The 72,089-nt window shown below is 39.3% G+C and overlaps 1 protein-coding gene across 7 annotated transcripts; it reads left to right on the forward strand.

Annotated features, from left to right (window-relative positions):
• The first annotated feature begins 20,191 nt into the window (after positions 1 to 20,191).
• Positions 20,192 to 48,089, forward strand: tle3b (TLE family member 3, transcriptional corepressor b). 7 transcript variants are annotated; one of them, XM_083900866.1, is made up of 20 exons: positions 20,192 to 20,297; positions 20,895 to 20,995; positions 21,206 to 21,269; positions 22,630 to 22,674; positions 28,596 to 28,658; positions 29,208 to 29,312; positions 34,836 to 35,040; positions 35,981 to 36,039; positions 38,506 to 38,628; positions 39,304 to 39,354; positions 39,728 to 39,883; positions 40,817 to 40,952; positions 41,291 to 41,463; positions 41,977 to 42,050; positions 42,173 to 42,422; positions 43,802 to 44,053; positions 44,139 to 44,282; positions 45,227 to 45,377; positions 47,063 to 47,139; positions 47,896 to 48,089. In XM_083900866.1, the coding sequence occupies exons 1-20, from the start codon at positions 20,274 to 20,276 to the stop codon at positions 48,001 to 48,003; spliced, it is 2,361 nt and encodes a 786-aa protein (XP_083756992.1). In that variant the 5' UTR covers positions 20,192 to 20,273; the 3' UTR covers positions 48,004 to 48,089. The 7 variants fall into 7 exon arrangements, with proteins under 7 accessions (XP_083756992.1, XP_083756994.1, XP_083756996.1 ...); XM_083900868.1 differs by having other exon boundaries at positions 36,023 to 36,039; XM_083900870.1 differs by having other exon boundaries at positions 29,208 to 29,282; positions 36,023 to 36,039.
• The last annotated feature ends 24,000 nt before the right edge of the window (positions 48,090 to 72,089 follow it).

Below are 72,089 nucleotides of genomic sequence, written 5' to 3' on the forward strand. Positions count from 1 at the left end.
AAACAAATTAAATATGCATATTTTCTGCATTGAACTTTCTCCTTCAGCGTACAGTACATGTTGCAGTTCTTGTGCACATCAGACCAAAAGTTGAGGTCCTTGACATCTCTATAAAATCTAGTCATTATGCATGTGTGCGATTGTTCCTGTATTAGTGTCATTGTTGGTGAGGATCATGACGTAAACGCCGACGTGCAACATCGCTGACCTCAGATTCACCTGAACCGATTATTACCATAAACTACAGTTGCATACAGAAAAGTAGCAAAGTGCACGAACATTAGTCTCTTGAATGTTTACGCTCAAATGTTCTTCCTTGGACAAGTGCGCCGTACTTTACCTGGCTTTTGCTTCTCATTAACATAAGATTTGATCAGACTGGAGCTAAAAGCATTATTTTTGCATGAATAATGCAAGTTGCGAGACATGTCGTCTTCCGTGTTCCTTCTCACTAAAAGCCAGCCCTGGGAGGCTGCAGTCAAGTGGACGGCAAAGCCGAGCGAAAGGTTATTTTGTTGAAAGAGGTGGCAACGCTGACAGATTATGAACAACTCATTACACTGAGGTGGTCCTTTCACAGAGCAGTGAAACACATTCAAACGTGGAGGCTGGATCTGCGGGGGAGTCTGTGAAATGCACTAATGGCTCTCTGTCAATGACAAAATGAAAACATTTCTCTTAAAACCAAAATCTCATTAATACATGAGCATGTTTCAGGTTTGGTCTGGTAGATACAGTACGGCACAACCTTAGAAGAGCTACACAACTAGATTTACAATTCAAAATAAATGTTGTCATTTTTACTAAAAATATATTAAAATAATATTTTATTCTTACCTGACGAGCACATGTTCAGATTTAAGAAGTTTGACAGTCAGAACCTCACCAGGTACAAGTTGAGTCGAGTGGTGTTATGTGTTGTAGCCCTATTGTAAATTACAAAATCAATGTCATGTTCTATTGAAGGCAAACCTGAAACTAGTGAATGAGACAATTTACTAAATCGATTGAGAATTATGGTTACTTTCCCATAGACTTTGTTTCAAGCTCTTTGTGTAAATAGTGGAGTCGCCCCCTGGTGGCTAATTTACATCCAGCCTCCTTCCTTGGCTGTACTTGTGTCAATTATGTCATATATCATATATACAGTGTATGGAATTACAGTGGAAAGACGAACAACAAATGTAAATAAAAGTAAACTAGAATGGTGATGGACGTGGAGAGTCTGTTCTACTGTCATGGAGCCTAATCTGTTTTTGTCTCTCTTGCAGTGCTGTAACGCACTGGAAACCCTCCTCCTCCCCTTCTCTTGGATGGAGTTATCAGCTGTTTGGATGCTATGGTGTTAAAGAGACCCACTGTGCAGGCCAGCACATGTTTCCCTGGTGGCATCATGAAATCCCTGCAGCTCGACTCCCCACTTTGCTTAATATCCCTTGTCAACAACTGCTTTGGGTTCAGTTTGGGCCTCTGGTATTCTCATCAGTCACTATTATGGGCTAAACAGCCTCTCTGGCCCTGAGGCCAGCTGCTGGGCATGTTTGGATGTGTTTGGATATGTGCCTGCATTGCGATGGCCTGCCAGCATGGGGGCAGTACAGTTTGATAGACGCGCACGCACGAACACAGACGCATGACTTGTGGTTAAAAAAGGAAACACACGCTTCTTACTAACAAGTGACAGCTTGGACCGTCTAACTGTATAATTTTTTGTGGTGGTTTTCAGTGTGGTGTTTGTTAGCTTACTTGAGTACACCATTCCTACAAGTCAAAAAAAAATCATCCAGGGTTTAAACTAGTTTTTCCACACTGGGAATTTTGTTTAATCTGCATTCACTTTACTGTTGAATTATTAGCGGGGACAGAACTAAGGCTGTCTTTACACGATCAGAACACAAACCGCAAAAGTGGCGTTGCGTTCCCACTTTTTTTTCCGCGTTTAGACGAGCGTCTTTGGGTGCAAATCTGCACGCACACAGTGACGCAAAGGTGCGTGAAATTTGATGTAGTGTGCATGCCAGGTGGCTAGGTGGCACTGTGAAGCACTGCCATACAACAACACCAGGAGAGTGCGCATGTGCGGAAACTTCCTTCTACTTCTCTCTAGTAGCGCTGAGTCGCCCACAGTCGAAAACCAAAATATTAACTCGGCGTAATTGCTGAAATGACTGAATGAATTGAATGTCCGACTGATGGATATAATCCGACATGTTTATTGTTGTTTGGCTGTACTGCACATGGATCTGACGTCAACGCGTACAAGAGGATAGCCCGCGTGAGCAGCTCAGAGCACACTTTTGCGTTTTCAACACTTTAGACGGGAACGCGACGGTGGAGCAGTCCCGTCTAAAGGGTTTCCACTCTGGAGTGTGGGTTCCTTTTTTTGCGTTTTTAAAGGTCACATAGAGTGGTCCTTGTTGCACATATATGTTAGTTATGGAGGTCTACTTACATACATTCACTTGTTTTTATGGTCAAAAACCTCCTAGTTGCTGTAAACGAGCCGATAGAAATCTCTCTTTTCTGACGCTGTTTCCCAGCCGCGAGATTTGAGACTCAACTCTCTCACCCAGGAGACAGAGTCTTGTGATTGGCCAGTACCCGGAAGTGACATATTCAGCACACCCGCTCTCAGAAGCGCTAACGTTGGTTCACTAGCGTGAACTGGCCGTTAGCATAGCCATTAGCACAGTGGTTCTCAAACTTTTTGCCACCTGAGAACATTTTGAGCTCTTGAAGTAACACCATTATGTATTTGTTCCTTTATTTAAAAGGGACCAGAGTTAGCAGTTGAGCTAATGTTCATCTGTAGTCCCTTGGCAGGTCAACACAACAACAACATTAAGAAGCAGCATGAAGATATGGTAGTTTGGTTATTTATGATTGCAAGTTTGGTTCATTTTAATCCAACTTTTAAGTTTTTTTTATTTTTTTATTAAATCAATAGTTTGTACTTTCTCTTATATCAACAGGAAGACTATTCCAACTGTTTACCTAAACTTAGTATGTCTGTATTGTACAACACAGTCTCCTCTGGTTGTTGCCCTCATTGCTGCTGTCGTTCGTCTTCACAAACTCACTCAATGAGGAGGTACAAGCCCATTTAATATTTTAAAAACAAGACATACATATAAAAAGTATGAAAAACCATGTAAATTAAGTACTTATACACAGTTTCACCAACGTTAAAACAGCTACGGAGGCAGATTTATTCCCAAATGAGATAATTTGATCTCTCGTCATCATCCTCCTCTTCCTCACATATACTTCACACACTGCTGTAGTGAAATTAGATTAAGACGGAGCGAGAGATAAGGTGACTCTAATTATGACATTATCACGTACCCTGGTATATTCAGTAGAACAGTATTATTACCACCCACAGTGTGAGAACCATGGCATTAGCATTGTTGCTTTTTAAAACTTGCGACAGTGCTTGACGCTAAATTTAAAACGAGACTGAAGTAGAATATGCAAAATAGTTTTGTTTCGGGCCACAATTCATGCTTGACTGACTCGGGGATAAAAAAAACACACCACACAGCAGAATAACCACTGGTAATGGAAATTATGTTAATTTTTTTTTTTTGCAGTTTCACTGGGTTCAAAAACCCTGGGTATATATAAGAGGCTTTAAAATCTAACATGACAGAGATACAGTATAGGTAATATCCTGGTAAATGAGGTGGAAAACAGTAAAGGAAGTACCACCAACAAGGTTAGCCGCCTTAAATGCTTCATTATTAGGATAATATCAATTAGACCCACTCCTTGGTCTGAGTTACAAGGAAACACAGTACAGCATACCAGTACCACATAGCTGCATACTGGTACTTCCCCCCCCCCCATGTTGACATGCACACATCACACATGCCTGGAGCAAAAGACACAGTGCAGATGTAGGAACATGGGAGTTTTTATCTGATTAATGATGCTGTCGGTGAAATACTTGAGTTTAAGAGGCAACAGACAGCGTTTGTGTCGCTGGTTCCTGTTTGGTGTCTTTTGGAAAGAAGCAGCAGAAGCAAGACAATTACTTTTCCTCACAGCTGCTCAATCCTCTGCAGTGACTTAAATTTGGAGTAACACGGTTCCTTTGTATTATAGAGCACTTTGTCATTTTACTGTAAAAAACTCCATCCCGTTGGGGGAAGACAATAATCAAATGAAAACGCCCACTTTACCAAAGGCATTCATGATCTGATATAAAGGAGAGAAAAGAGAATCCTAACTAGCAACTGATAGAAAGTTAGCCCAAATTGAGCCAAGGGGATTAAAAATAAATTGAATTCTAGCACAACTCGACTCCACTCTATCAGGCAACGTGGGCTGGGTCATCATAGCACGGCTGTGGAATGTCGTGAAGTCATTTTATATGAGATGCAAATTCCACTAAGCACAAGGACGTCTGCTGCACCTCGCCGACGGACCACGGCCTATTTTTGAAGACGGCAGCCATGTATGCTCGCTGTAACGCTCTTTCCAGTTTTTTTAAAAATGCAGTCTGTTGACGTCTTTTTTTATTTTAGTGTCGGCTCGAGCTCGCTTTGGAACTTCACCAGAACAGGTGCCAAAGAATGTACCGGGTACTATCACTAATGGAAAAGCAAAGAAACCGAGTAGAGTCAGGTGGAATCGAGCCAGAACTGTACAATAGGAAAACCCCCAAAAAGTCAACAATAAAGACTAAACTGAGAATAATAAACGTTGTGGTTTTCTCCCGAACCCAAAACAACAGTGTCCTTTCCCTGAAACTTCATTCCTGAAAACTTGATTTGTAAATGGAATGGAGTAGAGCTGGAACTGTACAATGGAAAAGCGCCACAGTGAACAAACGATGCAAAACACCAGCAGCTACAGAGCAACATTATCATTAATATGGAGGCATGTTTTTCAGGCCACTATTCAGTCTCCTTTCATCTCCAACAAACCCTTATTAAAATACCAGGCTGTTAAGCAACTTAACGCTTCACCACATTAACCAATAAGTCTTTAATTGTGTTGTGTCTGCTCTCTGCGACTAAAATGTATGCTGCAAATGCAGCGATAGTAGGTTTATTATCATCCATCCATTATAAAAATAAAAAATACTGATTAAAGCAGCTGTAAAGGGAATATGTAACCAAAGATAGTCAAACTAAGATAATGTATCATATCAGTCGAGCACTCGCTGTGTTGCCCAACCTGAGAAATGGACGCAGTCGAAGTTACCACCACACAAATGAGTCGTTTCCTGCATCTGAGTCAGAGAGAGAAAGTGACAGACGTGAAGTGATGGGCGGTGGGCTGCGTGCCAGCGGCAGTGATAAGTGGACCACAGCAGAGTTAGGAGCGTGTAGAAACCTGATAGCAGGATGGCAGCGCTCAGCATGTTAGAGGTGATGGACGGAGGGAGGGAGGGAGGGCAAAACACTGACAACAGCATTACTATATGAGGGTGGAGGTGGATTGAAGATATTAACCAGAGACACTGTTTACTTGAGTACGTCCGTGTGTGTGTGTGTGTGTGTGTGTGTGTGTGTGTGTGTGGTGTTGGGTTAATGACACGTGAAGCAGAAGTAGTGCTGAGTGAGAAGAAATCTAACTAGACCAGTGAGCAAAGGTGAAACTCCATCACAGAGTCCCATGCTTCCTTTTTGCACTGCATGAGCTGTCTTGTTTCAAATCCGGTTAATACTCGAAAAAAAAAAAAAAAAAAAAACACAAACCACGTTTGCAACTGACAGGCCACATTTACATGTGTGGTGTGTTTATCTCACAGACACGTCCTGTTCTAAGTTGAAAGCGAAGCAGTATCTTCCAAAACCTGCTTTTGTTTTGATCGATGAGAATCCTGAGGTACTTTTTCTTTTACGCCTTGAGTTTACTTTCCTTTTAGGTGCTAGAGTTCTTATTCTCAATTTATCAGTGTAAGTGGGAACGCAAGATCTGTGTGAATATGATCATTCCTTTATCGTCTGCTTCGCTTTTAGCAACAATGCTAATTCTAGCAAATTGGAGTATTTTCCAGTTCAACTAAGACACACTTTTATGTTTTGGCAGTCAGCATAAGTGTTGGCTGTCTTTCTGTAGTGCTCAATATTTATATATTTGTTTTTTATCTCAACATGCTTCATTTTATTAGCAACTTAAAGGCCACAGTATACTTCTCCGACTGCGTAATGCGCTATCCGAATCCGACTGCGCAACCACGGAGACCCCTCAAGCCTTCATAGTTCTCCGTCGTGGTGCCAGATACGCACTGCAATTTCCCACCCCAATCAGTAGGGGTCGCTACGCAAGGTTGTTGTGCTTCTTGCTACAGTGAGCAATGGCGTCCGAGAGAGAAAGACTGTTGTTGTTGTTGTTGTTGTTGCAGCTGAATAACATTGAAACAGTGGCCTTTTCTCACCTGAAATATATATTTGTCTGAGTCCCGGAACGCAGTTTTAAGATAATTTGAGGCGAGAAATTGGCCATTTAGAGTCTAAACATGTGGTTTGTGTATTAAGATATGACGTATTTATAGTTTGGCATCGACGTTGTTGGCGGTGATCAGCTCCGCCTCTGTGGACGCTCGGGTGCGCACAGTGGCCGGCACAGAGCAGCGTTAGCTCGGCCTGTCCTGAGGACCAATCGCAGCCCTTGCCGTCTCCGTTGTCCCTTGACGGAGTGACGGACACTTAATATACATTTAATATACAGGAGTATACATTGGGCTTTACATGAACTGACCACAGCCATGTGTACTTTTCTTGCTAAAACATGTCAAAATGGTAGAGCTAATGTCTGAATAATAGGAGAGAGATAAGCAATCATATCCCTATGGTGCCCTAATGGACCAACATGCTACATGTTAAAGTGGCCTCTTGAGTCACGAGGCGCACGCTATAGTACTCTCTAGAGTGGTAAAAACATAAAGAAGTGCCCTACTGCAAAATGTGAAATAAAGAAAAAGTATTGTTTGTAATGGAGTAAAATGATGGTGTGTCCTATAAGATGCCCTTGCAACTTTGTTTCCTAATGGGTGCCCTAACAGTCAAAAAGGGTAAATTCAGTCCCCATGGCCGGGCCAGGCTTTGGCCCCAGGTTGCACTTTGGACTTGCTTTAATCATAGCAGTGGCACCTACCTTTCTAAAATGTCTGTCTATAGAGCACTATTCGGTCTGTACATAAAGCTGAAAGAAGATACTGTCTTCTTCTTCTTATGCAGATGTAATGCTGCCTCTTTCTTCTCTTCCCCATCGCACACCTCAGTTATGTGGCCAAACCTGGAAAAAAAAATCAATCTCTGTCTTTACAGAAATCCAGAGTCAACAACTTCGCTGTGATTACATCACTGATACTGTACCTCCATTTCCTTGAAGACAATATGATAGGTTCTGAATTTATTGCAGTGGGTGGAGCAGGGTAATTAGAGCTATTGATCTGGCTAAATGATAGCCTTCGCCCCAGTGCTGAAGGGCATGTGCTCAGCAAGCCCCAGTGTTATCTGATGACCCATGAAATCGATGGTCTAGCTGCAATCTCCCAGGTGATTTACCTCATTCCATCTATCTTACAAGGCTGAGAGAGTCCACACGGATGGAAAACGGCACACGAGGCCGTGCACACAAGTGCAGACTCTCTGTGTACATGCATACATACACACTTCTCTCTGGGGTATGGACAAGAAAACGCTGCAGCTTGAATACAGTTCATGAAGGGGGCTGTTCCCTTGGAAACCACATTTTGTTCTGGTCCATTATGAACTCTTATGGTTCTCTGGTAGCCTGAGGAGTGACTGATCCAAAAAAAAAAAGATCATTAGATAGAGACATTTCAAATGTCAGCAAGTTGTCAGGCTGCCCTCACTTACTTGATGGATCCTTGTTTTCTTCTTCTTTTTCTTTTTTTAACAACGTTAACAATGCAACAACAGGGCACACGGCTGACTTAGCCTTCTGCCAATGATGAACATCTGTTATAAAGAAATAATGAGACAATGCCTCACTTCTTTGAGGTCAATGTGCGAACAAGTATTGATATTTATAAAAAACTAATGCTTTAATTGGTGGAGGGATTCATTTAATATGATGTTCATGCAAATAAGACAGAGACAAGAGACTGTGTTTGTGTTTACACACTTGTTCAGATACTAAACTGGTGACACTGTGGTTAAAAAAACAACTGGTCCACTGTGAAACTGCAGCTACAACTACAGCAGCGTGAGTAGAGCTTTGATACACCCAGACAGATTGTAATACACTGTCCACATGATCAGACCACAACCCTGCAACTGTGGAAAGTCATGTAGTGTGAATTCAGCTTCATCTGTCATTTGATTATTGAGGGTTTGGAGGATTGAGGGATTATTGGGGCTACTCGGTTTTTATTTAAACGTGTGTTACATTCTGCTGAAGATACACCTGCCATCCACACTATCCCAGTGTTTCCAAGGCCCCAAAACTGTAACGTATAAAAAAAGTGAACAGAGTCTTCTGCTTGAAACTAACCAGAATAAATTGAATTCTTCACTGTTTTTAAAAAAAGAAATCCATTTGAATAGAAATCTATGGGAAAATTAGACTATTTTTCACTTGATTTATAACATCCATAAAGGTTTTCCTGAGTAATTCATGGTGTCAGTGGTGTGAGTGGACACCAGTATTATTGACAGTTGCTATCATCCGACAGGAGCCTGCTGGCAGGTGTGTAATTCCGGCTACAAAACCCGAGCATAATACTTCCCAGTTGTGAATCTCGAGGCTTCAAAATGGGAGTTTAGATTTTTATGGGTGATGTCAAGGCCGACTGCCATTTGATCTGGTCGGGCAGAACCAGAGACCTGTGAAGAGGATGATGCACTTACCTGCATCCTCTTCCTGAGTGGTTGTCATCTTCCACAACTGGATTATCAGCCGTCGGTTAAAAGCTCCTCTCACACCTATACTTCCAGTTTCCCTCTCACATTGTTTTCAGGCTCATTATAAATAAATATCCTCTCATATAGTCAGTCACACTTTCCAGAACAATTGCAAGAGGAGAGAACTGGCTTCCCGTTTACATTGGCATGCAGAGTGTGGGTGCAAATTGCTTGCTGACACAAAGCTGAAATGCTCTCCTGGACCCAGATTATTTATTTATCTGAAAACGTAGCAGTTGAGGATGAAGCCCCGTGTCTCTCGCTGTCATTACTGGGTTCTTTTTCCACTCTCCAGCTGAAGGACAGGCCGAGGTCACTCTGTTGACCTGCCTCTTACAGCGACCACTTGGATGGTAATCACAAAAAATAACACCAACCCACTAAAGAGCCTTACGCTGGGCTGGCCTGTCGACTCCGTCACAATGAGTGGTGACTAATGAGCTTATTAATCACAGACAGCAGCAGAGGCAGAAACCATTCTGCATTCATTAATACTCAGCAGAGCAGCCTGACAAAAGACTCAATCATGTTTTCCATATCAACAACTCATCTCATTTCAAATTGACACTGCGTGTACGACAAACATTCAAACTGAGCACGAGCTAAATAACGATTATGTTCCACGCAATAGGCTGTGACAATACACAACACTGAAATTAACTTGTACATATACAGGTAAGCTGCTTCTTTTTTTCTTTTTTTTTTTAAATCTACAAAACGAATGACTCAAGTTGACTGCAGACATGACTTTTTGTTTTCACAGTACAACTGACAGATGAAAAGCTAGATGTCTGTCGACTTAATTCAGAGACTGTGTGAACTTTATGGATTATCTTTTTACCAGCGATGTGCACATAGGAATTACCGAACTCTGAGTGTATATATATCTCAAAAGCTCCAAATAACTTCAAAGAGCCTCCTGTCTTGTCTCAATGCGTCCTCTTGTTTACATTAGTAGCTTTAACCAAGTCTCACTTGTCACCAGTTTCCTTTGCAAACAAAGGAGCCCCGCTCTCAAGACGGGATTAAAGCAAGTTACCAGACAGGATTTTTAAACAAGAAAGTTCTCCTCAATTTACCCTGTTAATGAAGAAAAATCAATATGTCACTCCCATTTCCTTGGAACTTGACTCTGGTTCCCCTCACATTTCATAACAGGCTTGACATGTGACTCACTAAGGGCACCAGTGGCCCTCTTTACACCTGGCATTAGAATGCATTTTCTGTAATCAGATAGCGATGGGATATCATGCATCTACACCTGGTATTAACATGCATCTCTGGTGTCCACATAAAGATCCGACTGCTATCCGATCCCAGTCATCCCCGCCCTTACGCCACCTCCCCCTCTTCTTCTTCTTCTTCTTCTACAAAACTCTCAAGCAGCGTCGCATCCTGAACGTTGGCAGCATGTGAATTTACGCTATTCTATGTACTCCTCTTTGCTTTTTGAAGCAGGCGAATAAGTCGTCTTCGACAAGCGGGGAAAAAGCGACAAAAGCAGAGGAGACGGTTGCGCTTTTGTCGTCGCTTTCGCGTTAGCTTTGCTCAACGAGACTCATTGTGTTTACGCTTCTGTTCAAGGTGGCCACAGTGCATCTCTGACCACCTCCCGAAGTGGTTTGGCAGATCGGATAACAATGTGTCCTCAATGCGTCTCAGGTGTGTTTACACCTGTACTTACAAGTGGTCAGGCGCTATCCGATTGCAATCCAATCACAGTAAATGCCAGATGTAAACGAGGCCAGTGTATAGTGCTGACTTGAGGCGTTCATATTGTGTGTATTGTACACATTTCTATTCTCATTTTTAAATCTTGTTATATTCTATTGTTGTTACACAGTATTTACTTTTCTTCCTTTAATCTTCTTTAATCTTTCTTGCTCCTGTGCCTTCTTTATTCTCTTTTTTTCTCGTTACTGTGTTTGTTAATGCATGGAAACACCGAAGCAAATCCCTTGTATTTTAAAACCTACTTAACAACAGAACAGATTCTGATTCGGTGGCAATGTTATTCTCTGGTAGGCATAATGAAAAGACTGCAGACTACATGCATGTGCGCACACAAGCAGTACACAAAGCTCAGAACACGACTGACAAACGCATGGCCTTTAGCCCGAAAGAGTCAGTTTCCCTCGCGCACACCGATCATGCCTGTGTTTGTCTTCTTTGATAAGGCCCTTTCATGTTGTTTGCATTGATTGCAGGCTGACGAATCACAGAAGCCCCTTCTGTCCCAGTTCTCGGTAAAGGGTATGAAAATGGAAATGGAGGTAATTGTTGTTTTCGCCTTTGTGTGGGCAGCGGAGGTAGTTGCAGCGACGAATCAAAGTCCATGTAAAGAGAAGAGCTGCTGGTGCGACAGTTGCTGACGCCGTCGTGTTACATCTCGCACCTGATTCTAGGAACGCTGGCACGCTTTGTAAAGTCACACAGTGGAGCGGCCAATGTGCCACCTTGTTTGGTTCACTGTAAACTAGCAAAGTCTTCTTAGCGGCAATGTAGCGGGATCTCTATATAAAAAAGGGCCTATTGATACACTAAGAGGCTCTATTCATGTCTGCAGCTCCTTCAACACACACTAGGTCCATTGTGACGAGGAATGTTTCCTTTTGTGGCCTGAAGTCCTTGTGAAAGCACGCCAGTGATCCAGAGTCAGTGGGTGCTCCACAACCGTGCTGCAACCAACCTAACCAGTACGGATGGATATAGGCCCTGTTTTGTGTTCCGTCAAGGAAAAAGCAAGTGGGATGGCAGAGGGAACGGCCAGTGGAATAAAAGAAGTAATAAATCTGATGCTACGCTGACACGCAAACAACTTCACAAAGATGAGAAACACAAATCAGTGTGAACCTTTTGAGGAACTGTGCGATTCCTCTTCAATTATAAATTCACAGGCTGCACCAAATATCACAAGAGCAGCTTTATTGCTTTGCACAGCCCCTCCTTGTTTTCACACTGCGGCCCACACCAAAAGGCGAGTGAGTACGGTGTCTCTTCTCAGGAAGTATCAGGATCAGACGCAGGAACCAGCGCTGCTTCACTATCGAGGCTGTGGTCTTTGTACTGAGAGTTTGTTTGAACAAAGAATGTGGTCCTATAAGCAGGGTAAATGAGATTCGAGTCTTTAGTGGCCACAGCGCTATTGAAAATATACATCAGTTCTGTTTATTTTGGGCCTGGTGTGAATTTGGTGTCGGTAGGTGGTGGGACAAACTCTTGCAGGGACGGGAGTGAAGAGAGCCAATCGTTGCTCTGTGAAGAATTAAAACCACCTCTGCAAATAGCCCCAATATTTGTGTAGTGCCTCAGAGTGGGAGTTTCACAGCGTCTGGGTTTCCAGTGCAAATAAACAGTGCAGAGGTCTACAAGGGTAAACCAGCCCCCCTTAGCCCAGAGGTGAAGCCCACTCCTTTGTTGCTCCCTAATCTAGGCCACTCTCAATTGAGTAGAATGAAAAGTAGACCTGTGTGAGCGTGTGTGTGTGTGTGTGTGTGTGTTTGTGTGTTGGTGTGAGAGTGACACGTCCACGGTCCTCAGATGACGCTCTATGATAATGTTTGTATGTGGTTCTTAAAATCAGAGGCTTGAGCTTGTGGAGACCACCGCTGTGTTTGCCAGTTCTCAGATAACCCACATCCTCACACTGGACCTACACATACCACTGCCAGGATCCTCAGCACAGAACAAACTGACAAATATCAACACTGCTCACCAACAATCCGGCAAGACTCAACAAACGCGCTCAGTGGAGAGTGTGAAAACTAGATTGCAGGTCAACGACGACTTAAGGCCACATTATACTTCTCAGACTGCGTAATGCATTATCCGTCTGCGTCACCACGTAGACCAGTCGAGCCTTTATACTTCTGCGTCGTGGTGACGGATAGGCGCTGCAATTTCCCGCCCGATCAGTAGGGGTCGCTGCGCTAGGTTGTTGTGCTTTTAGCTACAGTGAGCAATGGCGTCCGAGAGAGAAAGAGAGAGAAAGACTGTTGTTGTTGAAACAGTGGCCGTTTCTCACTTTTCTGTGTGACGGAACGCAGTTTTAAGATAATTTGAGGCGAGAAATTGGCCATTTAGAGTCTAAACATGTGCTGTGTGTGTTAAGATATGACGTATTTATAGTTCGGCAGCGACGAAGTCGGCGGTCTTCAGCTCCGCCCTCTGTGGACGCTCGGTGCTCACTGTGAGCCGGCACAGAGCAGCTTAGCTCGGCCTGTCCTGAGGACCAATCGCAGCTCTTGCCGTCTCCGTTGTCCCTTGACAGAGTGACGGACACTTAAAAAATATTCCGTGCACCCGGAGACGACGCAGAGGCTCTTCGACAGGTTCTGCGTCGACGCAGAGGACTCTGCGTAGCCTACGCAGAGCACTTTACGCAGGAGTATAAATTGGGCTTTAAAGCTGCAGTGCAACTTTTTTTATGATACAGTTCTAGTTTTAAATGGTATTACACCATTTTGGGATGCCTTTGATGATGTCATAGTCCCACCTCCCTCTTGTGATGGCTCTCGCTGTCGCTATCTTCGTCATCGCTGTCGTCATCCTCCGCTTGTGTTTGGAGATTATTTGGTCTGTTTGCTTTATGATAACTTGTATTTTCTTTCCTTTATCTCCTTCCCGTCCTCTGGCTCGCTTCATTCTGTCTCTGTTTCTGTGATCATCCATCCGTCCATCTACCGCTTTATCCTCCACATGGGGGTCGCTGGTGCCAACCCCAGCCGACGTAGGGTGAAGGGTGGGGTCACATCCTCGACAGGTCGCCAGTCCATCACAGAGCCACAAACAAACATTCACTCTCACACTCAATTACCAATTTACCTAATCCCCAATCCCAGAGGCGCAGCTTGTGAACAGGCAAGGCAGGCAACTGCTTGGGGCCCTGAGCCGATAGGGGGCCCCGAGCCGATAGGGGGCCCCCCGACACTCGGAGCCTGAGGGCTGTTTTTATTGAAATGTGCAGTGACCAGCCACCTCCCCGTATTTTATTGTTCTATATATTTATATTGTTTTTTAATGTGGGTTCTTTACAGTGTAATCTATTTTTTTTACTAAGTTTATATAGTTTTTTAAAAGCTATTCGCAGTATTTTATTGTTCTTTACATTTATAGTTTCACATACTTTTTAATTACAAGGTTTTTCAATGTTATTTCATTCATTTTGAAAAAAAAAATATTTTGAAGTCATACATTTTGGTTGGAAGGGCCCCCCCTGGGAATTTTTGCCTGGGGCCCCTATAGACTCTAGAATCGCCTCTGCCCAATCCCCCATAAAACCACGCACACACGGGGAGAACATGCAAACTCCACGCAGAAAGGTCTTGAGTGATAATCACTACAACAACCGTGTGGCCCTATTTCTGAGAATATATATATATATTGTAATGTATACTCGTTGAAATTAAGCCTTTTTTTAAAAAAAACAAAAGAAAGTTCGCACACAGCTTAATTGCTCTGCGTACATGTTCAACGTCTGTTTTTGGTGTTGCAGCGCTACAGCGCTACTTACAGGCCTGGCATATGTACTACAGGGCTTTGAGTCACTTTGGGCGTTATTTTGTAGATGAAAACATGCCGTGTTTAAAATAAATAGATAGTTTCTGTGTTTGCGTGCACACACGATCTAACTAAATCACTCAGGACTTGATCGTCTGTGATCGTCTCGTGTGATTTTGACAGTCTCGCAAGATTTGTGCACTGTAAACAAGAAATAGCTGCTATGATATTTAAAAGAAACTAACAAAAAAAAAAACATTTATATGCAGTGATTTACTGCCACGTTATACTTGGCAGTACTCCACACTTGAAGTGAATGAAGACGCTCTTGCAAGTGCGACTCTTTTTGAACAAAAAGGTAAAATCTATGAATTACGCGCAATCAAACGGAGACATTTCATCATCTCAGTCACAGTAAACATGGCAGCGTGTGAGTTCAGGTCGCCACGTTCACAGAGACATTCTGAACCTGTGTTTGTCAGACGACATCTGAGTTGTGCGCGCCTTCGGAATATATAACAGATCATGTAATGAAAATAAACACAAACACACTTCACATACGCACACAGCCTGTGAGGTGAAGTGAATCACTGATCCAGTGATGTTCTGCTGCTCTGTGAGACAAAAGCACCAGAGGCTTTTTAAACATGAAGCCAGGATTCTTCGTCTGTGAGTCTCTCTGTTCAAAGTCAAAGGTCAAACAACAGAAAGGCAGAGAGGAAATGATATCAGCTGCTTTTTATTCAAAGACTATTTGGTAATTACATTTTTAAAAAAAGCACATTTTTATTAAACTATATTAAGCACACCAAAGATGGGAATATATCAGCCTTTTATCATTTATGTTATTAACTTTTGTGCAACCTTTCTTGCATGACGCTAATCATTTGGCAAAGCTGCCTCACAAAAGCCTCATTTGTGCATTCTGTAACTCGTATAACTCGTCCCTACTAATTCTACTTAAACTAGTTCATCACTGGTGGGGAATGGCGATATTTTCCAAAAGTATGTATGTTCTCAATTTTTGTGTAAAAATTATATTTTGCGTATTTTATTAAATTCTTCTAAATTCAGTCAAAAGGATTTTTCTGTGCTTGCGATCGTATAGATAAGATAGTGTCAGGCGCTCCGTGTGACGGAGCTTCTTTAAAGGATCCCGCTGAGTGTGTAGCTTACTGACATGTCCTCCGTACATGAGTTATTATCCCAAATCATGTCAGAGCGTCTGCAGGAGGGATCCATTTGTTGCTAAGCAACAGCTATAGCCTCGCAGCATGCTATGCTACACAGGCACGTCTAAAATTTGGAATGCGTCTTTAATTTTTTTGGGCTCTCGACTCTGCTGCAAATGATATTAAATATACAAGTGTTACAGTAATTTTTGATTTAAAATCATCTTTGCACTAAACGCATATGGAAAACAAATTCCATAATTTTGAGGGAATTTTCAGGAAGACATGACTTAATATCCTTTATCATATCACATAGTACACAACTTTGTTTTCCCTGTCAACATCCAGTGTAAAACACATGGACTTTTTGTGTGTTTATGTTCTGATGAGTGTATCTGTGTGGGTGGGGAAAGGGTGAGAGAGTATGTTTTATTTTAAGCACTTTGTGTTATATTATACATGTACGAAATTGCTATATCAATAAAGGGTGATTGGGTGATTTTAAAACCATGCTAATTGAGACGGAGGGTTGGATTCCTTTAGCCTGTTTTTTAATTTGCATTTTTGGTTTGCACATAAAAAAAACAACCCTTTCTTGATTATTTCTTGAAAAAGTTTGGAAACATCCCCGTCTTTTGCACTTTGCTGCAAAGAAAAGTGACTAAACATTGGAAACAGTGGCACAGAGGAGCTACAGTATGTGTGGACTGATGAGGAAACCACAACATTCCTCCTTCCAGCAACACAAACGTATTTACACCTACACTGGCGCTCTTTATTTACCTCATCACGTTGCACCTTCTTATCCTTCTGTGTTGACCGGTTTTTCGTCACCTGTTGCTTATCTTGGTGAACTAATTCCCAATGTTTGCTTAAGAGCAATTGATGGAAAAGCACACAGAGACGACAAACAGGACAAACTCCCATTGTGAAGCCTCAAGATATGCAATTGACCAGCGGCATGACGTCACCGGTGTCCACTTATATATACAGTATGTACATGTTTTATCCTATATTTTCCTATAAATGGGAACGTACATTACAAAATTGACATCATGTTCTACTGAAAACCTGAAACTAGCAATTGAAAACGTTTATTAATCAGGAAAATGTTGTAAATCAAGTGAGCAGTAGCCTCCCCCCCCCCCCCCCCCATAGGTTTCGATTCAAATGGAGATCTTTTTTTTTTTTTTTTTTTACAACCAGCATCAACATTTTCTGTTAAATCAAAGTGAAACTAGTGATTGAGACCATTAACTCCACAGGAAAGTGTTTATCCACATTGTTATTCAAGTGAGTCCCATTGACTTCCATTCAAACCGAGTTCTTTATGCAACCGCTGGAGTCGCCCCCTGGTGTCTAAGTGCTACTTTCTGTCTTTCGCTTTTAAAACTGGAAGTCTATTTTAGATTTCCCTCCATGAACACACACAAATGGTATATTTTCTATAACCAACTGTTTTTCTTTTATATATATATATATATTATTTTGATTTGCACTACATGTTAATGGAAAACGTTACTTTAAGACGAAAAAAATAATTTGTATATTTCCTTTAAAACACTTTTACCACTGGCCCTAACATTTAACAACTCCCCAATAAATCACATGGTGTAATATAATCATATTCTTATATCAGCTGCTTAAACGTGGTCTATATGAACCAGGAAATGATTACATTTAAATGTTAAGGTACTAAATTTACACCCAGGAAAACAAATGAATACTAGATGAAACAGAGGAGTGAAAGCAACCTATGTCTGATTGAGTTTTTTCTTTTTTCTTTTAAAAAGCTTTTGTTTTGCGGCAAATGTTGTTATGGTTGAGGGGGTTGAGTAAGGAGGGGGGGGGGGGGGGGAGAAAGGGGGTCAGACTGATATTTAGCCCCTACTACTGGCTTTTTTTTCTCCTGCTTTTGTTTTATGCAAGGCTCTTTTTACCACATGGTAGTGACAGATTGTTTGAGCTGAAAGGAAAAGCCATTCGAAGCTAATTAAGCAGCCATTCCAGGCACTATTCGCAGGCAGGAGGGAGAGAGGAGCACAAGCATTTGTCAGCGCCGCGAACCAACGTGGCTTTAATTGACAGCCCGGGCTCCCGACTGACAGTTTGTCCCGCTCTCGGCCAATGGCAGGCGGCGGAGGGAGACAGCCGCGACGCCATTGGACGGGGAAAGGCAGAGGAAGGAAAGGGGGGCGGGGACGAACCCACGTGGGGTCGGGTGCAGCGAACGACACGTGATGGCGCCGACGAGCTAGTGCTGCTGCTGCTGCTGCTGCTGCTGCTGATAGGAAAGCTTGTAGATGCTTGAGGTCTCGTTAGAAATAGGTCGATCAATTCAAGTCACTCAAAGGACACTCTTGCTCTGCAGATTAAGCTGTATTCACATCTGCGCACTTTCGGGGGGTCTTGGGTGGATTTCTATACGAGTTTCTATTATTCTTGGCATTATATGAGGATCTATTTTCTTCCCCTTGCCACCTCTTGCCTCTGTAGACTTGATAACAGACAGCGTGATCCTCCTGCTTGAGTCCAGACTATCTCCACGTATGATTTAGGGCTCATAAATGCTGACTTGAACTATGTATATGTTCGTTGTTATGATCCTTATTCTTTGTGTTATTGAGTATGTTTCCCCACGTTTTATACTTACACGCATATTGTATAAAATCTCCTATTTTTTGTTGTGTTTCTCTTTGTTCGTCTATCCATCTAGCTACTTATATATCCAGCTATCGATCTAAATGTACAGCCCAGTGCCTTTATTAAAACGATACATTATGTACTACATAATCTCGTCAATGGTGGCTTTAAATTAGCTCGCCCTTTAACGATTAAACGCTCGCCGGTACATACTGTTCAGGTGTAAAGCTGGAGCACCGGCTGCAACGCGCGCATATATAAATTACTGCCTTTGTTTTGAACAAGTTGTTGAACGTGCTTGAATGTCACTCCAGAATCCAAAATGGCGACCCTGCGTGTGAGGTCACCGGCCGCGCCGTGGCCAATCACGGCGCCGCCTCGCTCGCGGGGCCCCACGTGGGGACACCGCGCCGCGATTGGCCGCGCGCGGCGGGCCACGCGATTGGTCGACGCGCGGGCTCTCTCCCGACAGTCGGGTCCTCGTGTCAGTGAACAGTCTGTGTGTGGTACCGCGAGCGAACGAACGGCGGAGGAACTGGGTGTACAAGCTAGTGGTGTATTTCACAAACGGCCGACATTTTCGAGGGGAGAAAAAACAACGGCGGAAGAGAAACTAAACCGATTACGCACTTCGAAACAACACCTGGAGTTACCGGAGGATCGGACGGCGCCGTTACTGGACCTAATATTGCTTTTCTTTGAAGTTCTCCGCTGTCAACGACTCCGGGATTTTTCAACAATCGAGCGGACTGAGAGACTCTCTCTCTCCGCCGCGGGTCACCGGGCTTTTTGTTGGAGAGACGCGAAGAAGAAGAAGAAGAAGAAGTCGCTGTAAAATAGACGTTTTTCTGTTCCTGTAACTCCGCGGTTACAAGTCGAGGATATCGAGCTTTGTCTCTGGATATAAGTCCTTTTTTTTTTTTTTTTTTTTTTACCTGTGCGGAGGAAGGGGAGGAAATCGGTGGAGACAAAGGTAAAAGAGGCGCTAACGAGGCGGGCGGTGGTGGAGGAGGAGGAGGAGGAGGAGGAGGAGGAGGAGAAGGAGGTGTTGTTTGGTGGTGGTGGTGTTGTGGCTTTACGGCAGCAGCTCCTTGTTTTCTTGATCTGTCCTGGCTCAGCAGTTGTGTTCTCTCTCCCTCCTCCTCCTCCTTCCTTCTTTTGTTGGGGATGAATCGTTAGATTTACGAGGAAAACACAACATCACGTCGCTGAGGGTGTGATCCCAAAAAAAAAAGTCTCAACTTTATGATTTATTACATTCATGTTTTTATGTAGATTTCATCACACGGAGTAGGAATTATTTGAATAAATGTAAGGCATCAATGGGTGATGTGAACTATTCCTGTCACGATTTTCCTGAGCAAAAAAAAAAATGCGTGTCACGATGCCCGAAGTGTAAACAAATACTATAAAATGTTTTTTTCTACTTCCGTAAACAGACAATGTATTCACGTCCCGAAAGGTAGTGTGTATTTTTATTTTACAAAATGAAAAAAAAACACGTTATTAAGGACACTCGTCTTTAGTGAACAATATGAAGTGAAAAACAAAGATCGTATGTAAGAGCAGAGTAAATCACAAGATCTGTTGTATGTTGGACTGCTAGCATGTTCCAATCACTTTTGTGTAATGCTAACGATTATCCTGATATTGGAAATCCACTACGATCAACTACCAGGAGAGGTTTTTTTCTTTATTTATCGCACTGTGATCATATTGTGCATTGTCCCATCCCTGGTAAAGATAAACATCAGCAAAACCGCCTTCTAAACGTTAGGCAATATATTAAGTTCTTTAATCTTCAATTAATGTCAATCACGAGCAGGGCGCGACACTTGCTCGCTGCAATTTCAGCTACTTTTCTTTTTGTTTAGGTACAAAGCAAAAGGCTGACAAGGTGATATATCCTGTGGCCCGGGTCTGAGGGTGCGCCTTTAAGCCGAGAACGAGGTTTTTTGTCCACCACCATCGTGCATTTACAGGGGAGGAGGTGGCGGTGATTTGCCGCACCTTCACTGGTACTACAGAGAGAACGAGAGAAACCACACAGATTCCCTTGTGTAAAGGTCTCGACATGTATCCACAAGGCCGGCATCCGGTAAGTAGCTGTCTTTGTGACTGTTTGTAAATTGATGCAACTGCACCGCCCTTCAAAATAGCCTAATTAGCGTGTCAGAGTGTAGTTGCTGATGCACACCTTACTATTTATGGTCTGTGCTTCACTTTGACAGAAGATCATGTTTATTGGCAACACGATCAAAGGTTTTGGTCGAACACAAGGCAACGGATGATCACCTCCTGCTTTGAAATGACTTATTTTCCTCAGTTTTTTATGTCACACTTGCTGTGTATACTGCTGAAAGGTTGGCCGTGTGTGTTGGGGCAGCTCGCACTGGTATATCACAACAACGTTGTGTTTGATTTTAAATGTTCCCCCCTTACCATCCACTGTTTACATTACTTTAATCACGGATAGAAGGATCCTCAGTCTTTTCACATGCTGTTGAGCGAAAGTGGTTGTGTTCTGTAATCAGGGCTCTGGGGAAATGTGAGGACAAACCACGAAGAAGAAGAAAAAAAACAAAACAGTTTATTAGGAAAGAGGAGGAGGAAGTGGCAAGAGAGTGAGAGACGACTCTATTGTCTTGGCTGTGATGGTGGTGTTTTTTAACGTGTCTATCCTTGTACTTTTCAGGCACCCCATCAGCCAGGGCAGCCTGGCTTCAAGTTCACCGTGGCAGAGTCGTGCGACAGGATCAAAGATGAATTTCAGTTCCTGCAGGCCCAGTACCACAGGTAATGGCCCACCTACTGTAAAAAAACCCTGGCTTCCTGGAAAGAATAGAAAGCGGAAGATGCCTCTGTTGGGTTCCATCTTTGTAGCTTCATTCTCAAGTCTGCACTGATGCAACACATGAGCTATTGTTTGTTTTTGTTGCACACTTGAATCGACGTGTTAAAACTCTCATCACTAATCAAACCCTCTTTCTTCCCCCCCTGTCTTAGTCTTAAAGTGGAGTACGATAAACTGGCCAATGAAAAGACAGAGATGCAGCGTCATTATGTCATGGTAAGCGCAACCATCATAAAACTGCTAATCTGATTTAATATCATACCCTCCCTTTTGCCTCAGGTGAGCAGTCACAGGTGGTGCAGCTCTTGTGTTTTGCAAAGGCCACGTTAGCATTTGTTCGTGCTTGGTGGTGTTGACTCACGCCCGTGTTCTCATTGGATAAGGAGGTGCAGGGTGGGGGTGTGTGGAGAGGCAGTAGAAATTCTAGCAGGGTCAAATGTCCAACTATTGATTGTGCAGTGTGACGACCCCCCCTGTGGCTCTAGGACCCTCTTTATGACCCTCCACCACCCCTCCCTAACACACCCAACATGACCCACTGGGGGTTAATGACTGGTCTGCTGGCTTTGTGCATGAATCAGAGGGTTTCCTGTACTCTTTTATTTCTCTCTCTCAAGGTGAACCATTGGGTCGTTCCGACATTTAAGACTCACCGGGGGGTTTCTGAGATATTGGGTGACTTTGTGTCTTTTTCTCTAACCATAAACATAATACACCGCTTGTTGGCTCAGGCATTTCTCTTGATAGGTATTTGATTTCTATCAAAGCAGAGTGACAGGTTAAATGTGAAACGGTTCCAAAACTGCAATTAAATCATATTACGTTCAGTTCAGAGCTCCTCGATAATCAGATGGAGACGATCAAATCTGTGTCTGTGCAGTGAAAGAAGGCAACTTCAAAGGTTATTTATAATTCAGGAAAAGCTGCACTGTGTGCACGGAGTAAGATCAGTCTTTATCTGACAGTTGATGTGACTGAGGCCTCACTCGTGGTTTGTGTATGTGAGTGCTTATCTTGTTTGTACATGCGAGGAATTACTTTAACTAAACGCAGCAGTACATTTGTTAAATATTATTTTTTCCTGTGAGAAAGCAGAAGATGGTGGGAGTAGCTGCAATAAATGGAAACTGTTAACTACGCATGATAAACAAGACTGACAAGCTATTAGGTCTTAGTTTGCATCTGTTGGTGGGCTCACCATCTTTTGGCACTTAACAGCTGATAATGTTGTTTTCAGTGATGGCATTGGCTTACTGCTTCGGTTTTTGAAGCCATAGGCGGCGTCTGTGCCCAAAAGCTGGCACTTCCTGGTGGAAGTAAATGTAGTCAGTGATGTGTCTGTTGTGGCTGTACATGGAAATCTCAACGTGTTTCTAATTGTTCACGCCTGTGCTGCAACATGTACTCGGCTGCTTTTTTCATTGTCTGTGTTAAACAGTTTTTAGAGCATTGTTGATATAGTGAGAGCAGGAGTATCTCAGGATCCCTATTTTTCATACAGTGTATCATGGAGGATACAACTTGCCTTTTTTTTTGTTTTTTCTTTTAAATAACTTTTTCTCCTCTTCTTTTTCAGTACTATGAGATGTCCTATGGCCTCAACATTGAAATGCACAAACAGGTATGTAGCCATATCAGAGATAGTCTGTGTATAGTCATAACACTGTGGTTCCCCCCCAGTGATTGAAGAATATAAACACACCTCCTAACACGCACACACACATACACATACACACACATACCTGACCTTAGTTTCTGCCTTCATCCTTAAATGCCTTCAGGAGGCGTATACTGGCTTCCTGTTGTGAAAATGCTGACAGGCTAAACAACACGAAGGGCACAATGCCTGATGGGGATGGTTTGATAAGATTAAAGTGAAGTATTTGGCAGACAGTCTTGACAGAATGTTTTTGTGTGGATTGTCCTTCTGTGTGTGTGTGTGTGTGTGTGTGTGAGAGAGTGCGTGCGCATGTGTGTGTGTGTGTGTGTGTGTATATACACATGCCTGCACCATTCTGTCTGTCTCACCATTGCCAGCTGGACTAAAAGCTCATTAGTTCAGCTGCCACCCAGCACTGGGCATCATGCTGCAGTAGAAAGACTTGTACTGATGAACAGGGCAGAAATACCTCTCCACCACCCAAGGAGCAAGAGTTTCAGTTGACTGGAGGCATGGGGGTGGGTGGATGGAGGTGGTTTATTATAATCTTCTAAGCTGGCAAAATAGTGGCCATGTTTCACATCAGCCTTATTTGTTGCTTTGCCTCCAGTCACTTGTGGCCTGTCATGTCTAGTGTCCGTGGAAACCAGCCCTCAATACTTAGCTGGTTTAATGCTGCATGCCATTTACATCAGGACTCGGAGTGACCATTCTCGAGAGAGAGAGGTCGGGAAGACCCATGGACGTAAACGCATCCCGGGCTAGCCGTTGTTAGCAATACCAGCCAGTTAAAAACGCCTTATGCAGTTTACGGCACAGACAAACGGTGTAGCAATATGTCCACGGATACAAATTGAACAGCACTATGTGTACGACAGCTTTGCTGTTAAACAACTAACACAGAAGTGCTATTAAAAGTACAAGTAGTAGTGGTTGTACGGGTGGCAGCCATCTTGAAATCCTATGTTGGAATTTTGACTTGAGGGCGCGTTCCTCTTCCAACTCAATGCTGGAAATAAGAGCGGCCACTAACTGTAGGTTCTTCCACACTAGTACAATCTGTTTTTATTTTTGCATACATTTTCACAGCATTGTCTTTTATTTGGTTGACTCAAAAACAACATAAGAAAAATGATAACATGGTCTCACGGGGCCCCTCTTATTTTTTGTCATGTTTTTGTTTTCAGTTTCTCTCTCTTCAGATTCTATTCTCATCTCTACCTCCTCAATTCTCCTGTCCCACCTCCTTTGTACCCTCATGTCTTTTCATTATTTCCCCTCCCACCACCCCAACAAAGTGATGTGAATGATAGCCCTTGTGTCATTAGCCATTTGATATGATGTATGAGAGTGGGGGTCTGTCGGAGAGGGGCGAAAGACAGAGAGGAGGGATAGAGGCTTCATGGCCCCTTAGATCCAGAAGGTTAATGGCTTCAGTGGGAGGGAGCCCAGTTGGAACAGCAGCACACTGCACTATTCATCAGGTGTAGATAGTATTTGTAGGCACATTGTAGCTCTGTGTTGCTGCTATGGGTGCTAAGTAGGTGTGTTTTCTGTTTATCAGGAAGCCCTCCTCGCCTCACCTCCCTACCTGTTCTTGAGCGTTTTCTGTCGGGCACCAACGAGGAGGCTGAAGCGGTGTGGGGGGTGGAGGTGGAGCTGGTTGTTGTTGTGTTGATGCCGGTGGCAGTAGACGGGAAAAAAAGCTAGCAAAAAGAGGAATTGAGACAGGAGAGAGTGTGGCCTCGGGGTAAATGGGTTAATCGACTGGTCCTCTCCTGTGCATCTTCTTTGTTTATCAATAAACCCGGTGAAGTCGATGGTGGACTGTGAATAATGCATGATTCCTGCCACCTCCCTTCCTCTCTCCCCTCTCCCTCCCTGGTGGATGAGTGTTTGTGATGACATCAGCCAGAGGTAAACAGACAGCCTTTAGCCCTCCCCGTTATTGGAAGGAGAGGCGGGAGGCTGGATTATTGGATGCAAGTAGGCATATTACTCTGCTTCTGTTGAAGATTTATCATGGTGTGGGGAAAAAAGATGGAATAAACTCAGTTTGCGTCATTATTGCTACAAAGCTCGATTGAAAAGCAAGAGAACGAACACAAACTCGCATATGCATGCATAAATAGACACTCGCAGCCCCCACACGGTAACGCCAATTGTGCCTTTACACAAACACTGTAATTCAACTTCCGACAGACGCAGCTTCCTGCTGATCTGAATGGTTGCTAGCTAAGGGATCAGTGTGGCTGCTGGGGGGTAATTTGTTCTGACAGTGTCTCTTATGATGGCAAAGAGTGCAGGGTGGAGGTAATCACCCTCAGTTGCTGTCAATAAGTGATTTTAATTAGCGCAGCTCATTAGGCTGCCTCAGCAACGTGCCCTGCTGACTTTGTGGTGGGGTGTGGTGGGTATTGCTTTGTTTTTCACTACCTCTGTTCTCCGTTTGCAGCCCTTGTTTATCTCTTGTGCGTTTGGCTACATTTTAATTTCATCTCTGTCTTAATAAATTGGAACATGGACATAAAAAGATAAACACATCATATTCCTCAATTTTAAATTTAGCTCCTTATCTTTTCGTGACCATTTTGTCAATCAGTTGTACCCAAATTCCTCAATTGTTGAGTGAATGAGGAAAACTGAGAAAGTGCTTTACCAAAGAGAGTCATGTCTGTTCCTGGATGGAGGAAGATGATGAAAGGGGGAACAGGAGGAGGGAGAGAAAGAGAGCTTGTGCAAATGAATAATTTATACAGGATTCCTGGAATTGTTTGCCAAGGTGATGATGGCCGACCTCTCTCTAAGCCAAAACAAACTGACTATGAGAACACACACAGTCTCTCAAGGGAGGTTGAGGAGGGCACTGGAGGCTGTGAGACGGGCTTTATTATGATAGCCAGTCTAGAATTGCTGGTAGAACAGAGCTACACAATTAGTGTCTGTGTGTGTGTGTGTGTGGAGTCGACCAACTGATGATGGCTTTGTGTTTCAGTGTTGATGTTGTCAAATGGGAGTAAATACACGTGTGTGCTGTTTGGCAGCACATATTAACTACATAATTCAAAATAGGAAATATTGCCTCCGTCATGAAGATTTGAACTCTAGCGAAATTGAATGTAATCTTTTGGGGAAAAAAAAGCCAATTTCCATATTCTCCCCCCTGCAGTAAGGAATGTCACTTCATTTTCTAGTGTATACACTCAAAATTGAATGACACACACATGCAAATGAATCTTCATGCATTTGTAATGAACAAGTTACCTCTAAGTGCCTCTTTCTTCCTCTACTCAGGCTGAGAAGATAATTCCCAAACACCCATCTCTGCCCTCCTCCCATCATATGCCACTTGTTTTCCTCACCAATTGAATCCTCATCAGAGACTCTGCTCTTCACTTGGGGGCTAATGCCTGGAGTGACAAACAGACAAATGGCTTTCAGTGCACCATAGCCTCTCCAAGCTCTGGTGCTACTAGACAACCCTGAGTACCTGCAATTGTGGCGCTGCAGTGAAAAGCTTCTGCTGACTCAAAAGGCCTCTGTTTTCAGTGGTTTTAAGTGTCAATAAACTCTTTCCAGTGCCTGTCTCCGCACTAAAAGCACCGTGAAAAATAGTGCCTCCAAAGTAAAGTGGCAGACACTTAAGAGTGCCGCGAGTCATCGGATGTGATGTGTTATCAGTACTTTTCCCCCTTCAAAATGGCTGTCAAAAAGTCGCTTAAATAAGCCATTTGCCCTCTCTAACATGTGTGAACAGAGTCAAGCGACTTCATTTGAAAGGGAAGGACAAGATGTGGCTGATGAAGCCAATGATTCAGTTGCACTGTGTTTTGCAGCCCGTGTCTGGGATTGATGCGTGAGTCATCTTTGCCCTCTCTCAAATTGTCGCTGAGAAATGACAGGCAAAATGTCCAACATCAGCATTGTAATAATTAGAGCTCAAAGAGGAAGTCTGCTCTATTGTCTTACTTCCCGGCATCAAGGTATTAATTTAACTCTGAGGAAAATTTGAAAGAGTATGTTAACGTTTAACCTTAAAAAACCCCAAACACAACTTGGCATGTCCTCAAGTTCTTCAAACACCTGGCGTTCCACTTAGCTGTTCAGAATGAACCGCTGACAGGAGCCCGTGTGTTTATAGCACCGTGCACCTGCATCCATAAGTATTTTTGGCTTAGTTTTGGCTGTGGACTGATGATTTGCTGTGAACAAATTGATGGCTTTTCTTTGTAAATCAGTTTGTGGCGAGGGTTTGTGATGTAGCTCTAATGTATCGGTACACCACTGTTTTCTACAAACCCCATGTTGCTCCCCTTGCAGCCATTTCCAGAGAAGTGGTGTGATACTGAAACAATCTAATCCTACTGTGTGGCATTGTATTCAGCCCCCGCTAATGATGATGGTTTATGAGTCTCCATAGAGGCTCTCTCTCTCTCTCTCTCTCTCTCCGTCGCTCTCTCTACCCCCTCGCTGTGCTGCCTCGTCCCCACTCCCAGTTATCCCTCATTAATTTCCCGTGCCGATCAGATCGACAGGCCGAAAATTCAATTTAATGACCTGCCTCTGTGCTGCGCCTAATATGATTTTACAGGCTGTTCTGGTCAGGGCCCCCAAACCAATTTACATAACGATCAGCCGTGCCAGATAGCGTTGCCCCAGCAACAAAAGAGGGGGAAGATGAGAGAGGAAGAGGAAGGAGGGAGGGCACGGAGGAGAGTTGGGGAGATTAGCATGAAGGGGTGTGAAGAAGCGGTTGGAGGAGTAAGGAGGGTGAAGGCTGGCTGTGGAGGGAGAGCAGTGTGTCTAAGGTCAGACAAGGGGTTGCAAGATCATTTCTGACAGGCCCAGTAAAGATCTGTCCCCCCTCTTCTTTCCTTCTTTTCCTGCTTCACCTCCTCCAGAATGGAAAGAGTGACAGAGGTTGAGCAAAAGGCTACTGGCACCCCCGTCCCTTCTCCCTTTCTTCTTCCTCCTCCCTCCCTCCCTTCCCCCCCTCCCCCTTTCACATTCAAACAAGGTTAAGGAAGAATATGAGTGGAATGCAGGCATGTATAAAATGGCGGGAAAGACCTCTTCACCCCACACACACCTGCTGGGCCCCCACTCCTAATCTCTCCGAATCAATTAGTTCACCTCCCTCAGTCCAGTCAAACCACATTACCTTAGTGTCAAATCATAGGGTTTCACTCCACCATTCATCACCGCCACCAAACCCCCACCCCCCCCCACACACACCTTCTCCTTTATCCTGCTTTTTTTACTTTTGTGTTCCCCTCATTCTCCGCCTCCTTCTGCGCCTCCTGTCTCTGTCGAGAGTACAGGTTTTACAAAAGGAAATGGGTTTTGGGGCAAAATGTCTTGGGACATTCAAGTGCAGTATTGGTGCAGCACGGCACATCCATTTGTCCAAATCGAGCACTGTAAAGTGCTCTCTACGTTTTGTCGAGCCCTGCAGTATCGTCTTACTCTCCCAGCTAATATTGCGTGGTCGATACCGAAGATGGCTCTGATAGATAGGGCCAGAGAGTTAACCTGTCTGCTTCAGCATTCCCCACACTGCTCTCTATGGGCTGTAATTATGAAGTATGGCCCTCATTAGGGTCTCTCCAGCCAGATGGTATTAGCATATTTCAGCCTCTTAATGAAATAAGGCCTAATGGAACGCGGGGGTGGGGCAAGTAAATTTGTTTTAAGGCAGTCCCAATTTAGTTAAGAAATATGTGGTGTATGCAGATGGACACTAACTGTGTGTGCGTGTGCAAATGCACACCCATTTTTTTTTATTATACTGTAGGCATGTTAATGGATTAATTATGGTGTTGCCTTTGGCTTTTCATATCCTGGAAGAGTGTTATTCTAATGTTGTCTCTCTTCTCCTGCAGACTGAGATTGCTAAACGTCTCAACGCAATTCTGGCTCAGATCATGCCGTTCTTGTCACAAGAGGTGAGTCTCAACCTTAGTAACTTGTGTTGTTCGCTCGTGAGTGGATATTGTGCCGAGACCCCGTCAAAGACCGTTGCATTGATCTTAAGAAGGAAACAGAATTGAGTGGCAAGGCAGCCTCACTAAGTAAAGATGTTAATTATTGAATCACCCACACCCTGCTCCTGCTCTTTCTCCTCCTTATTTAACAATCTGTAGATAGATGTAAACATAGACTAAAGTGGAAGTGTTTGTTCAGTCAAATCTACATGTTTTTCTGAATGAGAACAAAGAGTTTAAAATAAATTAACCTGAATTCGCTGTCCTGTCCCAACAACAGATTTATAATGTGGTGGTTTTTAATCAAACCTGACCACCATTGCTCTGTGTAACACAGATGACACACAGCATTCATTTAAATACTTTAAGTAGGATGGGGAAAGTCATTTGATCCTGCGTAAAGGATCAAATGACGCTTGTGCATTATAGAACTCATTTGTCTCTCAGGTTCAGGGTCTGTTTTTAGACTTTGATGAATCTCATCGTTGTGTTTTTTCATGTGTTTTTCAGCACCAACAGCAGGTGGCTCAGGCTGTTGAGCGAGCCAAGCAGGTGACAATGACTGAGCTGAATGCTATCATCGGGGTACGTGGACTTCCCAATCTGCCTCTCACTGTGTGTATACCCCCTCTTCTTTCTTCATTTGACCTGAGGACAGAGGCAAAACTGCATGCACAGAGAAAAACTGGCGTATAGGCTATTCAGGCATGCTACATTACACAGGTTTCCTTCCCATCACACGCTTCAGCTGAAGTGTTGTATATCAGGGACAACCTGGGAAAGAATAACAGATACAGGAGGAAAACGGGGGGGTGAAAAGGAAATGAGCTCCTTAGTGAATTAATCTGCTTCCATTTTCTTTCTCCTCTCTGACATTTAAATGTTAAGACTGAATACATACTCGCAAAGCCATATCTTCTTCACTCATACAGATTTGCCCCTGTCTCCAGTGGTTTATTGCGTTTTTTTGTTTGAGTTGACACTGTCTGTAATGTGCTCTGTTTGTATTCATTGCTGTAATTTCACTGATTGTTGGTCATAAGGTGCAGTCGCTAACAGCAGCGCTGCTCTGATTTCTTTCTCTTTTTTTTTCGCTGTCTGGCAGAGTCAAAGAACATCTGATAAAGAGTAATGCAGACCAGGCTCAGAGCAGATCATGGGGTTTCTCAGATTTCACTTTGGCTGCACTTTAATTAGATAAAAGGTTCCAGCCATCAACCTCTACCTCTGACCCAACGGCAACGGAAATTGGAGCTTAGGGTTAGAACAAGCATTGTGACTTAGCAAGTACTGAGCATTTGTTGGACAATTGTAAGGTGTTGTTGATAAAAGATTTAGGTTGCACTAAAGAAGTGTTGTTAAAGTCTCCTTATATTCCAACTAATGAGTATTTTTTTTTTATTTCTCCATGATGATTTGTGACATAGCTAGAGTTTAAGTAGTCGTGCAACTTCTTTTGTGTTTAAATTATCTAGCTGCTAGTGTCAAACTAGGACGAGGACCATTTTTCTTGTTGTAATGGTCACTTTTTGAACTGCGGTGCGGTCCTTTTTTTTTTTTCGCGGGGATGTTTAGTGGGCCATATCCCCACTAAATTGGAGTTTCCTTTCACTCATCTGCACATAATTAAGGTCGGAGTAATGTGACATGTATGTGGCAGTGTGTCTTGGTATTTTAACCCCATCACCCTTTTAAATATAAGATGTATTTTCCTTTTTCATTGTTCACTTTTATGAGAGACCGTTTGTGGCAAACCAAAATTTAGTAGAGGAAAAGAGTGCGCTTTAACAATTAGTAATTGACCTTTTAATTGTACCCAAACCTCTGAGCCCAAACAAAATCATCTGGCCAAATTTACCTTTTTTTCCGGCATTCTTCCATCTGCTTTTATTTAAGAAGAAAAGCTAGCTGTTTTTTAACAGCCAGCTTGGATCCAGATGGATAAATGACCCTTTTTGATTAGCTCTCTGTAGCAGAGCTTAGTTAGTGGTTAGCTTGTCCCAGTGGTAGGGGGTCAGCTCTAATGAGAGGTGGATATTGAAATTCGATTAAGGTAAATGAGCCAGGCTCACAACCGCCAGTTTTCAAGGTAATTACTTCCCATTTCCTCCTCCTTCGTTTTTTTTTTTGTTTTATTTATTTTATTTTCTAACCTGGCTCAGCGAGACTGTCTACAACAGGAGCAGCCCTCATTAAGGTTAAGAAGGGCCAGACATAACACACACACACGCAAAAGTAATTTGACTTTAATTCTTACTGTGGTGAAGACATGGCAACGTTATTGATTCCACGTGGGGTTAGTCTTCAAAGTCTGAGTGATATAACTACAACACATGTACGAAAAAAATGCATTCAGTCGATGCACACACACTCTTTGGCCAAACTCTAAATCCCATGATAGATGTTTGTCCACCATGGATCAGCTGCAGCGCTGGGTGACCGTATATGATCCAATATATGAAAACTAGTGCTGGGCCGGTTAACGGCAGTTAGCAGGGTCAACGTTAACGCATGACGCGCTTCCATGACGACTGACTGGAAAAAGACGCATGTGACGTCATGTTTACGTGACTTCCGATTGTTAAAATGATAAATCTTTAAAGTAATGCTAAACTATAAAAACAGAGGCACACGCTGGTTATTTGTAGCGCTGCTTGTGTAATAAATAAACAGACCGCTCTAGTTCGACTGAACGGCACTAAATGAGCTAACGGAGCTAACTGGTAAACGGTGCCTGGACTCCGGTACTGCGGCACGTGAACATGACGTCATGCGCGTCTTTTTCTGGTCGGTCATGTCATGCGTTGGCTTGCGTTAACGCCGTTAACCCAGCACTAATGAAAACCGAAACTGATGTAATTCTTGTGTCTTCTAATTGAACAAAAAAATGTCTGTCCAGCTCTTCATGTGTTATATTCTGAATTAAATCATATTTTTTTATTGGACATTGATCATGCTTCTGTAATATCTGCACGACTTATTTAAATACCATTTCATTTCAGGTTTCGGTTAGTGTTAATATCAGCGGAGAGAAACTAGAAAATAAAAAGTTAAAAGTCAAAAACACATGACATATAACCCTGGGAAAAAAAGGGTGAAAACTGGCAAAAACTATGTGTGAGCGGTCTTATTTCCATAATTTCCACATTGAGCAGAGTTGTACCTGGATAATGGTTAACGAGTCAGTTACAGGTGGCGTGCTGCTTATCACTAACCCTTGTGTGAATGCTAATCTGTGGAACGCAACTTCCACACTGTCTGGTTGTTTTTTTTGGTGTCACTCATTTGCCTCATTTGCTTAGTTATCTCCTATGTCGAAAGATTTGCATGTTCAAGTCATATTTCCATCTGATTTGAGTGCGACCCCTGTGACAAATTGCGGGACTATTTTGCATACATGTGCTACAAGCAGTTAATGTCTGTTTCAGGATACTGGCACATGACTAACAGAAACTGGAAGTGCAGCTCTTCTCATTGATTGTATATTATGAGTCATTTAAAGTCCAATTTCCCCAAAAATCTATGATTCCGCCTCCTCTAAATGTCAACTGACTCTTCACTTTTAATTTTCATTTACAGAGCAATTATGTGATTGCCGGGAGGAAATTGCAACTGCAGATGAACTGATAGAAATGTTACTTTTTGCATGTGTAATTCCTGGCTAAATCTTTTCCCCTCTCTCCTTTGACTTACCAGCAGCAGCAGCAGCAGCCACATCATAGTGTCTATCCAGCCTTCATGGTCAGTGTTCAGAGACATTTACAGAAATATAGAAGTGGTCGTTTGAAATGCTTGCTGACCATCTAACATGTTTCTTTGTGGAAGGGGGAAACGTCTTTGGAAACAGAGCTTGACTCACTTGTGTGTGTTTGAACATTAATTTGGCATCTTGTCCTTTATCTTGCTCGGTTGTCACAGATGTCACGTTTTTTCTTTAAACTGACGGCTAACTAAAAAAAAAAAAAAAAACGTGTCAATCCTATTCCATGTCAGATTATTACTAATTCATGTTTGCTCTTGAGTGGAAGTTGAAGACACTGTTTGATTGTGGTTTTAAACATTAAACAAATCAGAGGTGAAACATTTATAACAATGTTGTTATGTCTAAAGTGCATAACCATTATATTGGTTTATAGTGAAACATTTGTTATATTGTCAGTTAAGCTCCACTTGCCCAGCTTTAATTATTCAGCCTTGTTTTTAACAGAGCTTCTATTCTATTCTTTTCCTTTTTTTTTTTTTTTGCGACAACTGAAGGAAATTTGTTATAGTACACAAGATAAGTCGGTAACGTAACGATCTTTTCCAGACTTATTAAGCCAGTCTGCCAGCTGGATTGTGCTGCTGCTGTTGATGCTTGTTCCACCTGACAGTACAGTTCTGCAGGGAGCCAGCTTCGCCTAGTTAACTTTAATTGCCTGTTTCCTGTGGAAGTTGCCTGAGCTGCAGCAGCATTTACACATAATGAAAAAAGATAAGTGTGAAAGGAAGCCAGCTCTTTATCCATGAATATTGGATTGGAAGCAATTTATTTTCTGAAAATTTTCCCTACCACTACACCCCCACCGCTCTTTCCTCATCCCTCCTCGCTCCTCTCCTCAGCCATAGCTTGCTAATGAGGCTTCTTGATAATGATCCCTGCACGCTTTTCCTCATTAGGCACACTCAATAGGGACGTCCCTGCTTCAATCCCTCGCTTGCGCTCTCTTTCATTCTCTTGTTATTTTCTGATTCTGCCTCTCCCTCATCTTGTTCTGGCTGCCCCTTTCTCTCTTTCTTTTTTTCTAACTCGCTTTTCCCTTTCCACAACAAATAGGCTGCTGGGCGCACCGGTACAATATCGATTAACAATGCCGGCCCTGAGTTGCTTTTATCCATCGTGCGATTTCAGGTCCAAGCATACATAATGAGCTGACAGAATAATGGTTAGCTGCTAAATAAACCTTTAAATGTGCTAAGCCACTAGAAATAACCTTGTCTAGTTTTTCCCCATTACATGTAATGAATGTATGGATGAGGTTATTTAAGTTCTATCTAGAAAGCAGAATAGCCATCATCATATGTTTTTTTTTTCTTTTTTAGAGAGGCAGTTGATGGATGTGCTAAGTGTTATTTAACCTTGTTTTAAAGCACTTACTTCCCTCTTGCCTGAGTGGCTATTTAACTCCTGTCTATCTACTCACTCCTCTCTGGTTGCCTCTCACAGATATTCATGGCCTCTTGGGAGGTGTCTCTGTGTGTGTGTGTGAGAGCTTACTGTGCATGGCTGCTTGGTTTTCCACAGTGTTGAAGGTTTTGAGGTTTTCAAATGTTAGACCTATTGATTTTCTAAACTGCACCAGCTATGATTGAAGCACAGTGGTTTTTTGGGGGGGAAATGCTCTGAATCACTGCTGACGACCAGAGGACGCATGTTGTCAAACATGGTTGTTCCCTAAGTAAAGCAGAAAGGCAGCAGATAAGTGCAGTGGTGTTGTGATGAAGATGAAGTGTAATAAGAAGAGAGAGCCGTCTCTGTAATACGATCATGTAGCCTGTGTTTTCATAGACACAACAATAACACACGCATGTGCAAATCCTTGTAGTTTTAATAATCGGTTGCAGTTTCAACCTCGTAGTCTGTGCATTCAGATTCTGTGACCATTCAAGGTTTTTTTGTTTTGTTATTAAAAACATTTTTGTTTTATCAGCGTTAAATATGAAAAATCTGCCAAAACATTTCATGTTAACATGTTGCTGCCACATATGCTGACACAATACCTAGTCTGTTCTGGGTTAATGATGCAAAGACAAATACTAAAGACCTTCAGAGTGTGAGAAGAGTGAAAATAATGATGATAATTACATGTGTCCTGTTTATTCTACTCTTATCCAGCACACTGAACCAGATGATAACCACACTGTGCTCCTACAGCTACGAGCACAATCTGTTTTTTTCCCCATCAGACAGTGAATGAGCTGGATCAGCATGTTGGCAGCCACCATCATTCTGCTATTATGCATAAATGGTTTGGCCTTGAACTAAATGTTGTCAACGCCAGCTGTAATGCACAAGTAGAGTGCGGTCATTCATGGATTCACTTCCCAGCCGACCCATTTGTCCTCTGCCTTGTCTCCTGTCTCTGTGTTTGTTTACAGCAGCAGCAGCTCCAGGCTCAGCACCTCTCTCACGCAGCCCACGGCCCCCCAGTCCAGCTGCCCCCGCACCCCTCAGGCCTGCAGCCACCCGGCCTTCCCTCTGTGACAGGTGCTGGCTCCGGCCTGTTGGCTCTGGGAGCTCTTGGCAGCCAGGCCCACCTGCCCGTAAAGGATGAGAAGAACCACCACGACCTGGAGCACCGAGGTGAGGAGCACAGCCAGCCACACAAAACCGCCTGCAGCATTGTAGTGCTGATGTGTGATTGTAACTGCCAAGAACAGGTTTTACCAGCCCGATGCGTTTATCATAGAAACATGTCATTGTGAGGTTTTCTTTTTGGCATTTATTACTGGGTGTTGAAATTTCTATATAGGTATTTTTTTGGCCTCAATCCAGGATATGTTTGCACATGAAAATAAAAAAAGGGAGTGTGTGCTATATCAGTAAACAGAAACTAATTTATAGGAGCAGCCTAAGTAGGGGATTAGCATGTTTTCATAACAAACACAGAGAAGAAAGCGGAGGACTGTTTGCTCCTCTTGTTGGTGGGAAATTAGTTGTTTATCAAAAACAAGTGTAGTAAACAAGTTCTAATCCATGAAAATAAAACCTTATCTTTCTTTACAATTGAAGGTATGTATCGTCAATCAATGATTAATACATGCTTATATATAAGCCATGAATAGCTTGAACAGACTTTTTTTCTTCTAACTCATTAAACCTGAATGTTTATAATAAATGATAATTAAAAATACATGTTCAGTATACCAGAATTAAAATATAGGCCAATACACCATCAACAGGTGTAGACAGTTTCCATCAATAAGCTAAAATAAGACATTTGAGTCGGTCTCCAGTTGTAAATGTGATGCATAATTAAAACATGGACCTGGTCCAGATGTCCCTCAGTTCTTTCCCAGACTCAATCAAACTAATTGTTACGGACAGAGAGACTTATTTATTAAACATCACTACAATTGGTTATAGAAATATTGTTGTAACGGCATGGATTATGTTGACCTGCACGTATGAGAAAGTTGATTTAGCAAAGTGTTAATTGTATACATTTTTGTCTAATTGGATTAATTCACTGTGGTGACACCCATAATAATTTGTGTTTTGCTTCTTTTTTTTTTCTCTCCTGGCCCCTCATCCTTTCACTCACCTCTGGCCATTCCTCTGAAAGAACGTGAGTCGAGCACGGTATGTTGACGCTCCGTCTCCTTTGTGTCTCTTGACCTTGTTTGGGTGCACGTTACACAGCCGTCAGGTCACTGTACAGTAGAAATTCACGCTCTCTGCTTCAGAACATTCACATTTTTGTACTCTAGGGGGTATAAGCTGACTGAAATCAAATAATTAACTCTGGCCAAATAAGCCAGTGCCATCTAATCCAGGTGGAAAATGATTCCAGTCACTGGGCGAGGATTAAGAGTTAGCTACCTCCTTTAATTTCAGCACAATTAAAAAAGACTTTGACTCCTTTTCTTTGCTCACCTCTTTAGGGGATTTACTGTTGCATGTACCCGATACCTGACTCCCTTTCATCTCCTTTTATCAGCCTTTCCCTTTTTTATTTTACCGATACCTGTAGTTTCTCCTCTCTTCTTATCTCACTCCGTCTGTCCACCTCTGTCCCTCACTATCCCTATCTCTTTCTCCCTCTCTCTCCCTTCTCATGTTAACGTCCCTGTTTATTGGACTGGCTTAAAGCTCTCAGTTAGCTGGAGTGTAACGCTCTGTTGGATCTGCTCGACCAGATTGAGTTCCCATTGACTGGTCGTCCTGAATGAGCCCACTCGGGTCTGAAGGGAACCCAAACTCATCTCGTATGTTGACGAATGGCTGCCAGTTCTACCTTACCTAATCTCTTCACCAACCTCCCCCTCTCTCTCCTCTCCACTGAGCACTCACACGCACAGTCTTCCTGTCCTGTTGTCTCAGGTCATCTGATACCAAAGTTGGAGAGCAAGTGCAGGGTTATTGAGTCTAAGCGGTCATTCAAAGCTCACATACGTAGATAGATAGACGGGCTGCAATAAGGTCAGGCAGCATCTTCACACCAAGCCAGAATATAACTGGTGGCTTGTGGCTTTTCTTTTCCACAACAGTGTCTGAAAACATTTCCATATTTTGACACTAGATGGAGGGATGTGGAAATGGCAGAGAGTTGCTTGGTTGGCTGAAACCTCCAGGAAAAGTCTTTCTCCGAGTTGTGGCCAAGGCAGTGGCAGTTTCTGAAGGGGGTGGTATAAATGTATGTGTGCGTGCGCCATTAAGTGGCCAACCACAGTGTTTTTTTTAATTGTCGCTCTCCAACTTTCCTCAGCTTAGCCAGAGAACTGAGTGAAAGGACAGCGTAGAATAAGACCTCGTGTTACCTTTCTCTGTCTCGCTTTTTTTTTTTTTTTTACCCCGTTCCATCATTTGCAGCCAAAATGTCAGACATCTTGCTTCTCCCTCTTTCACCACATCTTTCTTTCTGATGAAGGCAAGGATTTGTTGAGCTGCCTGAAAGTGTGGGCTGGCCTCTGGGTTTGCTTGCCTTCAGCCCCCCCCCCCCCCCCGCCCTTTTCCCTGCCTGTTGGGTTGTTTGGCAGGGCCACCCCACCACACCACTGCCCAGACTACAAAAACCCCGTTAGCTGGTTGCTGAGCGAGTGCCAGCCTCTGCAGGCATTCCCACTAGTGGGGAGAACTCATTGCCACACTGCTACGCTCTCATTGCTTGCCAAGTTCCCTTTCCTGTTTTGCTCTCTTGTCTTTCTTCCTCTTTTTTTTCTCTCTCATTTTCTCACTCTGCCTCTTTCATGGTTCTTTTCTCAGCTGGCAACACCCTCTTTGTGTCTTTACATTGCACTCTTGTCCAGTCACCCCCCCCCCCCTCAGTGGTGTCTTTCTTTCCTTCCTCTTCTTTATTCGAGTTGATTTTCATGAACTTTTTTGTTAGGTGTTTTCTGCTGTTTCATCACTGACCTGCCACAGAGACACACACACAGCAGTCAGATGTACAGTTGCACTGTGTTTTTTCATTTGTATGAACTTAACAAACACACGTGTGTGTGTGTGTGTTGTGTTTGGTTTGAGCTGTTAATCTTGCACCAGGGATGAGATGTCATGTCACGTCTGCCCTATGCACCACCTTGCAGTGAGAGCTTTTGTCTTCCGTCGCTGTTGTGTCTTTAGTGGTCTTTTGTGCGATTGTGGGTTTCCTCGGCTGTCTCTGTCTCATCTTACTTGCTTCATTGCCTCAGTGGCAGCAGCAAAGGCTAAGCTGTCCCAGACTCGTCTCCTGTCCCGTCTATCCTAAATCGGTTCAGTTCAGTGCAGGAGCAGTGTACGTTTAGCGCTGCAGTCAATAATGTCACTGTTCTGACAAGAGAAAATCCTGGCCTTAGTGCACTATTTTTTAAGGGTTTGGCACCTAGCATTGTTATAATCTGTAGATTAGTTAATGTATTTGTGTCTTTTGTAACTCCCTATAAAACCATGATAGGTTCACATGGGGCAATATAGCATTTACAACAATGGTGAATCTCGCTTCCTTTCTTGCTCATAGAAGATGAAGCATATCCTCACGTGTTACTGGATATCTTAAGTCAAATGTACAACCAACTTGGGTAACCGGAGACTGACTCTGTGGTCTTGTCTTGTCGTTGTCGTTGGCAGAATAACTCGGTGTCGCCTTCAGACAGCCTAAGAGCAGCAAGTGAGAAGCACCGCAGCTCTTCAGATTACGGCCTCGACTCCAAGAAACGTAAAGTGGATGACAAGGACAACATGAGCAGATATGTGAGTGTTGGTGTCTGTGTTACAAGTGTTGTCATTCATGAGTTTGAAGCCCACTTACATTAGCTGTTGGTTGGATTCTGAGCTTCTTTCTCTTATTATTTTAACGTGCATTAACTCTGTGAATACAATGCAACAGAACTTGGCTATGAGCTAAGTAAGTAAAGCAGGGACACTAAGTGTAGTGGAAATGGATATGCCAGGCTGCAATTACTGTTAATGTAGTTTTAATTCAAATAATGTATACATTACAATGAATAATGTGATAAATGTATATACATATTTATGAGAAATTGCTCTGGATATCAGCAAGTCTCCACCACAAGTCTCCAAGACTCCATTTTTACTTCTAATTACTACCAGATTACTTTATTTGTTTTTCTTTGTTTATTACCTGAAATAATAAGGTAATAAACAAACAATTTCTTATAAGTATATATAATTATGAGAAATAAGAAAACCTGTAACGAAAAAACATTTCCAAGTTTCAGTTTATCAGTATTTCAAATTCAAATGACATTTGTCAGACATGTTAGAAAGTACATGGATTAATCTGATGCCGTCTTTAATTTTCCTCAAATTGTAAAAACATTGGATTGTTCTTGATCACTTTGACTGTAATTGTTTTGCTGTTAGTGAAACCATCATTAAGCCGAGTCTGTCACTCCTTCATTTCAGGACAGCGACGGAGACAAAAGTGACGACTTGGTGGTGGATGTTTCCAACGAGGTAAGACGTGGTTTAAACTGAGCGGTTCAGGCACATTCCAGTGTGAACGCTGTGTCGAAACTAAACAAAGCTCTTTGTCATTTGTAAGTCTGTCACAATATTGGTTGTGTGCCATGAGTGTGTGCTTACTTGCTGTATTTCTTTAGCCATTCATGCGCAACGTAAGACAAAGAACACAAAGAGGAAAGGGAGTGACAGGTGAATGAAAAGTGTGTGTGTATGTATGTGAGGGAGAGTACAAGCACGCATGAGTATATTTATCTGTGTTTGCACACGAGGCCCCAGTTTGTTTGACCTACATGTACATGCCAGTGGCTTTCCTCTGGTCTGTTTGCTCAGTCTTGCTCTCTGTCTGTTTCATTTAACTCTGTAGGATCCAGCCACCCCTCGAGTCAGCCCCGCTCACTCCCCCCCGGAAAATGGCCTCGATAAATCACGAGTCCTGAAGAAGGACGCCGCCCCCAACAGCCCCGCCTCCGTCGCCTCCTCGGGCAGCACGCCATCCTCCAAAGCAAAGGACCACGCCCACGTGAGTGTGAGGGACATGCTGAAAGACTGGAGAGATGATGAAATAAGGAGGTTACAGTAGAGGGGGGTGATGTGTGAAGTGACAGACCAAAGGGCATTTGTCAAGTGAAGTGGGTGTCTGCGTGAAGGACTTATATGCAGGCGGCTTAGCAGTTGGCTGCTATGAGGGGCTTTAAGGGGCAGAGGGTGGATGCACTCTCAGGAAATCAAACCCTGTGGCTCAGTCCTTTCAATCTCCTTTATGGCTTACCCAATAAATGGTCATTTCTTCCTCAGCCCGAGGCTGTAAATAACCCAGAGACACAGTAGCGAGGGAATTGCTGTCTTCTTCCCTTGCTTTGTCTCACCCTCTGCCCCTCTGTCCACCATTTTCTCTAATATTGAAGCCTCTACTAACCAGGCTGCTACAGTCTTCATGCATTAGTTTTATATTATTATTTCCCTACAAATACAGATAGACTTATCGTATATTTTACCACCCTTCACCTCCCATGACACCCAGCTTGACTCGCCCACTAATTATTGTGTGTCTCGCGGCGAAAGCCCTGCCTCTTTAACTCGTTCTGCAGAGGAATAAGGTGGATTCATTGTAAAAGAAGTGGTCGGGTCATCATTTTGCTTATCTAGCCACTCTTAACATGCTTGACTTAGAAGCAAAGCTTTATGGCTCTACCCCACACACACACACACACACTCTCTCTCTCTCCGTAGCTGTAATGAAGTGTCAGAGTTAGATTGGATTACCTTGAGCCGTCCATTCAGATCGTCACTCTGGATTTTTCTGCCAGTGGCAATTTTTCTTTTTTCTTTTCTCGTCTGACATGGATGCTGTTACTTTTTTTCACGTATGCGTGACTGAAAGTGAGAGGAAGTATTTCAGTGAAAGGATAATAACAAGGTTGCGCACAAAGGTTGAAGAGCTTCTCTGTTACAGAATGACAAGTCATCCACACCTAGCCTGAAGTCCAACACACCTACACCAAGGAATGAGGCACCGACACCAGGAACCAGCACCACTCCAGGACTACGGCCGCTGACGATGGGAAAACCTCCTGGTATGGAGGCATTAGGTAGGTTCATTGCACAATTTGCTTTAGGAAATTTTAATGGATATTTTTTCTCTGCTTTGTGGCATTTCATTGACCAGATTACTAAATAAAAAACTAGTATTCAAAATTAAATTGATTGAAACTACTTCAGCACAAGGTTAATTTGTAGCTGCTCTGGAGCTTTGGTTGATCGGACCTGATCTTGTTCAGTTTCGTAGCTTTAAACAAACTTAATAATGTTTAGTTGCAGCCTTCCACTCATTGTAATTAACTTATTTACTACTTCAGATAATTAAGTTAGCATTTCTTCCTTCTACAGATTTTCTGAGAATGACTGAAAACTGTTGTCTTTTTCCTAGCTGCTCCTGCTCTGCGTACACCCCTCTCCATTGGTGGTTCCTATGCTTCCCCGTTTGCTATGATGGGCCATCATGAGATGAATGGATCCCTGACCAGCCCTGGTGTTTACCCAGGTCTCATTTCACCACAGATGAGTGCTGCTGCTGCTGCCGCCTACGGACGCTCACCAATTGTAATTATTCCCACTTCTACATGAAATGTATGAATGGAAGTTTGCGTTTATTTAAGGAGTCTTCTTATACGTTCAGTATATATGTTCTTCCTCCATAAATTAGACTGAAAAGCACGTGTTTGACTCCCAACACAACTGCAGCCTGTGAAGTCTCTGCAGAATGACTTGAGTATTCAGCCCGTGTTTCCATAACTCATTGTGAATATTTCTGCTTGGCTACCCCCTGCTTGTTGTGTGTACATAATGAGAGTACAAAGACAGGCCGCAAAACACATCTCTGTGTTTGAAAGTCTCCCGGGCTTTCATTAGCATTAGTAAACGGGATGTTGGAGCCTTGTGTAAAGGTTGCCCTTTTGCATTGAGGTTGAATTTGAAGGGACCATTTGAAGAGATGTGCCTGGAAGTGTTGGTTCTTCGGGGGTGTTTGCAGCTTAAGTTAAGCATAGTTTTCATTACTTTAGTGTAGTTCATCTTTACAGGTTATTGACACTTTCCCTCTGTTTGCTTGTGCAGGCGGGGTTTGACCATCCTCACATGAGAGCTCCAGGCCTTCCTGCCAGCCTTACTTCCATTTCTGGAGGAAAACCGTGAGTTTTTCTGTTTAATTTGCCTTCAGGGGGGAAGAGGTCTGTGTTTAACTGAAAATATTTAACGTACTACTTAACTTAATCTTAAACTGTCCATCTTTCCCCACCTCTGTCTTCTGCAGAGCGTATTCGTTTCACGTCAGTGCAGATGGTCAGATGCAGCCCGTGCCCTTCCCTCCAGATGCACTGGTCGGTCCAGGCATCCCGCGGCACGCTCGCCAGATCAACACACTGAGCCACGGAGAGGTGGTGTGCGCCGTCACCATCAGCAACCCTACGCGTCACGTCTACACCGGTGGCAAGGGCTGTGTCAAGATCTGGGACATCAGCCAACCAGGCAGCAAGAGCCCGGTGTCCCAACTCGACTGCCTGGTAACTAGATGTTGTTGTTGTTGTTGTTGTTGTTGTTTGTCACAAGTGACATGAAGAGGAAATTTTAAACGTTTTCATGAGGTCACTGTGATCAGTTTACTTGTGCATTAACTGTAGCCTTATTCCAAACCCTGACAGATAGGGATGTAAATAATTCAACAAAGTGTCTCACTGTCGCACAGAAATAATCCTCAGTGAGGAAAAACCCCTGCTGAGTAATGATGATCTGATTGGCCAACCCAGTCTGCCATTACCCAGCTCATTACTTCCTCCCCAACTGTCTCCATTTCTCATTTTGATACTGCAGCTTCGTGCTGCTCATCTCATATAACCTCAAACAGCCTTAAGGTGTGTCCAGAGTGCAACTGGGTCTTATAAAGCTATCAGGGTGCTGTTTTAATTCAGCCGGAGCATCCACAGTCCTATTGATCTCTCTAGCTTCCTGCTCTCTTGGAGCTTGGCCAGCAGTTGTAGCCCTCGTCCTCCTCTCCCTGAGTTTCTTGTTAAAGCTGACATTCACATCTTCACTATAACATGACACAGTCGGTTGGAAAAACTCCACTTGTTAAAAAGAAAAACTCCTCCTCAGTTTAGATGTCGATGGTTTTGACTTCAATACAAAGATGTGCCGGATATCTAATATACTGCTATACGATTTCATAAACTTCTATATACATGGGCTATAATATGATTCGGGGACGATACATTTTTATTATGATTAATGATTCAATCTGATGCAATACATTATTTGTTTAATGTAGACACTCATTTACAAATTATTATTTGTAATATTTTTTTCCCATTATTTTAGGCCAAAAAAAGCTTGGCACAGATAAGAACATGAATAATTTCATAACCACATACAAAACCTAATATTTACACATTTGACACACCCATGCAAAATCTAACAAAAAATGTTAAGACATCCATTTCACCCTTTTACAATGTTCTAAGTGCTTCAGCCAACTGGAAGAGGCAGGATACTGATCAGGATATTGATCAGCATATTGACATCAACACCATGCTGTATAATGACTATATAAACTGTAGTATGAACACCAGGCCTGTATGTGGCGCTGTAAGGCTGCTACAGATTTACACCAAAAACAGAGAAGAAGATGTGGGACATGTGCATTAATCTATCATGGATTAGTGTTAGGTTAGAGAGCCGGGGCTATGACATCATCGTATTACCAAAGTTGCATATTTGTTGTCAACGAAAAGGCAAGGTTTGAGATTTTTCTCCACTCTAGGACCAGTATCCCCAAAACTTCTGCAGATTCTCCCAAACTTGTTGTCGTTTGTAAGATTCTTTTTAAATGCAGCTATTTGACATGAACTCGTTGTTGACAGTGCTCTCCTTTTTGTTTTTGCTATAGAACAGAGACAATTACATCCGCTCCTGCAAGCTGTTGCCTGATGGCCGCACCCTAATAGTGGGTGGAGAGGCCAGCACGCTGACCATCTGGGACCTGGCCTCACAGACCCCCCGCATAAAGGCCGAACTCACTTCCTCTGCTCCGGCCTGCTACGCGCTGGCCATTAGCCCTGATGCAAAAGTCTGCTTCTCCTGCTGCTCAGATGGAAACATCGCCGTGTGGGACCTCCACAACCAAACCCTCGTCAGGTCAGTGCTTGCACGCTCATTGTTGTGAGTTTGGAAGGCTCTGCGCCGCGTTACTGACCCAATGTCTGTTCTTGTTTGGTTCCAGGCAGTTCCAGGGCCACACAGATGGAGCCAGCTGCATCGATATCTCACACGACGGGACCAAACTGTGGACCGGAGGGCTCGACAACACCGTCCGCTCCTGGGACTTGAGGGAGGGACGGCAGCTCCAGCAACACGACTTCACGTCACAGGTAAGAGACAAACCTGCAGAGAACCAGTGTGTTCTTCACAGTGCAACGTCTCACATTCAATCCGGTTTTAGCAACTCCAGCACACCACACACGTAGTCGAGGAGAATGGTGCGTGTTTGCTCAAGAATTAGTGTCATACAGGACAATGTGTTCCGTGAATCTTAAAAACCCAATAATCTGAGGCAGCCTTTAAATTTGTAAAAGCTTAACTTTGTTTGAACGTCTCAAACCAGAGGGCTTTTCTGAATAACATAATGTTCACTGAAAACTTCTACTTCTCAAACCTCTGAAGCTCACATAAACATTGAATGAAACCCAACTCTTTGACTTTAATTGTAAATCATTGCCTTTTTCTTTGAAACTGGATACAGCAGGAAAGAACGAGCCTGTTTTTCAACATTTTCACTTCAGCTTTTGTTTATTAATTCTTTATGGTGATGAACATTAAGGCAAGTTTAATAACTACCAAAAAAAATAAAACAAGGGCTTACATTTTCAAATAGATTTTAACTGTATTCATCTACCTCCCTCAGGGTTTGGGAAAAAAACAGTTTTGGTTACCTTGTACCAGAGAAACATGACATCCTTTTTCCCCTCTGGTTTGCAGTTAAACTGGCTCTCGCTGAGCCAAATCCTCTTTAAACATGTTTTTCACCCCGAGCCTTTAACAGTTGGTGCACGTGGAAGTCTGTGTCTCCAAGTAAATGATGTATTTGAGTTTCAATTCAGGTCATAAAATATTCTTAACTGTGACTGTAAAAACAGTTCAGAATTCAACCTCGTTTCATATCACTGGCCACACGTGAAAATCAACATCCTCCAAAATGTGTACGTTTATCTTGTGTTAACGAGAGAACACAGGTGTTGATGGGAAAATAAACCAGACTGTGTTTGAAGTGGTGAAATAATCAGATTAAAACACTTCCACGGTTTCCTTGTTGCAGATCTTCTCACTGGGCTACTGTCCCACTGGAGAATGGCTGGCTGTTGGCATGGAGAGCAGCAATGTGGAGGTGCTTCATCACACCAAGCCTGACAAGTACCAGCTGCACCTGCACGAAAGCTGCGTCCTCTCGCTCAAGTTCGCCTATTGTGGTGAGTGTGAAACAAACGGTCCTAAACGAACACTTTTCTTCTCATGAAAGAGCCTTACAAGATTTGGTGTCACAATCTCGACTGATTTACCCATGTAGTCGTGCTACAATGGCTACAACCATTGTAGCACGACTACTTTAGCTACGTTAGCTTCTCCCGATAACCTGGTGATGCTGCCAACCAATAGCAACCGTGGCAAATGTTAATTTCACAAATGTTGTTGAGGGTTCAAGTTTGGTGTGTAAGCATGTGCATGCAGCGTTGTCCTGTGCTTTGCTACACTATGTATAAGGACTAGTGCTGGGCGCGTTAACGTGCCAACGGTGGCTAACGGCGTTAACAGCGTCAGCAATAACGCACGCTAAAGCATGATGACTGACCAGAAAAAGACGTGCGTGATGTCACGTTTACATGACTCCCGATTGTTAAAATAAGTCTCTAAAGTAAACACAGGTATGCTGGATATTTGTAGCGCTGCTCTTTTCGTTTAATAAACGCCTTCACTCCGGTGGCATGGCACGTAAACATGACGTCACATGGCTTTTTCCAGGTCAGTCTTGCATGATGTGTTAATGTGCGTTAACGGTGACGCCGTTAACGCACATTAACGCACTAATGTGCTAACATGCCCAGCACTATTAAGGACGTATATGTAACTACAAAAACAACTCTGTTAACTCTCCTACGTCCTCATTTGTAGCAAAACGTCCTCTAAAGTCAACATGTGCTAAATCGATAACTTGCTCTATAGATGTGTTTTTTAGCATCAGACGTGTATCTTTATTCAGTGGTCGAAAAGTCTGGATTTAAGCATTTAGCATTAGCTTTATCATGACATAAAACCTATATTAAACTAGACTAAGCCATCTGTGCTAAAAGAGAGAGAAAAAAGATTGAAAATCGAATCAAGGAGAATGGTGACACCCCTAGGTGTGATAGTTAGGTGTTGAGCGGCTGTGAAAGGTTGTAATATTTAAATCTGAATACATTTAAAATTGAATATTCGTTTGATTAATCATCAACATTGACACGAGTACTAGCTGTTGCTCCCGTTTATGGCTGAACACTCTCGTTTCTGTAGTCAGACTTTTTTCTCCACTGGATGACACACATGAATGAAAAGGGAGGCTGTTATTTTACAAACACACAAATTAGAGAATTATTTATCTTCTTGTGCAGTTTAGTCCGTTCAGACCAGATGGTTTCAGGTTTAAGGCTCAGAGGCAGATGAAGACATTTTCTTTAATTTTTTATTTATTTTTTACCGGAAATGTCAGTAATTATTTGAGAAACATTTTGCGTCAAACCTCCGCCGCTCTGTCTGCGGTCTGTGCCTCTGCACAACTTGTTAATTCAAATTGTGCTTGCACACAGTTTCCCGAGCACTTGATGTCACTAATTAAATCATTAACAACTAGTCAGTTGGGTAATTAATACGAGTGTGATTTAAATAATTATGAGTGCAAATGAGGATCTTCTTCATTATGTGCTTTTTATTGTGTTGCCGTTAATGTAACGGCATCTTATTCTATTAGGGTTTTCATGGCCAATGATGACGTTATTACAGGATGGTGTTTTAGTTGGCGGTGGATCGGGTCGTGTTTATGGGGATATTAATTCACGTGCTTTGAGGACATACTGACGACAATGATCTCAACATGCCCGTTTGTGTGTTTTTTTTGTAGGTAAATGGTTTGTGAGCACAGGGAAGGACAATCTGCTGAATGCATGGAGGACTCCCTATGGTGCCAGCATATTCCAGGTAAACCAAGACGAACACAGACACACGGGTTCAATCTGGGATTAAAAGAACACTGGAGTTTGTGTTGTAAAAAGAAGTATATTAAATGAAGACAAGGGAGGAATTAATTTTAATGAATAATAATTGTTGGGACAAAAAAACACGTCTCAGTATAGTCTTATTTCTGAAATGAGACTGAAACAAAATAAATGTATTTTGTTTTAAATAAATAAATGAATATATAATATACTATAAATACATTTAAACAGGTTACCTTTTTTTGCTATTCTTTCATTTTTACAGCAGACTTCCAGTTGATGAACTAATTGAACAATAGTGCAGTCGTTTATCTTTAACGCACAGCCCCCACATATTGACCTTAAATTGATCCGCCGGAGTTGCCGGCCGTGTTTGAAACTCATGACACCCAGCATTTGTCACCAGCTAATTGGACTCGCGTTCCACTGTCTCTGTTCCACTTGTACTGGGATCGACCGAATTTGACAGTGTTTAAGCTAATTTAAAGGTACAGCGTGTGGAAAATGTAGCAACGTTAATTGGTAAAGATGCAGCTGAACTCACCTGTGTTTGACCCAAAAGTTGCATTCTGGGGTTAAAGGAAAGACAATTAATCTTCTATTTCTGCCAAATAAAAATTATTTCACCTCATTTTTATGAATGTGGCTTAAAATTAATAATGGGATAAAGAATAAAACACTCAATTCAAGGAATAATAGGAACATTCATTCATTGTTTTTCTTCCGTTATCTCGTCCAGTCGAAGGAATCCTCCTCGGTCCTGAGCTGCGACATCTCGGCAGACGACAAATACATCGTGACAGGATCTGGCGACAAGAAAGCGACCGTCTACGAGGTCATCTACTAAAGAGGAAGTAACGTCCGTCTGCTCTGCTTCAGCACTTCTACTGAGACGACCCCCCCGACATCCACACGTGGAGTACAACAGGACAAATGGAGGGAAATTAACTGGTGGAAATTAACAGATCTCTTGGCCTGAGGATGCTTACGCTGGAAAGGAGTAAACTTCTTTTTTTTTTCTTTTGAGGTTTTTTTTTGGGTTGCACTTTTTTTTTTGTCCTCCCCAGTTTGTTTCTCCTGTGAGAATCTTTGGGTGTGATCCAGGGAAGCAGCGCTTTCGTTTCGGAGAACCTTCTCAAGACTTTCATGTGAAAAGTGTAAATAGTGGATTAAATAAAAGACATTTTATATATATTATAAGAATATATATTTTCATGTCCTGGGTGTACTTGTGATGATTTTTTTTTTTTTTGGCCGACTCTGTCTCATGCCATGATATGTGAGAGCAGAACTTACAGTAGATTAGAGCTTTTTAACCTCTTGAGTTTTCTTGAAGCACATTCTCTGGGCCCGATCCTTTCAGAAATACAAACTGAGGGACATGAAACTCGTGAACCAGGAGATTTTTTTAAATGGCCTTTTTGTCACTCCGTAAATCTCTACCATGGAACCCCTCCGAGTCAGGCAGAGCCTCGGCTGGTTTGGACCACTGTGGGACCGAGTGGGACATAATGATTCAGGAAAAGAGATGGATGTAAATTTAATTCGTACATATAAAAAATGACTTTTTTTAAGAAAAGAGAAAAAAAGAAGTGTACTGCTCTGTCTGTGCTATCTTTCTCTGTTTGTTTTACCTTGTTAGATCATGGGAGATGGGAAATGTTTAATATTTAGCCTAACCCTTGGACCTCAGTTGGCAGCAGAAGCACTGCTGCAGGCACAAACTGAATGACAATGTGCTTTCGCTAACTTGACGTAATATGGATGTTGAATTGCACCATTGATTCCTACAGACTTAACTCGAAACAGTCCAATCTGCACTATTGGAGTCCTTCTGCCCTTGGTATCTTATCGATATTCCTGGAATATGTTTGGTCGGCTGTGGTGGGGGGAGGTGGAGAGACGTTTGGCCTGATTAAATGCGTAGTCTGTCTTCATAAAAATGAACAGTGCCTGTAAATCCCCCCCCTGAAGGAGGAGGAGGAGGATGGCACTTAAATGTAAAGACAACAAAAAATACCACAATGCGTCGAGCGTCTCCAGTGTTGATGTGAAGACGACGGTGAATAATTCTGGTTTCTACACTGTGCTCCTGAGCCTGTCAGCATTTCCCACAACACGAGAGAAGGGGTGAAATGTGATCGTCCCTCTGAATCACACCAAAGTATGTAGCAAATGCTGTCAGCACTGAAAAGAAATGTACAGTTGTTAATAAATAAATAAACCTGTTTTTGTAGAATGGCCCAGTTCCTTGTGATTGACCCACTGGCATCAGTTGTTAAGGAGAAGGTCATGTTTTTGTCCGTGGTGAGTTGAACCAGTGGAAACTGTGACTTTTTTTCTCACGGATTTGGACATTTTACTAAACAATGATTTTTTTTGTCAAATTTTTATGACATAAGAAACTATGATTTTTGTCACATTTACTAAACAAAAGTAATATCACCAAAAAGTTATACTTCCGTATGTCAACAAAATTGGACAAAGAATTCATACTGTGTCGTCTAAAATTTGACAGAAAAGTCATAGGTTAGTATGTCGTCCAAAATTTGACAAAAATTTCATAGGCTAGTATGTCGTCCAAAATTTGACAAAAATGTCATAGGTTAGTATGTCGTCCAAAATTTGACAAAAATGTCATAGGTTAGTATGTCGTCCAAAATTTGACATAAATGTCATAGGTTAGTATGTCGTCCAAAATTTGACAAAAAAGTCATACTTTAGTATGTCGTCCAAAATTTGTCAAAAAAGTCATAGGTTAGTATGTCGTCCAAAATTTGAAAAAAAAAAATCATAGGTTAGTATGTCGTCCAAAATTTGACAAAAAAGTCATAGGTTAGTATGTCGTCCAAAATTTGACGAAAAAGTCATAGGTTAGTATGTCGTCCAAAATTTGACAAAAAAGTCATAGGTTAGTATGTCGTCCAAAATTTGACAAAAAAGTCATAGGTTAGTATGTCGTCCAAAATTTGACAAAAATGTCATAGGCTAGTATGTTGTCCAAAATTTGAAAAAAATGTCATAGGTTAGTATGTCGTCCAAAATTTGACAAAAAAGTCATAGGTTAGTATGTCGTCCAAAATTTGACAAAAAAGTCATACTTTAATATGTCGTCCAAAATTTGTCAAAAAAGTCATAGGTTAGTATGTCGTCCAAAATTTGAAAAAAAAAAAAGTCATAGGTTAGTATGTCGTCCAAAATTTGAAAAAAAAAAAGTCATAGGTTAGTATGTCCAAAATTTGAAAAAAAAAAAGTCATAGGTTAGTATGTCGTCCAAAATTTGACAAAAAAGTCATAGGTTAGTATGTCGTCCAAAATTTGACAAAAATGTCATAGGCTAGTATGTCGTCCAAAATTTGACATAAATGTCATAGGTTAGTATGTCGTCCAAAATTTGACAAAAATGTCATAGGTTAGTATGTCGTCCAAAATTTGACAAAAATGTCATAGGCTAGTATGTCGTCCAAAATTTGACATAAATGTCATAGGTTAGTATGTCGTCCAAAATTTGACAAAAAAGTCAAACTTTAGTATGTCGTCCAAAATTTGTCAAAAAAGTCATAGGTTAGTATGTCGTCCAAAATTTGAAAAAAAAAAAATCATAGGTTAGTATGTCGTCCAAAATTTGACAAAAAAGTCATAGGTTAGTATGTCGTCCAAAATTTGACAAAAAAGTCAGAGGTTAGTATGTCGTCCAAAATTTGACAAAAAAGTTATAGGTTAGTATGTCGTCCAAAATTTGACAAAAAAGTCATACTTTAGTATGTCGTCCAAAATTTGTCAAAAAAGTCATAGGTTAGTATGTCGTCCAAAATTTGACAAAAAAGTCAAACTTTAGTATGTCGTCCAAAATTTGACAAAAAAGTCATAGGTTAGTATGTCGTCCAAAATTTGACAAAAAAGTCATAGGTTAGTATGTCGTCCAAAATTTGACGAAAACGTCATAGGTTAGTATGTCGTCCAAAATGTGTCAAAAAAGTCATAGGTTAGTATGTCGTCCAAAATTTGACAAAAAAGTCATAGGTTAGTATGTCGTCCAAAATTTGACAAAAAAGTCATACTTTAGTATGTCGTCCAAAATTTAACAAAAAAGTCATAGGTTAGTATGTCGTCCAAAATTTGACAAAAAAGTCATAGGTTCGTATGTCGTCCAAAGTTTGACAAAAATGTCATAGGCTAGTATGTCGTCCAAAATTTGACAAAAATTTCCTAGGTTAGTATGTCGTCCAAAATTTGACAAAAATGTCATACTTTAGTATGTCGTCCAAAATTTGTCAAAAAAGTCATAGGTTAGTATGTCGTCCAAAATTTGAAAAAAAAAAGTCATAGGTTAGTATGTCGTCCAAAATTTGACAAAAAAGTCATAGGTTAGTATGTCGTCCAAAATTTGACAAAAAAGTCAGAGGTTAGTATGTCGTCCAAAATTTGACAAAAAAGTTATAGGTTAGTATGTCGTCCAAAATTTGACAAAAAAGTCATACTTTAGTATGTCGTCCAAAATTTGTCAAAAAAGTCATAGGTTAGTATGTCGTCCAAAATTTGACAAAAAAGTCAAACTTTAGTATGTCGTCCAAAATTTGACAAAAAAGTCATAGGTTAGTATGTCGTCCAAAATTTGACGAAAACGTCATAGGTTAGTATGTCGTCCAAAATGTGTCAAAAAAGTCATAGGTTAGTATGTCGTCCAAAATTTGACGAAAAAAGTCATAGGATAGTATGTCGTCCAAAATTTGACTAAAAAGTCATAGGTTAGTATGTCGTCCAAAATTTAACAAAAAAGTCATAGGTTAGTATGTCGTCCAAAATTTGACAAAAAAGTCATAGGTTCGTATGTCGTCCAAAGTTTGACAAAAATGTCATAGGCTAGTATGTCGTCCAAAATTTGACAAAAATTTCCTAGGTTAGTATGTCGTCCAAAATTTGACAAAAATGTCATACTTTAGTATGTCGTCCAAAATTTGTCAAAAAAGTCATAGGTTAGTATGTCGTCCAAAATTTGAAAAAAAAAAGTCATAGGTTAGTATGTCGTCCAAAATTTGACAAAAAAGTCATAGGTTAGTATGTCGTCCAAAATTTGACGAAAAAGTCATAGGTTAGTATGTCGTCCAACATTTGTCAAAAAAGTCATAGGTTAGTATGTCGTCCAAAATTTGTCAAAAAAGTCATAGGTTAGTATGTCGTCCAAAATTTGACTAAAAAGTCATAGGATAGTATGTCGTCCAAAATTTGACTAAAAAGTCATAGGTTAGTATGTCGTCCAAAATTTAACAAAAAAGTCATAGGTTAGTATGTCGTCCAAAATTTGACAAAAAAGTCATAGGTTCGTATGTCGTCCAAAATTTGACAAAAATGTCATAGGTTAGTATGTCGTCCAAAATTTGACAAAAAAGTCATACTTTAGTATGTCGTCCAAAATTTGTCAAAAAAGTCATAGGTTAGTATGTCGTCCAAAATTTGAAAAAAAAAAAGTCATAGGTTAGTATGTCGTCCAAAATTTGACAAAAATGTCATAGGTTAGTATGTCGTCCAAAATTTGACAAAAATGTCATAGGCTAGTATGTCGTCCAAAATTTGAAAAAAAAGTCATAGGTTAGTATGTCGTCCAAAATTTGACAAAAATGTCATAGGTTAGTATGTCGTCCAAAATTTGACAAAAATGTCATAGGCTAGTAGTCGTCCAAAATTTGACATAAATGTCATAGGTTAGTATGTCGTCCAAAATTTGACAAAAATGTCATAGGCTAGTATGTCGTCCAAAATTTGACAAAATTTCCTAGGTTAGTATGTCGTCCAAAATTTGACAAAAAAGTCATACTTTAGTATGTCGTCCAAAATTTGTCAAAAAAGTCATAGGTTAGTATGTCGTCCAAAATTTGAAAAAAAAAAAGTCATAGGTTAGTATGTCGTCCAAAATTTGACGAAAAAGTCATAGGTTAGTATGTCGTCCAAAATTTGATAAAAAAGTCATAGGTTAGTATGTCGTCCAAAATTTGACGAAAAAGTCATCGGTTAGTATGTCGTCCAAAATTTGACAAAAAAGTCATAGGTTAGTATGTCGTCCAAAATTTGACAAAAAAGTCATACTTTAGTATGTCGTCCAAAAATTTGTCAAAAAAGTCATAGGTTAGTATGTCATCCAAAATTTGACAAAAAAGTCATACTTTAGTATGTCATCCAAAAATTTGTCAAAAAAGTCATAGGTTAGTATGTCATCCAAAATTTGACAAAAAAGTCAAACTTTAGTATGTCGTCCAAAATTTGACAAAAAAGTCATAGGTTAGTATGTCGTCCAAAATTTGACGAAAAAGTCATAGGTTAGTATGTCGTCCAAAATTTGACGAAAAAGTCATAGGTTAGTATGTCGTCCAAAATTTGACAAAAAAGTCATACTTTAGTATGTCGTCCAAAATTTGTCAAAAAAGTCATAGGTTAGTATGTCGTCCAAAATTTGACAAAAAAGTCATAGGTTAGTATGTCGTCCAAAATTTGTCAAAAAAGTCATAGGTTAGTATGTCGTCCAAAATTTGACAAAAAAGTCATAGGTTAGTATGTCGTCCAAAATTTGACAAAAAAGTCATACTTCAGTATGTCGTCCAAAATTTGTCAAAAAAGTCATAGGTTAGTATGTCGTCCAAAATTTGACAAAAAAGTCAAACTTTAGTATGTCGTCCAAAATTTGACAAAAAAGTCATAGGTTAGTATGTCGTCCAAAATTTGACGAAAAAGTCATAGGTTAGTATGTTGTCCAAAATTTGACAAAAAAGTCATAGGTTAGTATGTCGTCCAAAATTTGACAAAAAAGTCATAGGTTAGTATGTCGTCCAAAATTTGACGAAAAAGTCATAGGTTAGTATGTCGTCCAATATTTGACAAAAAAGTCATAGGTTAGTATGTCGTCCAAAATTTGACAAAAAAGTCAAACTTTAGTATGTCGTCCAAAATTTGACAAAAAAGTCATAGGTAAGTATGTCGTCCAAAATTTGACGAAAAAGTCATAGGTTAGTATGTTGTCCAAAATTTGACAAAAAAGTCATAGGTTAGTATGTCGTCCAAAATTTGACAAAAAAGTCATAGGTTAGTATGTCGTCCAAAATTTGACGAAAAAGTCATAGGTTAGTATGTCGTCCAATATTTGACAAAAAAGTCATAGGTTAGTATGTCGTCCAAAATTTGACAAAAAAGTCATAGGTTAGTATGTCGTCCAAAATTTGACAAAAAAGTCAAACTTTAGTATGTCGTCCAAAATTTGACAAAAAAGTCATAGGTTAGTATGTCGTCCAAAATTTGACGAAAAAGTCATAGGTTAGTATGTCGTCCAATATTTGACAAAAAAGTCATAGGTTAGTATGTCGTCCAAAATTTGACGAAAAAGTCATAGGTTAGTATGTCGTCCAATATTTGACAAAAAAGTCATAGGTTAGTATGTCGTCCAAAATTTGACGAAAAATTCATAGGTTAGTATGTCGTCCAATATTTGACAAAAAAGTCATAGGTTAGTATGTCGTCCAATATTTGTCAAAAAAGTCATAGGTTAGTATGTCGTCCAAAATTTGACAAAAAAGTCAAACTTTAGTATGTCGTCCAAAATTTGACAAAAAAGTCATAGGTAAGTATGTCGTCCAAAATTTGACGAAAAAGTCATAGGTTAGTATGTTGTCCAAAATTTGACAAAAAAGTCATAGGTTAGTATGTCGTCCAAAATTTGACAAAAAAGTCATAGGTTAGTATGTCGTCCAAAATTTGACGAAAAAGTCATAGGTTAGTATGTCGTCCAATATTTGACAAAAAAGTCATAGGTTAGTATGTCGTCCAAAATTTGACAAAAAAGTCATACTTTAGTATGTCGTCCAAAATTTGACAAAAAAGTCATAGGTTAGTATGTCGTCCAAAATTTGACGAAAAAGTCATAGGATAGTATGTCGTCCAAAATTAGACAAACAAAAGATGAAGGTTAGTATGTCGTCCAAAATTTGTCAAAAAAGTCATAGGTTAGTATGTCGTCCAACAGTTGACAAAAATGTCATAGGTTAGTATGTCGTCCAAAATTTGACAAAAATGTCATAGGTTAGTATGTCGTCCAAAATTAGACAAACAAAAGATGTAGGTTAGTATGTCGTCCAAAATTAGACAAACAAAAGTTGAAGGTTAGCATGTCATCCAAAATCTGACCATTTTTTTGTAAACCATTTTTTTGGTCCAAAAGTTGACAAAAACGTTATACTATACTATGTAGTACGTCATACTATACTATGTCTCCAAAATGTGACCATTTTTGGAGAAAAAAATTTTGGACCAAAATTTGACAAAAACGACATACTATACTATGTCATCCAAAATCTGACCATTTTTTTGAAAACCATTTTTTTGGTCCAAAACTTGACAAAAACGTCATACTTTACTATGTAGTATGTCATACTATACTATGTCTCCAAAATGTGACCATTTTTGGAGAAAAAAACTTTTGGTCCAAAATTTGACAAAAACGTCAAACTTTAGTATGTCGTCCAAAATTTGTCAAAAAAGTCATAGGTTATAGTATGTCATCCAAAATTTGACGAAAAAGTCATAGGTTAGTATGTCGTCCAAAATTTGACGAAAAAGTCATAGGTTAGTGTGTCGTCCAAAATTTGTCAAAAAAGTCATAGGTTAGTATGTCGTCCAAAATTTGACAAAAAAGTCAAACTTTAGTATGTCGTCCAAAATTTGACAAAAAAGTCATAGGTTAGTATGTCGTCCAAAATTTGACGAAAAAGTCATAGGTTAGTATGTCGTCCAAAATTTGACGAAAAAGTCATAGGTTAGTATGTCGTCCAAAATTTGACAAAAAAGTCATAGGTTAGTATGTCGTCCAAAATTTGACAAAAAAGTCATAGGTTAGTATGTCGTCCAAAATTTGACGAAAAAGTCATAGGTTAGTATGTCGTCCAAAATTTGACAAAAAAGTCATAGGTTAGTATGTCGTCCAAAATTTGACAAAAAAGTCATAGGTTAGTATGTCGTCCAAAATTTGACGAAAAAGTCATAGGTTAGTATGTCGTCCAATATTTGACAAAAAAGTCATAGGTTAGTATGTCGTCCAAAATTTGACAAAAAAGTCATACTTTAGTATGTCGTCCAAAATTTGACAAAAAAGTCATAGGTTAGTATGTCGTCCAAAATTTGACGAAAAAGTCATAGGATAGTATGTCATCCAAAATTAGACAAACAAAAGATGAAGGTTAGTATGTCGTCCAAAATTTGACAAAAAAGTCATAGGTTAGTATGTCGTCCAACAGTTGACAAAAATGTCATAGGTTAGTATGTCGTCCAAAATTTGACAAAAATGTCATAGGTTAGTATGTCGTCCAAAATTAGACAAACAAAAGATGTAGGTTAGTATGTCGTCCAAAATTAGACAAACAAAAGTTGAAGGTTAGCATGTCATCCAAAATCTGACCATTTTTTTGTAAACCATTTTTTTGGTCCAAAAGTTGACAAAAACGTTATACTATACTATGTAGTACGTCATACTATACTATGTCTCCAAAATGTGACCATTTTTGGAGAAAAAAATTTTGGACCAAAATTTGACAAAAACGACATACTATACTATGTCATCCAAAATCTGACCATTTTTTTGAAAACCATTTTTTTGGTCCAAAACTTGACAAAAACGTCATACTTTACTATGTAGTATGTCATACTATACTATGTCTCCAAAATGTGACCATTTTTGGAGAAAAAAACTTTTGGTCCAAAATTTGACAAAAACGTCAAACTTTAGTATGTCGTCCAAAATTTGTCAGAAAAGTCATAGGTTATAGTATGTCATCCAAAATTTGACGAAAAAGTCATAGGTTAGTATGTCGTCCAAAATTTGACGAAAAAGTCATAGGTTAGTGTGTCGTCCAAAATTTGACAAAAAAGTCATAGGTTAGTATGTCGTCCAAAATTTGACAAAAAAGTCATAGGTTAGTATGTCGTCCAAAATTTGATGAAAAAGTCATGGGTTAGTATGTCGTCCAAAATTTGACGAAAAAGTCATAGGTTAGTGTGTCGTCCAAAATTTGACAAAAAAGTCATAGGTTAGTATGTCGTCCAAAATTTGACAAAAAAGTCATACTTTAGTATGTCGTCCAAAATTTGTCAAAAAAGTCATAGGTTAGTATGTCGTCCAAAATTTGACAAAAAAGTCAAACTTTAGTATGTCGTCCAAAATTTGTCAAAAAAGTCATAGGTTAGTATGTCGTCCAAAATTTGACGAAAAAGTCATAGGTTAGTATGTCGTCCAAAATTTGACAAAAAAGTCATACTTTAGTATGTCGTCCAAAATTTGACAAAAAAGTCATAGGTTAGTATGTCGTCCAAAATTTGACGAAAAAGTCATAGGATAGTATGTCGTCCAAAATTAGACAAACAAAAGATAAAGGTTAGTTTGTCGTCCAAAATTTGACAAAAAAGTCATAGGTTAGTATGTCGTCCAACAGTTGACAAAAATGTCATAGGTTAGTATGTCGTCCAAAATTTGACAAAAATGTCATAGGTTAGTATGTCGTCCAAAATTAGACAAACAAAAGATGTAGGTTAGTATGTCGTCCAAAATTTGACAAACAAAAGTTGAAGGTTAGCATGTCATCCAAAATCTGACCATTTTTTTGAAAACCATTTTTTTGGTCCAAAACTTGACAAAAACGTCATACTATACTATGTAGTATGTCATACTATACTATGTCTCCAAAATGTGACCATTTTTGGAGAAAAAAATTTTGGACCAAAATTTGACAAAAACGACATACTATACTATGTCGTCCAAAATCTGACAATTTTTTTGAAAACCATTTTTTTGGTCCAAAACTTGACAAAAAAGTCATACTATACTATGTAGTATGTCGTACCATACTATGTCTCCAAAATGTGACCATTTTTGGAGAAAAAAATGTTGGACCAAAATTTGACAAAAACGACATACTATACCAGGGGTCTGCAACCTGCGGCTCTAGAGCCACATGTGGCACTTCAGCCACTCTGCAGTGGCTCCTTGTAGCTTTAGAGATCAAGGCAACAAATAAAAGTGTTTTAATATCTTGTGCATCACATCCAACGTCGACGTAAAATTCAATATTCGGTACATGTTTGGATGCGTCCTGTCCATCTTTGGATCCACATGCCTTCTTCTCGAGCATGAACAACATACAATCCAAATATTTGCTTCATTTATTTCAAAGTGGGTTCATTTAAATTTCTTTAGTTTGCCACAAACAATGAAACAATGGAAGAACCAGGTCTACGGGTTCAAGAGGTTGGGTATAAACTGAACATGTAGTTCTTAAATGTCATAAATGAAAAAGACTATTACTATTGTGTACAGTTTGTCTGTATAATAAACTTTATACGTGTTATTATCTCCATCTTGTGTGTTTTTTGTGGCTCCAAATGAATTTTATTTGGGTGGAGAGACGAGAAAATGGCTCTTTTCATCCTAAAGGTTGCAGACCCCTGTACTATACTATGTCGTCCAAAATCTGACAATTTTTTTGAAAACCATTTTTTTGGTCCAAAACTTGACAAAAACATCATACTATACTATGCAGTACGTCATACTATACTATGTCGTCCAAAATGTGACCATTTTTGGAGAAAAAAATTTTGGACCAAAATTTGACAAAAACGACATACTATACTATGTCGTCCAAAATCTGACAATTTTTTTGAAAACCATTTTTTTGGTCCAAAACTTGACAAAAACGTCATACTATACTATGTAGTACGTCATACTATACCATGTGTCCAAAATGTGACCATTTTTGGAGAAAAAAATTTTGGACCAAAATTTGACAAAAACGACATACTATACTATGTCATCCAAAATCTGACAATTTTTTTGTAAACCATTTTTTTGGTCCAAAACTTGACAAAAACGTCATACTATACTATGTAGTATGTCATACTATACTATGTCTCCAAAATGTGACAATTTTTGGAGAAAAAAATTTTGGACCAAAATTTGACAAAAACGACATACTATACTATGTCGTCCAAAATCTGACCATTTTTTTGAAAACCATTTTTTTGGTCCAAAACTTGACAAAAACGTCATACTATACTATGTAGTACGTCATACTATACCATGTGTCCAAAATGTGACCATTTTTGTAGAAAAAAATTTTGGACCAAAATTTGACAAAAACGACATACTATACTATGTCGTCCAAAATCTGACAATTTTTTTGAAAACCATTTTTTTGGTCCAAAACTTGACAAAAACGTCATACTATACTATGTAGTACGTCATACTATACCATGTGTCCAAAATGTGACCATTTTTGGAGAAAAAAATTTTGGACCAAAATTTGACAAAAACGACATACTATACTATGTCATCCAAAATCTGACAATTTTTTTGTAAACCATTTTTTTGGTCCAAAACTTGACAAAAACGTCATACTATACTATGTAGTATGTCATACTATACTATGTCTCCAAAATGTGACAATTTTTGGAGAAAAAAATTTTGGACCAAAATTTGACAAAAACGACATACTATACTATGTCGTCCAAAATCTGACCATTTTTTTGAAAACCATTTTTTTGGTCCAAAACTTGACAAAAACGTCATACTATACTATGTAGTACGTCATACTATACCATGTGTCCAAAATGTGACCATTTTTGTAGAAAAAAATTTTGGACCAAAATTTGACAAAAACGACATACTATACTATGTCATCCAAAATCTGACAATTTTTTTGTAAACCATTTTTTTGGTCCAAAACTTGACAAAAACGTCATACTATACTATGTAGTACGTCATACTATACTATGTCTCCAAAATGTGACCATTTTTGGAGAAAAAAATTTTGGACCAAAATTTGACAAAAACGACATACTATACTAAAACCATTTTTTTGGTCCAAAACTTGACAAAAACGACATACTATACTATGTAGTATGTCATACTATACTATGTCTCCAAAATGTGACAATTTTTGGAGAAAAAATTTTGGACCAAAATTTGACAAAAACGACATACTATACTATGTCGTCCAAAATCGGACCATTTTTTTGTAAACCATTTTTTTGGTCCAAAACTTGACAAAAACGACATACTATACTATGTAGTACGTCATACTATACTATGTCTCCAAAATGTGACCATTTTTGGAGAAAAAAATTTTGGACCAAAATTTGACAAAAACGACATACTATACTATGTCGTCCAAAATCTGACAATTTTTTTGAAAACCATTTTTTTGGTCCAAAACTTGACAAAAACGTCATACTATACTATGTAGTACGTCATACTATACTATGTGTCCAAAATGTGACCATTTTTGGAGAAAAAAATTTTGGACCAAAATTTGACAAAAACGACATACTATACTATGTCATCCAAAATCTGACAATTTTTTTGAAAACCATTTTTTTGGTCCAAAACTTAACAAAAACATCATACTATACTATGCAGTACGTCATACTATACTATGTCGTCCAAAATCTGACCATTTTTTTGAAAACCATTTTTTTGGTCCAAAACTTGACAAAAACGTCATACTATACTATGTAGTATGTCATACTATACTATGTGTCCAAAATGTGACCATTTTTGGAGAAAAAAATTTTGGACCAAAATTTGACAAAAACGACATACTATACTATGTCATCCAAAATCTGACAATTTTTTTGAAAACCATTTTTTTGGTCCAAAACTTGACAAAAACGACATACTATACTATGTAGTATGTCATACTATACTATGTCTCCAAAATGTGACAATTTTTGGAGAAAAAATTTTGGACCAAAATTTGACAAAAACGACATACTATACTATGTCGTCCAAAATCGGACCATTTTTTGAAAACAATTTTTTTGGTCCAAAACTTGACAAAAACGTCATACTATACTATGCAGTACGTCATACTATACTATGTCGTCCAAAATCTGACCATTTTTTTGAAAACCATTTTTTTGGTCCAAAACTTGACAAAAACGTCATACTATACTATGTAGTATGTCATACTATACTATGTCTCCAAAATGTGACCATTTTTGGAGAAAAAAATTTTGGACCAAAATTTGACAAAAACGACATACTATACTATGTCGTCCAAAATCGGACCATTTTTTTGTAAACCATTTTTTTGGTCCAAAACTTGACAAAAACGTCATACTATAATATGTACTACGTCATACTATACTATGTCTCCAAAATGTAACCATTTTTGGAGAAAAAAAGTTTTGTCCAAAATTTGACAAAAACGACATACTATACTATGTCGTCCAAAATCTGACAATTTTTTTGTAAACCATTTTTTTGGTCCAAAACTTGACAAAAACGTCATACTATACTATGTAGTACGTCATACTATACTATGTCTCCAAAATGTAACCATTTTTGGAGAAAAAAATTTTGGTCCAAAATTTGACAAAAACGACATACTATACTATGTCGTCCAAAATCTGAAATTTTTTTTGAAAACCATTTTTTTGGTCCAAAACTTGACAAAAACGTCATACTATACTATGTAGTATGTCATACTATACTATGTCTCCAAAATGTGACCATTTTTGGAGAAAAAAAATTTGGACCAAAATTTGACAAAAACGACATACTATACTATGCAGTATGTCATACTATACTATATCTCCAAAATGTGACCATTTTTGGAGAAAAAAATTTTTGACCAAAATTTGACAAAAACGACATACTATACTATGTCGTCCAAAATCTGACAATTTTTTTGAAAACCATTTTTTGGTCCAAAACTTGACAAAAACATCATACTATACTATGTAGTACGTCATACTATACTATGTCTCCAAAATGTGACCATTTTTGGAGAAAAAAATTTTGGTCCAAAATTTGACAAAAACGACATACTATACTATGTCGTCCAAAATCTGACAATTTTTTTGAAAACCATTTTTTTCGTCCAAAACTTGACAAAAACATCATACTATACTATGCAGTATGTCATACTATACTATGTCTCCAAAATGTGACCATTTTTGGAGAAAAAAAATTTGGACCAAAATTTGACAAAAACGACATACTATACTATGCAGTATGTCATACTATACTATGTCTCCAAAATGTGACCATTTTTGGAGAGAACATTTTTGGACCAAAATTTGACAAAAACGACATACTATACTATGTCGTCCAAAATCGGACCATTTTTTTGTAAACCATTTTTTTGGTCCAAAACTTGACAAAAACGTCATACTATAATATGTACTACGTCATACTATACTATGTCTCCAAAATGTAACCATTTTTGGAGAAAAAAAGTTTTGTCCAAAATTTGACAAAAACGACATACTATACTATGTCGTCCAAAATCTGACAATTTTTTTGTAAACCATTTTTTTGGTCCAAAACTTGACAAAAACGTCATACTATACTATGTAGTACGTCATACTATACTATGTCTCCAAAATGTAACCATTTTTGGAGAAAAAAATTTTGGTCCAAAATTTGACAAAAACGACATACTATACTATGTCGTCCAAAATCTGAAATTTTTTTTGAAAACCATTTTTTTGGTCCAAAACTTGACAAAAACGTCATACTATACTATGTAGTATGTCATACTATACTATGTCTCCAAAATGTGACCATTTTTGGAGAAAAAAAATTTGGACCAAAATTTGACAAAAACGACATACTATACTATGCAGTATGTCATACTATACTATATCTCCAAAATGTGACCATTTTTGGAGAAAAAAATTTTTGACCAAAATTTGACAAAAACGACATACTATACTATGTCGTCCAAAATCTGACAATTTTTTTGAAAACCATTTTTTGGTCCAAAACTTGACAAAAACATCATACTATACTATGTAGTACGTCATACTATACTATGTCTCCAAAATGTGACCATTTTTGGAGAAAAAAATTTTGGTCCAAAATTTGACAAAAACGACATACTATACTATGTCGTCCAAAATCTGACAATTTTTTTGAAAACCATTTTTTTCGTCCAAAACTTGACAAAAACATCATACTATACTATGCAGTATGTCATACTATACTATGTCTCCAAAATGTGACCATTTTTGGAGAAAAAAAATTTGGACCAAAATTTGACAAAAACGACATACTATACTATGCAGTATGTCATACTATACTATGTCTCCAAAATGTGACCATTTTTGGAGAGAACATTTTTGGACCAAAATTTGACAAAAACGACATACTATACTATGTCGTCCAAAATCTGACCATTTTTTTGAAAACCATTTTTTTGGTCCAAAACTTGACAAAAACGTCATACCATACTATGTCTTCAAAATGTGACCATTTTTGGAGAAAAAAATTTTGGTCCAAAATTTGACAAAAACGACATACTATACTATGTCGTCCAAAATCTGACCATTTTTTTGAAAACCATTTTTTTCGTCCAAAACTTGACAAAAACATCATACTATACTATGCAGTATGTCATACTATACTATGTCTCCAAAATGTGACCATTTTTGGAGAAAAAAATTTTGGAGCAAGATTTGACAAAAACGACATACTATACTATGTCGTCCAAAATCTGACAATTTTTTTGAAAACCATTTTTTGGTCCAAAACTTGACAAAAACATCATACTATACTATGTAGTACGTCATACTATACTATGTCTCCAAAATGTGACCATTTTTGGAGAAAAAAATTTTGGTCCAAAATTTGACAAAAACGACATACTATACTATGTCGTCCAAAATCTGACCATTTTTCTGAAAACCATTTTTTTGGTCCAAAACTTGACAAAAACATCATACCATACTATGCAGTACGTCATACTATACTACATCTCCAAAATGTGACCATTTTTGGAGAAAAAAATTTGGGACCAAAATTTGACAAAAACGACATACTATACTATGTCGTCCAAAATCTGACCATTTTTTTGAAAACCATTTTTTTGGTCCAAAACTTGACAAAAACATCATACTATACTATGCAGTACGTCATACTATACTATGTCTCCAAAATGTGACCATTTTTGGAGAAAAGATTTTTGGACCAAAATTTGACAAAAACAACATGCTATACTATGCAGTATGTCATACTATACTATGTCTCCAAAATGTGACCATTTTTGGAGAAAAAATTTTTTGACCAAAATTTGACAAAAACGACATACTATACTATGTCGTCCAAAATCTGACCATTTTTTTGAAAACCATTTTTTGGGGCCAAAACTTGACAAAAACATCATACCATACTATGCAGTATGTCATACTATACTATATCTCCAAAATGTGACCATTTTTGGAGAAAAAAATTTTGGACCAAAATTTGACAAAAACGACATACTATACTATGTCGTCCAAAATCTGACCATTTTTTTGAAAACCATTTTTTTGGTCCAAAACTTGACAAAACATCATACTATACTATGCAGTACGTCATACTATACTATGTCTCCAAAATGTGACCATTTTTGGAGAGAAAATTTGTGGACCAAAATTTGACAAAAACGACATACTATACTATGTCGTCCAAAATCTGACCATTTTTTTGAAAACCATTTTTTTGGTCCAAAACTTGACAAAAACGTCATACTATACTATGTCTTCAAAATGTGACCATTTTTGGAGAAAAAAATTTTGGTCCAAAATTTGACAAAAACGACATACTATATACTATGTCGTCCAAAATCTGACCATTTTTTTGAAAACCATTTTTTTCGTCCAAAACTTGACAAAAACATCATACTATACTATGCAGTATGTCATACTATACTATGTCTCCAAAATGTGACCATTTTTGGAGAAAAAAATTTTGGAGCAAGATTTGACAAAAACGACATACTATACTATGTCGTCCAAAATCTGACAATTTTTTTGAAAACCATTTTTTGGTCCAAAACTTGACAAAAACATCATACTATACTATGTGGTATGTCATACTATACTATGTCTCCAAAATGTGACCATTTTTGGAGAAAAAAATTTTGGTCCAAAATTTGACAAAAACGACATACTATACTATGTCGTCCAAAATCTGACAATTTTTTTGAAAACCATTTTTTTGGTCCAAAACTTGACAAAAACATCATACTATACTATGCAGTACATCATACTATACTATGTCTCCAAAATGTGACCATTTTTGGAGAAAAAATTTTTGGACCAAAATTTGACAAAAACGACATGCTATACTATGCAGTATGTCATACTATACTATGTCTCCAAAATGTGACCATTTTTGGAGAAAATTTTTTTTGACCAAAATTTGACAAAAACGACATACTATACTATGTCGTCCAAAATCTGACCATATTTTTGAAAACCATTTTTTTGGGCCAAAACTTGACAAAAACATCAAACCATACTATGCAGTACTTCATACTATACTATATCTCCAAAATGTGACCATTTTTGGAGAAAAAAATTTTGGACCAAAATTTGACAAAAACGACATACTATACTATGTCGTCCAAAATCTGACCATTTTTTTGAAAACCATTTTTTTGGTCCAAAACTTGACAAAAACATCATACTATACTATGCAGTACGTTATACTATACTATGTCTCCAAAATGTGACCATTTTTGGAGAGAAAATTTTTGGACCAAAATTTGACAAAAACGACATACTATACTATGTCGTCCAAAATCTGACCATTTTTTTGAAAACCATTTTTTTCGTCCAAAACTTGACAAGAACATCATACTATACTATGCAGTATGTCATACTATACTATGTCTCCAAAATGTGACCATTTTTGGAGAAAAAAATTTTGGACCAAGATTTGACAAAAACGACATACTATACTATGTCGTCCAAAATGTGACCATTTTTTTGAAAACCATTTTTTGGGTCCAAAACGTGACAAAAACATCATACTATACTATGCAGTATGTCATACTATACTATGTCTCCAAAATGTGACCATTTTTGGAGAAAAAAAATTTGGACCAAAATTTGACAAAAACGACATACTATACTATGTCGTCCAAAATCTGACAATTTTTTTGAAAACCATTTTTTTGGTCCAAAACTTGACAAAAACGTCATACCATACTATGTGGTATGTCATACTATACTATGTCTCCAAAATGTGACCATTTTTGGAGAAAAAAATTTTGGACCAAAATTTGACAAAAACGACATACTATACCATGTAGTATGTCATACCATACTATGTCTCCAAAATGTGACCATTTTTGGAGAAAAAAATTTTGGACCAACATTTGACAAAGACGACATACTATACCAGGGGTCTGCAACCTGCGGCTCTAGAGCCACATGTGGCACTTCAGCCACTCTGCAGTGGCTCCTTGTAGCTTTAGAGATCAAGGCGACAAATAAAAGTGTTTTAATATCTTGTGCATCACATCCAACGTCGACGTAAAATTCAATATTCGGTACATGTTTGGATGCGTCCTGTCCATCTTTGGATCCACATGCCTTTTTCTCGAGCATGAACAACATACAATCCAAATATTTGCTTCATTTATTTCAAAGTGGGTTCATTTAAATTTCTTTAGTTTGCCACAAACAATGAAACAATGGAAGAACCAGGTCTACGGGTTCAAGAGGTTGGGTATAAACTGAACATGTAGTTCTTAAATGTCATAAATGAAAGAGACTATTACTATTGTGTATAGTTTGTCTGTATAATAAACTTTATACGTGTTATTATCTCCATCTTGTGTGTTTTTTGTGGCTCCAAATGAATTTTATTTGGGTGGAGAGACGAGAAAATGGCTCTTTTCATCCTAAAGTTTGCAGACCCCTGTACTATACTATGTCGTCCAAAATCTGACAATTTTTTTGAAAACCATTTTTTTGGTCCAAAACTTGACAAAAACGTCATACTATACTATGTAGTACGTCATACTATACTATGTCTTCAAAATGTGACCATTTTTGGAGAAAAAAATTTTGGTCCAAAATTTGACAAAAATGACATACTATACTATGTCGTCCAAAATCTGACCATATTTTTGAAAACCATTTTTTTGGTCCAAAACTTGACAAAAACATCATACTATACTATGCAGTATGTCATACTATACTATGTCTCCAAAATGTGACCATTTTTGGAGAAAAAAAGTTTTTGGTCCAAAATTTGACAAAAACGTCATTCTATACTATGTTGTCCAAAATCTGACCATTTTTTTGTAAACCATTTTTTTGGTCCAAAAGTTGACAAAAACGTTAACTGTGAATGAAATGTGAAAAATGTGACCATTTTTGGAGAAAAAAATTTTGGTCTGTATAGTTTGTCTGTATATTAAACTTTATACGTTTTATTATCTCCATCTTGTGTGTTTTTTGTGGCTCCAAATGAATTTTATTTGGGTGGAGAGACAACAAAATGGCTCTTTTCATCCTAAAGGTTGCAGACCCCTGGGTTAGTATGTCGTCCAAAATCTGACAGAAAAGTCATAGGTTAGTATGTCGTCTAAAATTTGACAAAAAAGTCATAGATTAGTATGTCGTCCAAAATTTGACAAAAAAGTCCTAGTTTAGTATGTCGTCCAAAATTTGACAAAAAAGTCCTAGTTTAGTATGTCGTCTAACATTTGACAAAAAAGTCATACTTTAGTATGTTGTCCAAAATTTCACAAACATGTCATAGTTAGTACGTCGTCCAAAATTTGACAAAAATGTCATACTTTAGTATGTTGTCCAATATTTGACAAAAAAGTCATAGTTTAGTATGTCGTCCAAAATTTGACAAAAATGTCATACTTTAGTATGTCGTCCAAATTTGACAAAAAAGTCATAGGTTAGTATGTCGTCCAAAATTTGACAAGAAAGTTACTTTAGTATGTCGTCCAAAAATTGACAGAAAAGTAATACTTTAGTAAGTCGTCCAAAACTTCACACAAATGTCATAGGTAAGTATGTCGTCCATAATTGGACAAAAAAGTCATAGGTTAGTATGTCGTCTAACATTTGACAAAAAAGTCATACTTAAGTATGTCGTCCAAAATTTGACAAAAAAGTCATAGGTTAGTATGTCGCCCAAAAACTGACAAAAAAGTCATACTTTAGTATGTCGTCCAAAATTTGACAAAAATGCCATAGGTCGGGATGTTGTCCAAAATTTGACAAAAAAGTAATTTTGTATGTCGTACATAATGTGAGGAAAAAAGTCATACTTTAGTATGTCATCCAAAATTTTATAAAAAGTCATACTTTAGTATGTCGTTCAACATTTGATAAAAAAATAGATGCATACATACAACTGTCAGATGTTAGATGACATACTAACCATTGCCTTTGAAAATATTTGAAATGATGCATTTGCCCTGATACACTTTGACAGTGAGGTGAATTTCTTCAAAAAACAGAAAGTATCTTGAAATGACTTGAAATTTTCTATAATAATAGTCAGCATCACCCTGAACAAAGATCCATTGAAAATATTTGCAAACCTCTTAAGGAATAATTTAAATGAATTTTTTTAATTGATTAAATGATCCATTTGCCCTGATGCACTTTGACAGTGAGTTGACTTTTTTCAAAAAGACAAAAGGTATCTTAGAATGACTTGAGATTATCTATAAAAGTACTTTTTTGTATTTTTTTTTTGTTTTTTTTATACTTTAGTATGCCATTCAAAATGTGACAAAAAAGGCATACTTTACTATGTCGTCCAAAATGTGAAAAAAAGGTCACTTGTTGGAAATGCAATTATCCAATTAATTATGCAATTATCCTCTAATGTCGAGCAGGATTTAGTGATAATCAGAGACTGAAACTGCCAAAGACAGCCCAGCAAGTTAAGGTCAGTTAAAACAGACTTAAAGTTGCTTCAAGGGAAAAAGTTAATACTGGCAGTTAAACCATTAGGCTATTGGAGCTTTTCTGTCAAGAACGTCTTTTACGTCAAACTGTGTTTGGTCTGATCTCATCTTAACTTCCACAATTCACCTCACAGCCATTCCCTAATGATTTTAAACAGTGGAAATGAAAGATGGTTGACATATTCCAATGAGTAAACAAGGACCTCTTCAGTTATTAACATGTTTTACAAGTGGTTCATCCTCCAGATGTTTGCCTCGAGTTCTTGTGGGCTTTTTCCTTGAACTTTTCCTGAAATTAATGTTTGCAAAACGTCTTACTTTTAAGTCTAGTCTGTTTGCTGCAGGCTGTGTATTTTCCTCTTTTCCAAATTCAATAACCACAAAGTATCTTTTTTCCCATGGGTGCCAAAACTTTTGCACACAAAGTGTCTCTGATCCTTTGGCAAAACTAAATAAAGTGAAAACAGACTAAAGCAAGTAGATGAACAAGTTTACCTTATTTTTTTTTCTTCTCCCCCCCCCCTCAGGGGTAGTTATGCATTTTTGTATGACAAGAAAAAGAAGCCTGTTGATGATCCTTGGATTTGTCTGTCATGTGATCCACTCAGGTCATAGCAGTGAACCAAGAGACTCCCCGATTATCAACCAGTGTAAATATTTAACCCAATTCCAGCCTAAACAACAGCTACAGTATGTGCAGAACCTTGTGTTAAATGAAATCCCTCAAAATGACTTTAAAGGCTGTAGTATATAATGCCAGGCCTGTAGGTGGCGCTGTAATGCTGCCACAAAACCAAAAAGAAGACGATGAGCGCACGTGTGTTTCGCATGTGTACAAACTCCAAACACAAGACAACAATGACGCAAGAGCATGTGAGGGGCGGAGCTATGACATATCGTTTTTCACAAAGTTGCGTATTCACAAAATTTTGCAATGAATTTCGTCAACGTCGCGACAAACTATTTCCAAATACACGACGACAGAGATTGCGACATATAGAGTATAAGTGCAAGAGAGAGGTAGCGTATTTAGTTGGTGGTGAATAGCGCTTCAGGTTTCCCTAAACACCAGTTCTATGTGGATGAAACGTTGATACGATAATAAACTTCACATTAGCCAGTTCACATTAAGTCCTGAATCTGAAGGAAAAGGTGCGACAGAGACAGAAATGTTGAGCTGCTGTGAGTTTGGTGGCTTTGTTTGCAGACTGGATGCTTTGTGGCTGTGGGCCTTGTGACAGGAGTTAATGGTGGGAGGCATGAGACACCAGGCTCAGGATCAGCGCGGTTTGCCAAACCACTCGCTACAAACACACAACAGAACAGGCGCACACACACACACACACACGCATTCTTGTACTTGCTGCATACTGAGGACTTGGTTGCTGACAAAGTGAGGACCAGCATTTCCACTTTATAAATCAACACAATTACAAATATCTACTCCATGAATGACATCTACAAAGAACGACTGGTTGCAGTACCGTAAATTGTAAAAAATTTTGCAAAAAGGGCTGAAAAAACTTTTTAGATTTCTAAAAAAATTTGGTCCAAAATTTTACAAAAACGTCAAACTAAACTACGTCGTCCAAAATTTGAAAAAAAAAATTTTGGTCCAAAATTTGACAAAAACGTCATGCTATACTATGTCGTCCAAAATGTGACCAAAAATGTTTGGTCCAAAATTTGACAAAAACGTCATACTATACTGTCGTCCAAAATTTGAAAATAAAAATTTGACCCAAAATTTTTGGTCCAAAATTTGACAAAAACGTCATACTATACTGTCGTCCAAAATTTGAAAAAAAAATTTGACCGAAAATTTTTGGTCCAAAATTTGACAAAACATCATTCTATACTATGTCGAACCAAAATTTAAAAAAAAACTTTGACCAAAAATTTGTGGTCCAAAATTTGACAAAAACGTCATACTATACTATGTCGTCCAAAATTAGAAAAAAAAATTTGACCCAAGATTTTTGGTCCAAAATTTGACAAAAACGTCATACTATACTGTCGTCCAAAATTTGCAAATAAAAATTTGACCCAAAATTTTTGGTCCAAAATATGCAAAAACGTCATACTATACTGTCATCCAAAATTTGAAAAAAAAATTAGACCCAAAATTTTTGGTCCAAAATTTGACAAAACATCATTCTATACTATGTCGAACCAACATTTATTTAAAAACTTTGACCAAAAATTTTTGGTCCAAAATTTGACAAAAACGTCATACTATACTGTTGTCCAAAATTTGAAATAAAAATTTGACCCAAAATTTTTGGTCCAAAACTTGACTAAAACGTCATACTATTCTGTCGTCCAAAATTAAAAAAAAACTTTGACCAAAAATTTGTGGTCCAAAATTTGACAAAAACGTCATACTATACTATGGCGTCCAAAATTAGAAAAAAAATTGACCCAAGATTTTTGGTCCAAAATTTGACAAAAACGTCATACTATACTGTCGTCCAAAATTTGAAAATAAAAAATTTGACCCAAAATTTTTGGTCCAAAATTTGCAAAAACGTCATACTATACTGTCGTCCAAAATTTGAAAATAAAAATTTGACCCAAAATTTTTGGTCCAAAATTTGACAAAACATCATTCTATACTATGTCGAACCAACATTTTTTAAAAAACTTTGACCAAAAATTTTTGGTCCAAAATTTGACAAAAACGTCATACTATACTGTCGTCCAAAATTTGAAATAAAAATTTGACCCAAAATTTTTGGTCCAAAACTTGACTAAAACGTCATACTATACTGTCGTCCAAAATTAAAAAAAAAATTTGACCCAAGATTTTTGGTCCAAAATTTGACAAAAACGTCATACTATACTATGGCGTCCAAAATTAGAAAAAAAATTGACCCAAGATTTTTGGTCCAAAATTTGACAAAAACGTCATACTATACTGTCGTCCAAAATTTGAAAATAAAAATTTGACCCAAAATTTTTGGTCCAAAATTTGCAAAAACGTCATACTATACTGTCGTCCAAAATTTGAAAATAAAAATTTGACCCAAAATTTTTGGTCCAAAATTTGACAAAACATCATTCTATACTATGTCGAACCAACATTTTTTAAAAAACTTTGACCAAAAATTTTTGGTCCAAAATTTGACAAAAACGTCATACTATACTGTCGTCCAAAATTTGAAATAAAAATTTGACCCAAAATTTTTGG

The sequence above is a fragment of the Microchirus variegatus genome, assembly GCF_963457635.1.
Source record: "Microchirus variegatus genome assembly, chromosome: 14".
Classification (NCBI taxonomy): domain Eukaryota; kingdom Metazoa; phylum Chordata; class Actinopteri; order Pleuronectiformes; family Soleidae; genus Microchirus; species Microchirus variegatus.

Coding starts and splice junctions, on each gene's coding strand:
- tle3b (XM_083900866.1), top strand. CDS start 20,274: ATGTATCCACAAGGCCGGCATCCG. Junction 20,298..20,894: donor ATCCACAAGGCCGGCATCCG/GTAAGTAGCTGT, acceptor TGTACTTTTCAG/GCACCCCATCAGCCAGGGCA. Junction 39,355..39,727: donor TGGTGGATGTTTCCAACGAG/GTAAGACGTGGT, acceptor TTAACTCTGTAG/GATCCAGCCACCCCTCGAGT.